We start from the raw sequence: 72,089 nt of genomic DNA, 5'->3' as shown, positions 1-72,089 counted from the left end.
TATTAAATAAAACCACTGCAAACAGGATTAAATCTATGCAGAAAGTTGGGAAACAATTTTTACAGCAAGTGTTTCTGATAAAGGACTCATCTGGGTAAAATTTATAAGAATACAAGTCATTTCCCTGGTTGATAAGTTGTCAAAGGATATGAAAAGGCAGTTTTCGGATGAATAAATTAAAGCGATCTACAATCATGTGAAAAGAATGCTTTCAGTCACTCACTATTAATTAGAGAAATGCAAATTAAAACAACTTCGAGGTACTGCCTCACACCTATCAGATTGGCTTATATGACAGGAAGTGAAAATGGTCAATGTTGGAGGGGATATGGGAAAACTGGAACACTAATGCATTTTTGGTGAAGTTGTGAACTGACTCTTTCTGGAGAGCAATTTGGAACTATGTCCAAATGACAATAAAACTGTCCATACACTTTTATCCAGCAATATCACTACTAAGCTGTGACCCAAAGAGATCATGTAAAAGGGAAAAAAATCCACTTGTACAAAATGTATATATAGCAGCTCTTTTTGTGGTGCATGTAGTTGGAAAAATATTAAAAAAATTATTTAAATTAAAAAAGAAACAGAATGATCAACCAAAATATGAGTTATTAAGGGTTTTCCTCAAATAGGAACTATTTAGTGTCCCATGTATACACATTATGTATTGTTTATAATTAATATCATGTGTTTTATTGCTTCCATGACATTAAGTAGAAGTGTTCATTGATTACCAAATAAAAGCTTTTGAAGATTTAAAAAATAACTATAGGGGTGGCTAGGTGGTGCAGTGGATAAAGCACCGGCCTTGGAATCAGGAAGTACCTGGGTTCAAATCCAGTCTCAGACACTTAATAATTACCTAGCTGTGTGGCCTTGGGCAAGCCACTTAGCCCCATTGCCTTGCAAAAACCTAAAAATAAAAAAATAAAAAATAACTATAGGCAATATAAAATAGTTGGGCTTCTACTTAAGACAAACTCAGGAATTCTATGAACACTTTTCAAAGTCAGATATAAAAAATTGGAGAAATGTCAGTTATTCATGGGCAGACTGAGTCAATAAAATAAAAATGACAATCTCTCTAAATTAATCTAATTATTGTCATATTGATTGGACTCTGAAAAAAATCTTTTATAGAGCTAAAAAATTGTAACAAAATTCATGTGGAGGAACAAAAAGTCAAGAATATTAAGGAAATTAGTGGACTTGTTTTGAACATTTGAATATATACTTCACGTCTGTCCCTGGAGTAGACAGGGGAGCCATCATGTGATCACAGTTTTTCTTTAGTTTAGCATTGCAGACTCTCCATTATTTGCTTTCTTCCTCCTTTTCCAGCCTGAAAGTGCTCTTCACAATCTTTATATTCTCCCCAAACTGGATTGCTTCTTTTTCCTTTCTTCCTTTTGCCCAGAATGTGCCACATTGTTGGAAGAGCCTTCCTACATTTCTGATTATTGAAATTCTTCTTTCAATGTCCTACTTCTTTGTGAAGTATTCCCTAATTCTTATAACTGGAATCTATAAATCTCTCTTTGAATCTGATCTTTCCCTCTGGCAATTTCTATACACTGAAGCTGCTTTCAATTTGTATTATGGTTATCTGTATACATCTTATTCCTTTTTTTAAAGGTATTTTAATGTTTTGTTACAAGGCAAATGGGGTTAAGTGACTTGCCCAAGGCCACACAGCTAGGTCATTATGAAGTGTCTGAGGTCAGATTTGAACCCAAGAGGGCCAGTGCTCTGTCCATTGCGCCACCTAGCTGCCCCCATTTCATTCCTTTTTGGTCTTTCTTTTCCCCCACCCCAAAAGATTTTAAGTTCCTTGATATGAATCTTGAAGGACTGAACTTTGAAGAAATAAACATTGAAGGAGGGGCAGCTAAGTGGTGGAGTGGATAAAGCACCGGCCCTGGAATCAGGAGTACCTGGGTTCAAATCTGGTCTCAGACACTTCATAATGACCTAGCTGTGTGGCCTTGGGCAAGCCACTTTAACCCCGTTTGCCTTGCAAAAACCTAAAAACAAAAGTAAACATTGAAGGGCTTTAGGGCTGGAAAATCAAAGATTGTTCCAGATGGAAAGAAAAACCTAAGGCAGCACTCAAGACAGTGACAAAAAGTGGTAAATGTGCACAGAATAGCGAGTTATTTAGTTGGGGTGGAGGGATGTGGCGGGAAAGTGTATTAGGGAGTAGTGATAGATAAATTTGGAGAGAAATGTAAAAGTCATTGTGAAGAGTCTGGATCATCAGGCTGATGAGTTGTGCTGTAATCTGGTGGCCAATGAGGAGCTATGGAAGGTGCTTGAGCCAGAGAATGAATTGATGGGGGAAATAGTGCAAGATTAATCAGGAATTGATGGGACTGAGGAAAGACTGTGTGAGACTGGTTGGGGAATGTTGTGCTTATTGGGGAATGCTTATTTTCCTCTCTCTTCATTTCTCCTCCAGATACTCAAACCTATTACCCTTTACTCCTGGACTGATCCATTTTTATTTTTGTGTGTTTAAGTGTGTGCTGAGGGGAAAGATAAAGCAGAGGGGCCGGGATAGAAGAGGGCCAGACAGGGAGTAAGAAGGGAGTCATTTAAAAAAAAGAGCCACTGAGGACCTAAGGGTTTGGATCATCAAGATCAGAGCCCTCCCAGAGATCCAAGAGGGGCACAGAGTTGTTGATAAAAGAGCAAGTGGAGGTGCAACTTTCTTCCTCTCACTCTCTCTTGTTCCATGAGATGATAGCGGCACTTGCTGCCTTCGACTGCACGAAGACATTTCCATTTGGTTCCTTGGTACTGGGCCTCTGGCAAGTGTGAGGAGTTTCTGAGGAATGTCAGAGGAAAATGGATCCTGAGGTAGAAGATTCTCCTTGGGCAGGGCCTTTTATCTTCTGCTCCTCCCACCCTCCCCTTACAACCCTGAATTCTAAGGCCTTGGCGATGTCCCTCATCGTTGTCCATCTTGCCATCTTCTCACTTGGGCTTGATGTGACATATGCTTGTCGCTTCCTTCAGGATGGGGGCCATCAAAATACTTGCTTTTTTGAGATGTTGTTACCTTTAATCATTTTGTTTGTTTTGATCAGAAACTTTCTTTTTAGTTTTGATTCTTTAGATTCGCTGAGATCCATCTTCCCAGTACTAGTGTGATCAGACTCCTCCCCCTGCAACCATCACTCAGCTTGATGTGACCAGACTGACTCCTCCTCCAACCTCGCAAGGCCCATCTCTGTGAATCCAGAGGGACCAGACTCTTTCTAAGTCCCAACATGCCGGCTTCATCACCATGTTCTTCACTTTGTTTGACCTGGTCTCGCCTCCCTTCAAATCCTATCTGGACAGGTGGTTTTGCACAGCTACTCTGGCGAAATTCACAAGCCCAGCTAGACTCCATGTCAGGTCAGAATTGGCCTGACTTCTCCCCTGGACAGGTCCAGCATAATTCTTCTTTGGCCCTAACCTGTCCAGACTCCAAGATAGACCAGGCCCAGCCAGACTCCAAGCCAGGCCAGTCTTGGCCAGACTCTTCTCCAGGCCAGATGTGGCCAGACTCCAAGCCAAGCCAAGCCTGCTGTAACTCTTATGAGGGTCAGGATTTCTATGACTCCTTTCTGACCCCAATCTGGCCAGACTCTAAGCCAGGCCAGATCTGGCCAGACTTCTCTTCACACCAGGCTTGTCCAGACTCCGTCGCTTGGCCGGACTCCATCCAGGGCCAGCCTTGGCCAGAGTCCTCTTCACACCAGGCTTGTTCAGACTCTGTCACTTGGCCAGACTCCATCCAGGGCCAGCCTTGTCCAGACTCTTGTCCAGACTCTTGTCCAGACTCTTCTCCACACCAGGCTTGTCCAGACTCCATTGCTTTGCCAGACTTCATCAAGGGCCAGGCTTGGCCAGACTCCATTCAGGGCCAGCCTTGGCCGGACTCTTCTCTAAGGCAGATCTGGTCAGACTCCAAGCCAGGCCAATCTTGGCCAGAATCTTCTCCAAGCCAAATGTGGCCAGACTCCAAGCCAAGCCAAGTCTGCTGTAACTCTTGTCAGGGCAAGGATTGCCGTGACTCCTTTCTGACCCCAGTCTGGCCAGACTCTAAGCCAGGCCAGATCTGGCCATGCTCCTCTCCACACCAGGCTTGTCCAGATTCCATCTCTTGGCCGGATTCCATCCAGGGCCAGCCTTGGCCAGAGTCCTCTACATACCAATACCAGGCTTGTCCAGACTCCTTCGCTTGTCCAGACTCCGTCGCTTGTCCAGAGTCCGTCGTTTGTCCAGGGTCCATTGCTTGTCCAGACTCCGTCGTTTGTCCAGACTCCGTCGTTTGTCCAGACTCCGTCGTTTGTCCAGACTCCGTTGCTTGTCCAGAGTCAGTCGCTTGTCCAGAGTCTGTCACTTGTCCAGAGTCCGTCGCTTGTCCAGACTTCATCCAGGGCCAGCCTTGGCCAGACTCTTCTCCACACCAGGCTTGTCCAGACTCCATTGCTTTGCCAGACTCCATCAAGAGCCAGGCATGGCCAGACTCCATCCAGGGCCAGGTTTGGCCAGACTTCATCCAGGGCCAGGTTTGGCTTAACTCCATCCAGGTCCAGGCTTGGCCAGACTCTGTCCAGGGCCAGGTTTGGCCAGACTCCATCCAGGGCCAGGTTTGGCCAGACTCCATCCAGGGCCAGGTTTGTCCAGACTCCATCCAGGGCCAGGTTTGCCCAGATTCTATCCAGGGCCAGGTTTGCCCAGATTCTATCCAGGGCCAGGTTTGCCCAGATTCTATCCAGGGTCAGCCTTGGCCAAATCCTCCACACCAGGCTTGTCCAGACTCCATTGCTTGGCCAGACTTCATCCAGGGCCAGGCTTGGCCAGTCTCCATCCAGGGCCAGGCTTGGCCGGTCTCCATCCAGGGCCAGGCTTGGCCGGTCTCCATCCAGGGCCAGGCTTGTCCGGACTCCATCCAGGGCCAGGCTTGTCCGGACTCCATCCAGGGCCAGGTTTGTCCGGACTCCATCCAGGGCCAGGTTTGTCCGGACTCCATCCAGGGCCAGGTTTGTCCGGACTCCATCCAGGGCCAGGTTTGTCCGGACTCCATCCAGGGCCAGGTTTGTCCGGACTCCATCCAGGGCCAGGTTTGTCCGGACTCCATCCAGGGCCAGGTTTGTCCGGACTCCATCCAGGGCCAGGTTTGTCCGGACTCCATCCAGGGCCAGGTTTGTCCGGACTCCATCCAGGGCCAGGTTTGTCCGGACTCCATCCAGGGCCAGGTTTGCCCGGACTCCATCCAGGGCCAGGTTTGCCCGGACTCCATCCAGGGCCAGGTTTGCCCGGATTCCATCCAGGGCCAGGTTTGCCCGGATTCTATCCAGGGTCAGCCTTGGCCAAATCCTCCACACCAGGCTTGTCCAGACTCCATTGATTTGCCAGACTTCATCCAGGGCCAGGCTTGGCCAGTCTCCATCCAGGGCCAGGCTTGGCCAGTCTCCATCCAGGGCCAGGCTTGGCCAGTCTCCATCCAGGGCCAGGCTTGGCCAGTCTCCATCCAGGGCCAGGCTTGGCCAGTCTCCATCCAGGGCCAGGCTTGGCCAGTCTCCATCCAGGGCCAGGCTTGGCCAGTCTCCATCCAGGGCCAGGCTTGGCCAGTCTCCATCCAGGGCCAGGCTTGGCCAGTCTCCATCCAGGGCCAGGCTTGGCCAGATTCCTTATCATATCCTACATGCTCAGACAGACAACCAGATCAGGCCAGGTCAAACTGTTCATTGAACCTGGCCTGGCCCCACCCATCTTGGCCAGACTTCTCAACAGATTCAACATGGGCAAATGGTCTACCAGTTTTAACATACCTAGATTGTCCCCAGGACCCAGACTACCACAAGAGGTCTTCCCAGCCTCCTTGCCCAGTTCAATCTGGTGAGACTCCTCACTAAACCCAGCTTGGACAGACTGCCCCAGAGGTCCAATTTGGTCAAATTTTCCTAAGGTCCCAGTTTGGATAGACTACCTGTCAGATTTGGCATATCCAGACTCCCTCCCTGTACCAAGGATGAGCAGTCCCCCCCCGGGCTCTTTGACCCTGGAGTGGTAATATTCCCTGGGCTGGGGTTGGCTGAATACTCAGGGAGAAACTAGGAATAGCTGGGTTCATTGGTTTAGATAATGTCCCTCTTCCTTTTCCCTTTGACTCAATGTCTGTGGTGAAACTGATCTAGCTTATTCTGTTTCTTAAGTTCTTACACATTTAATACTCTGTTATTCATTTGAAGCCTAAAAGAGGCTATCTTGAAATATATTGGTGTTTATCCTTTTTTTAGAGGGGGGTGTAATTATAATATAAAATTTAACAACAGCCAACTCAGTTTAGAAAGCACATTATTTAGTGCTTCCTAATGAGACAGCAGGGACAGAAATGAAACATTCCCTTTCCTCCAGGAACTTATGTTCTATTGGCAAAGAAACAACATAAACTGAAAGTGAAATATTCAATGTATATCAAATAATTTCTCTGAATAGAGTGTGTTCTAATTTAAGCAATAGGTTGAGGGAGGGAGGTGGGTCTAGAGGGCACATAGGTCAGTGATGTGGGCAGAATAAAGTTAGCATAGTCAGGTGTGATGAGCATAAAGTAGGGACCAGGGAAGAAAACAGGCAGCCAATAACTTAGTTACAAAGATTTTACATGAAGCCCATAAGACTAGATAACTTCTCAAACGTTTTCATCAATAATGATAGTTTAATTTTCAATTTCTGAGCAAGAAAACAAGGACAATGTTGTTTTCCTATTGAGTGTCACTGACTTTAGAAAAAAGAATGGAAGCTCCTTAAGGGTAGAAATCACTGTTATTTTTGTTTTTGAATACTGGCACTCTCCTTCCCAAATTTCTGTTTAACTGCTTTGTATGGATTCTGTAATATATATGCATATGACATTTTTGTTTCCCTGTTGGAATACAAGCTCTTTGAGACCAGAGATGATTTCATTATATCTCTCTCCAGCATGTAACACAGTGTTTGGCACATAGTTATGCTTAATAAATATTTGTTGATTGATTTAAAGATTGTCTGAGTCAAAGCGTAGTTTGTCCCATGGTCTGCCATAGTTGCATTACTCCTACCTTATAGGATCTGTCAAACCATTTGGTTCCAATGTCACCAAGAGGCCTTTTCCAGTCTTTCCAGCTGTTAACCACCTTCCCTTCTAAGGTCATAAACCTAAGAGGAAAGTAGTTCTGACCCTTCTGGAGGCCATTAAGCCAACTCCCAAAGTTGGGAAGGAGGAAGGGGCCCTACCACACTTGCACCAGTTCATGTACATCATTCCATGTTTCTAGGAATTTTTAATATTTGTATCATCTATCATATTTGTAAAATCATATTTTATTATTTATAATACCAAATTCCTTCAGTCACTCAACCAGTGATCAATCACTTTGTTTCTAGTCTTTTGAAATCACAAGAAAGGTGGTACTATTAATATTTTCATCTTTGACCACCTTGGGATGTATGCCCATTAGTGGGATCATTAAGTCAAAGAATATGAACTAGACATGTCTAGTATGCCAATTGTCTAGTATCATTCTAAATTGTTTTTGTTCAGAATAGTTAGACTGACTCCTAGCCCCTAGCTAGAAGAATTCATACAGCCTTAGCAATATTGGCTGGTACTATCTCTTATCACCTTTGCCACTTTGAGGGGAATAAAGTAAAACTTGAATTGTTTTAATTTTGATTTCTCTTCTTACTAGTGTTTTTGAGCATTCTTTGATGTGGTTGTTAACAATTCATATATTTTTAGATGTTATTACTTGGATATTCATGTTTTAAATTAAGTTTAAATTTTTGAATTTTAAAAGAATTTTATTTTGAACATAAACACCAAAAGAATATTTTCATATACATAGTAGAATAGAAAAAGGATTCTATATGAAATCCTGAATCTCCACTTCATGCTGCTTGCTTTAAAAATAAAAGGTATAAAATTCTACATGCCCATTTTAAGGGTCTTCTGTTTTTTTATTTTTATTTTTTTAATAAAAGAAAGATTTTATCTATTTTGAATTTTACAATTTTCCCCCAATCTTGCTTCTCTCCCCTCACTCCCCACAGAAAGCAGTCTGTTACTTGTTTTTTTTTTTTTGTTTGTTTTTGCAAGGCAAATGGGGTTAAGTGGCTTGCCCAAGGTCACACAGCTAGGTAATTACTAAGTGTCTGAGACCGGATTTGAACCCAGGTACTCCTGACTCCAAGGCCGGTGCTTTATCCACTACGCCACCTAGCCGCTCCTCCACTATACCACCTAGACGCCCCTCTGTTAGTCTTTACATTGTTTCCATGGCATACATTGATCTAAGTTGAACGTGATGAGAGAGAAATCATATCCTTAAGGAAGAAAAATAAAGTATGAGATAGTAAAATTACATAAGAAGATAATGGGTTTATTTTAAATTAAAGGTAATAGTCTTTGTTCAAACTCCACAATTCTTTCTCTGGATACAGATGGTATTCTTCATCACAGATACCCCCAAATTGTGCCTGATTGTTGCACTGATGGAATGAACAAGTCCATCAAGGTTGATCATCACCCCCATGTTGCTGTTAGGATGTACAGTGTTTTTCTGGTTCTACTCATCTTGCTTAGCATCAGTTCATGCAAATCCCTCCAGGTTTCCCTGAATTCCCATCCCTCCTGGTTTCTAATAGAACAATAGTGTTCCATGACATACATATACCACAGTTTGCTAAGCCATTCCTCAATTGAAGGACATTTACTTGATTTCCAATTCTTTGCCACCACAAACAGGGCTGCTATGAACATATTTGTACAAGTGATGTTTTCACCCTTTTTCATCATCTCTTCAGGGTATAGATCCAATAGTGGTATTGCTGGATCAAAGGGGATGCACATTTTTGTTGTCCTTTGGGCATCATTCCAAATTGCTCTCCAGAAAGGTTAGATGAGTTCAGAGCTCCACCAACAACGTATTAGTGGTCCAGATTTCCCATATCCACTTCTGTCTTTCTACGCATTTTGAAAAATACTATAAATAGCCTTTTGTTTTCAGTATCACTATTGCTAACTGTCCATTCCCTCTATCATTCCTTTACCAATTATAAACCAAGAGAGAGAGGGAAAATACCCCACACACTTGAAAGAAATAAGCATCATTAAGCAACACAAAATAGACAGGGCCAGTTAGGTGGTGCAGTGGATAGAGCACCAGCCCTGGAAGCAGGAGGACTTGAGTTCAAATCTGGTCTCAGAAATTTGATAATTACCTAGATGTGTGACCTTGTGCAAACTCCACTGTCTTGCAAAAACAAATAAAATTAAATTTTAAAAAATAAATTGCCATGATCCAAGAAATGTATGTCTGCATATTCTGTCCATCTCCTTTCTGTTAGGTAACATGCTTCTTTGTTATTGATCCTCTGACTAAAGAAAAAAAAATTAAACAATTTTTTTCATGGAGTTCAATGATTCTTTCAGAACTTATACTTTTACTGACATACATACCAATATTACACATAAAATATAAATTATAACATACTTAGATATTTATAACAAAATAATATTGTGTTGGATGGTAGTTTCTTTGATGACAATCATAATTCTTTTTCAACTTTGTTGTTGTTGACTTGTGTCTGTCTGTATGCTTCTTTATGACTTTTTTTAGGGGGGTATTTTCTTGGCGGAGATATTGGAGTGGTTTTGTTTCCTTCTCCAGCTTATTTTACAGATGAAGATGAGCAAACAGGATAAAGCATTCACACAACTAGTATGTGTTTGAAACCAGGTATGAACTCAGGGAGATGGGTCTTTTGGACCCCAGACCTCATGCTATATCCACTGTGCCATCTAGCCACTCTTTTTCAACTCCTTATCTTTTTTCTTTTTTTTTTGTTTATTTTTTTGTTTTTTCAACTGACAAATATTTTTTTAAAAATTGTTCTGTCTCTGCCACTATTCAACCCGCATTGAACAAATAAAATAAAAAATCCTGAAAAATAAAGCCCTCAGCACATGGTTGCAAGGTCAGGCAAAGCAAATTTCCGTATTAACCATGTCCAAAAATGTCTATCTCCTGCTTTATAAATTCATCACCTCAGGAGGTGAGTGATGTGCTTCATCTTCATGCTTTAGAGGATTAGAGGACTCATTTTGTGATTGCATTTATCAGATTTCTAAAGGCTGTTTTTTCTCATTAATGTTGTTATACAAATTGTTCTGGTTCTGTTCATTTTGCTCTACATCAATTCATAAAGGTTTCCTATGAATCTATTTCATCATTTCTTATGGCACAATAATATTCCGATATGCATAAACTGCAATTTATTTAGCTGTTCCCTAGTAGTAATATACCTCCTGATTTTCCAACTTTTTTCCCACCATGAAAAGAGCTGCTATAAATATTTTGCTACATATACCTGGGTCCTTTTCTCCTTTCTTTTATCTCGTTGGATTATAGATCAACTACTGGCATAGTATAGAATCAAAAATATACATACTTTGGTAACTTTTTGGTCGTAGTTCCAAATTGGATTTCCAGAATGCCTGGATCAACCAATTCACATCTCCACCAACAATGCATTAATATACATGATTTCCCCTAACCCCTCTAACATTTATCATTTTCCTATTTTGTCATTTTAGTCAGATGGATGAGTATCACATGGAACTCCAAAGTTATTTTAATTTACATTTCTTTAATTATTAATGATTTAGACATTTTAAAAATATGGTTATTAATAGATTGGATGTCTTTCTTTCAAAACTGACCACATTCTTTGATCATTTATCTATAGAGCAATGTCTTGAAGTCTTATACATTTGAATGAGTTCCTTATATATTTTGGAAATGAAGCCTTTATTGGCAAAAAAATTTTGTTTCAATGATTTTTTTCTCTATTTGTTTTCTTTCTAAGAAATACTGAAGTGGTTTGGCATTTCCTTATTTTACAGATGAGGAAACTGAGGCAAACAGAGTTAAGTGATTTAAGAATTTGAGGTCAGATTTGATCACAGGAAGATGAGTCTGGCACTCAATCCACAGAATCACTGAGCTGCCCCATTGTGGGTAGTCTGGAAATTATTTTTATTTGCTTTATGCTCATTGAAAATTGACCTCGTTTAGTATTATTTTGATAATTTGATCTTTTTTTTTTTAGGTTTTTGCAAGGCAAGTGGGGTTAAGTGGCTTGCCCAAGGCCACACAGCTAAGTATTAAGTGTTTGAGGTCATATTTGAACTCAGGTCATTCTGACTTCAGGATTGTTTCTCAATCACACTGTGCCTCCCAACTGCTCCTACAACATTTGCCTGAAAGGACTAAAGAACAACATTTTTTTTAATTTTGTTTTTTGTTTTTTTTTTTAGGGAATGGGGTTAAGTGACTTGTCCAAGGTCATACAGCTAGGTAATTTTCAAGTTTCTGAGGTCAAATTTGAACTCGGGTCCTCCTGATTTGGGGATCCGAGCTGCCCCCTACAACATTTGCCTGAAAGGACTAAAGAATAACATTTTTCTTTTAGTTTCTGCTAGGGAATGGGGTTAAGTGACTTACCCAAGGCCACACAGCTTGGTCATTATTGTCTGAGGCTGAATTTGAACTTAGGTCCTCCTGACTCAGGGGCGGTGCTCTGTCCACTGCGCCACCTAGCCGCCCCATCTTTATTTTTGTCTAAGCTAACGATTTATCATTTTTGTTAGTCTGCTTAAAAAGCTTCGCTTTGTTTGATTTCCAGTTTCTTTCTTTTCAGTTTTCTTTATAGTCATTCATTCATTTATTTTATTTATTTTTTACAAATTTATTTTTGTTATTTATATAAACCATATCTTATGTTTCATAGCATTATAACTGTAGAGCTGGAGATCAAGTCTCTTATTTTACAGCAGAGGAAACTGAGGCTCACAGAAGTTAAGAGATAAGGTGTGGAGATGGCAGATGCCAGCCAGTCATTTAGCCTTTATGAAATTGGCTACCGTGCTAAAAAGCTAAGGGCGCAAAGAGAGGCTGGAAACATGGCCTGCTGCCAGTGACTTCGTACTGAGAAGATAAAGCCCTCGTTTCCGGCCCCGCTCCTAGACTCCTCCTGGGCTCCTCCTTTCCCCGGCGTCCAACTCTTTCCCATAATTCTTCGGGAGTGGAAGAACGAGATGCATGGACTTCCGAGCTCTCCTAGAGTGAACCCGGAAGCGCCGCACGACAGGAAGTGGGTGTGGCGTCGCGTCCAATTTCCGCTTCCGGCGTGTCCATGTGGCTTTCCCCTGGGTCAGATTGTGGCTGGGTGAGTTGGCTGTGGGTTAAGTAGGGTTCCCGGGGGCGGGGGGCAGAGTCGGCCCCCTCTCCCCCCCTCGCGTAGGTCTGCCCAATTAATTACGCCTAGTCCCGGGAGAGACCCCCCCTCTGTCCCCTCAGTATTTCGGGGTTCGTCCCCGCTCCGAAAACAGGCACGAGCCTGACATCGGAGCCTCTCTCCTCAGACTGCATTCGAACTCAGGGCCTCCCGACTCCAGGACCAGTGCTTTGTCCACTGCCTTACCTAGCTGCCTCAGATCACTTTGCTCCTGACCAAATTGGGCCAGGGGGGATGGGGTTAGGTGATTTGCCCAAGGACACACAGCTAAGCAATTAAGTGTCTGAGGCTGAATTTGAACTCAGGTCCTCCTGACTCCAGGGCCACTGTGCCACCTAGCTGCTCCATGATTGGTGTATAGTTTTTTTTTAGTTTTTTTTGCAAGACAAACGGGGTTAAGTGGCTTGCCCAAGGCCACACAGCTAGGTAATTATTAAGTGTCTGAGACCGGATTTGAACCCAGGTACTCCTGACTCCAAGGCAGGTGCTTTATCCACTACGCCACCTAGCTGCCCCCCTGATTGGTATAGTTTTGATCATTTTCTTATTCTCTCTATTTTTATATTTATGTGTGTGTATAGTATTCCTGATTTTATTTACTTCATATTGCTTCATTTCATAAACATTTTCTCATTCTTCTCTGTATTCATCATATCCATCCTTTCTTATAGCAAGACATTCCTTTTCAGTCATATACCATAACTCATTTAGCCATTCTGCAATCATTACAACCCACTGTGATGTGACTTTTCACCTTTCAAAAATAGCCAGATTCACTGACCTTTCCTGTTTAGTCTCTTGCTGATTCACAGTGATGGACTGTGATTGCCAAAAAGGGTGGGCATAGGCATACTTGTGGTTTCATTGGTCATTGGTTTCATTCATACCTGGATGAGGAAATTCCTCCCACCAATGCCTCTGCTCTGCAGCTTAAAGGTGAATTTAGGACTTTCTTAGAATCAGCATAGCCAGCATATGACTGATGTGGGTCTTGAACCCAGGTCTTCTTGGTTCTAAGGAGCCTTTCCAGCTAGCATGCCACACTACCTCTCAATTGATGGAGACTGGGGAAACAAAAACAACTTAAAAGACCATTTTGTGATAATCCAATCTGTTTATTTTACAGATGGAGAAAACAGGCTCCTAAGAGGTCCTGTGGCTGTTAAGCATTTGTACAAAGGACCACTATACAGTGTTTGAGCCATTTTCAACATTGAAAAGAAATCCTAAAACTTCTGGCATGCAAAGATAATCACTAAATGGAATGACATTTAGGCTTTTCAAATTCAGTATATCTTATATATCAATATATCTCAGTATATCCTTATTTATCTTTCCTCTAAAACCTGTCCTTCATCCATATTAACTATTTCTTTTTTTGGGGGGGGGGGATTTTGCAAGGCAGTAGGGTTAAGTGATTTGCTCAAGATTTACACACAGCTAGATAATTATTAAGTATCTGAGGTCGTACTTGAACTCAGGTCTCCCTGACCCCAGGGCTGGTGTTCTATTCATTGCGCCACTTAGCTGCCTCTCATCTTACCTATTTCTTCTGAGAATATCACCATCCTTTCAGTAATCCAGAGTTTTGAACTTCAGAGTCATCCTCAACTGTTCCTTCTCTTTCACCCTCCACATTCAGTGAGTTGCCAAATCTTGTCTTTGCTGCCTGCATGATTCTGTAACTACCTTCTTCTCTACTCACATAGCCAATATGTGAGTAATAACTCACATCAGGGCCCTATATTATTACTTCTCCCTTGGGCTATTGCAGCAAACTCCCTGTATTTATCCTTTCTAATGTGTGCTTCTAAGACCTGCCAGAATCATCTTCCTAGAGCATACTTCTGATTATGTCACTATGCCCAAGAATTTTCATTACTTCCCCATTATCTCTAGGATCATAGGTTTAAATCTGGAAGGAATATTCAAGGCTATCTAATTCAACTTTCTTAATTTATAGGATAAGGAACTGAGATTCTGACAGTTTAAATGACTTACATTAAGTCCCAGAGTTAACAGATAGCAGAACCTGACTTTGAACTACTTTCTCTATTGCCATACTGCCTTTCAATATGGTACTTCAAGCCCTTCTGACTTTACAGAGCCAGACTGGTTCCAGCCTTGATTTTCAGACCCAATTCCAATCACTTTCCTTCACATACTCTTTTATTTTTCAACCAAACTGGTCCACTTGCTTGATTTCCCTCCCAGCTTCTGCCTCTTAGAATCTTTAGTTTTGTTAAGGCCCAACTGTGAAGTTAAGGTATCACCTCCTATGATTAATTGTTAGTATTCTTTCCTTCCTAAAAATGATCTTTTTACTTCTCTGTGTATATGTTGTAGCCACCAAAAGTATGTAAGCAACTTTAGGGCAAATAATGGCATTTTTCCCTTTGTTCTTTTTTAAAAAATTTCTTTATTTCTTTTGAATTTTACAATTTCCCCCCCTAATCTTCCTTCCCCCCCCCCAACAGAAGGCAGTCTGTTAGTCTTTACAGTGTTTCCATGGTATACATTGATCTAAGTTGAATGTGATCAGAGAGAAGTCATATCCTTAAGGAAAAAAAATAAAATATAAGAGATACCAAGATTACATAATAAGATAATGTTTTTTTTAAATTAAAAGTAATAGTCTTTGCTCTTTGTTCAAACTCTTTCTCTGGATACAGATGGCACTCTCATTTGCAGACAGCCCCAAATTGACCCTGATTGTTGCACTGATAGGAATGAGCGAGTTCATCAAGGTTGATCATCACCTGTATGTTGCTGTTAGGGTGTACAGTGTTTTTCTGGTTTTGCTCATCTTAATGGCATTTTGTTTTTAATCTTACCCTTACATCTAGCTCCACAGCCCAGAATGGTGCTTGTTGAATTGAATTTCTCTTCTCTTCTTTGCTGTTTCATCTTTTTCATTCCTTATCCTCCTTAACTCCTTTTTCCCTCTAATTCTACATTGCCCTTGGTGATTTTATCCCCTCATGCCTTAAAATTTTTTTCTAATTGTAAATGAGTCCCCAATCTATATATGTGTAATATATATATATGTATTTTATATATTCAAATCTTGAATTCTCCCCCGAGCTGATTATGCATTTCCCAAAGTCTGCAAGGCTCAGTCAAAGATGATTGAGTTCAGCCTTCCCATTGGACTGATCAGGAGACAAAGTATTTGATGTCATTGAGTGGCAAAGCAAAGGTTGAATCCAAGTCTTTTCCCCCCCGAAGTCATGCTGCGAAAAAAGAGATTTATCTAAGAAGAAGGCAGGAGACAATGGAATGGGTAAAGTATGTTTTTTAATTGATAGATCTTATTTTGACAGCATTTAAGTCCCCACAAATGCAAAGCTAACTCTCCCCTGAAAGTTAATCAGAACAGCAGAAAAGAAAGATTTTAGGACTTGGAACTTTATATTTTAGTAGCAGTAATAGTAGTAGACCACTAGGTGGTGGAATGAGGTGAACTCTGGATCTGGACTTAGGAACACTTGTGGTCAAATTCAACTTCAGAAAGTTACTGGTTGTGTGACTGGGCAAGTCACTTCATCTTTTCTGGCCTCAATTTCCTCATCTGTAAAATGGGAATATACTAGTATCTACCTCTCAGGGCTGCTCTGAACATCAAATGAGATAATAATCGTAAAGTGCTTTGCAAGCCTTGAAGTCCTATATAAATGTTATTATTACATCAGCTTCCCTGCCTATGACTTAAATAAATTTTGGTGACTTTCCCAAAACATGGAAAAGTTAAATGACTTGCTTAAGATCACGCAACTAGTAAGGGTCAGAGATGGAGTTTGAACTCTGCTATTCCTATTTCATTACATTTCTTTCAGTGGCTTGAGATTTGTTAAAAGAAAGGAAAGATTGGGCGGCTAGGTGGTGCAGGGGATAGAGCATCAGCCCTGGAGTCAGGAGTACCTGAGTTCAAATCCAGCCTCAGATACTTAATAGTTACCTAGTTGTGTGGCCTTGGGCAAGCCACTTAACCCCATTGCCTTGCAAAATCCTTTTAAAAAAAAAGTAAAGATTTGTACTATGTTGTCAATAAATTTGTACCCAGATATGCCTAAGCCGCCATAATTTCTCCAATGCTGCTTCTGCCCTCTGGAACCAAGCAGGACAAATATCCATTTTCTATCTCTGAGCCCTGCAGACATTTAAAAAATGACTTTAAGAGCAATAGCTGGCATTTATGCTATCTTGTTGACTGTTGTACCCCACCCCCTATTTTTTCTTCTTCAATATACATATCCTTAGTTCCTTCAGCCCTTCACTACCCTTCACCAGTCCTGATCAGCCTTTTCTGCATGATGTCCTTCATATCATTGTCCTTCCTAAAACATGCACTGAAGAATAGAATACTCTTATATTTTCTCTACTCTGATTAGACCACATCTAAGTATATTAACTTTCCAGTCCTGAGTCTATGAAGAAGCTGAGTATTGGGGACATAAATACAATAGTGAGACATTCCCTGCCTTCAAGGGGGTTACTGTGTAATAAGGGGAGACTGGAAGGGAGTGGTAGTCAGGGAAGGAAGCCTCTAGGGGTGTTATGTGGAACAACAGGACATGCCTTTTCTTGAGGCTATGTTAGTTATGATTTGATTATAGTTCTTACAACCAGATGGGGGAGGGTGGGGCCAAGGGCAGGGTGAAAATGACCAGGGGTGTGAAGATGAGGATACCTGGGTCCAGTTTGCTTTTCCAGGCCTGTTTACTGCAGGTCAGAATGGAACAGCAATAGTAGATAGGGGATGTGGGGTGGGAGTGGGAAGGAATAGCTGAGATGAAGGGGAGAACACCCATCCCTGACATCATATTCCTAGAAGCCTATATTGACAACTTTGCAATTTCTAGTTCTGCCTTCTGGGGCAATGTAGAACAAGTTCAAACCCTCTTCTGTTGAGAACCCTTCATATACTTGAAAAGAGTTATTCTGGCACCTGGGCCAAACATCCCCAATTTCTTTAAGCAGTTTTCAAGTTAAATGATCTATTCCAGCTCATACCTAAGCAGGAATTCCTGTAATATCTTTTTTTTTTAGGGTTTTTTTGCAAGGCAATGGGGTTAAGTGGCTTGCCCAAGGCCACACAGCTAGGTAATTATTAAGTGTCTGAGACTGGATTGAACCCAGGTACTCCTGACTCTAAGGCCGGTGCTCTATTCACCCTGTAATATCTTTTAACAAGTTCCACCTCACCCTCTGCTTAAAGACTACTACTGATGAGGACCTCACTACCTTATTTTGTTGTTTATGAGTTGTTTCAGTCATATCTGACTTTGTGATCCCATTTGTGTTTTTTTATTTTGTTTTGTTTTTGCGAAGCAATGGGGTTAAATGTCTGAGATTGGATTTGATCTTAGATCCTCCTATCTCCAGGGCCAGTGTTCTCTCTACTGTGCCACCTACCTGCCCCCACTCGGGGTTTTCTTGGCAAAGATACTAGAGTGGTTTACCATTTCCTTCTCCAGTTCACTGTACAGATGAGAAAACTGAGACAAACAGGGTAAAGTGACTTGTCCAGGAACATATACTTAATAAGCATCTGAGGCTGGACTTGAACTCAGGGAAATGAGTCTCTTGATTCCAAGCATAGCACTCTATCCACTGTGCCACCCAACTGCCTTAAAAAGGATTACAAGCACGAACAATTTTTTTCCTTGAAGCAGTGTGGTAAAGTGAAAAGATCACTTGTGTCGGAGTCAGGAAAGATCTGATTTGAATTGTGCCTCCAACATTGACTAAAGGTATAATAATCATGGGCAAATCACTTGCCTGAATTTTATTGTCCTCATCTATAAGGTGAGGTCATTACCTATAGTAGGGTTAGGGTTAGTTTACAGTGAGACCAAAAAGAATATTGGAAACCTTAAAGTGCTATGTAAATGTCAGCTACTAATGTGATTATTTTTTCTCCAGCACTCCACTGAAAGTCTTTTCTCCAGTCTTTTTATCAATATTTTTGACTTTGCTACCACATTTCACATTGTGATGTTTATTGAATGAATTTCCATTTTTATATATTCTTTTCCCTTGACTTCCATGATCATCTTGTACTTTCCTCTTCTACTGATCCTTCTGCTTTCTTTACTTGTCCTTTTTATAATCCTTGAAATGTTGACATATTCCTCCACTTTTTTTTTTTTGGTGTGCTCATCCATTTCTTTGGTTTTTAGTTAATCTCTCTCTCTCTCTCTCTCTCTCTCTCTCTCTCTCTCTTAAGAGTTATCCTCTTAACACATCACCTATACCTAATCTCTATGCCTGCCATTTCCCTGGAGCCACATCATGTTCCACTGATAACTGAATCCAAAGTGGAACTCATCATCCTTCCAAATTAATTCATCTTTCCTCTTGACTTCTCTCTTCCTAGTAATAGCATCACCATCTTCCCCATAACCCAGTCTGGCATGAGACCTTGGAGTTAGAATCAAAGAATCTCATAGTAGGAGGGAATTGAGAATAGAGAAGTTAAGAACAGTTTCTTGAGTGAGAATTCCCCCCCAGCAATATCCTTGGTGTAGGCAGTAATCCAGCCAATGCTTGAAGACCTCCAGTGAGAAGCAATTTACTATCTCATAAATCATCCCATTCCCCAGCTCTGATTGTTCAGGAGTTCCCCCCCCCCCCATGAGGTAACTAGACCCTCCATGTAATTTCTATCCATTGTTTCTGCTTTCTAGAGGTTCTTTGAAATCAAATGACAGCCTTTCATATGGAAGTTCTACAGATAGTTGAAGGTCTTGTCTAACCCACCCTATCCCCCCTCCTGTCTTTAAAAATCTCTACACTAAACATCTCCAATTCTTTCAAGTAGTTCTTGTGAATTGTAATTTCCAGGTCCCAAACCATTTAGTTTCTTCTCTGGACAAGTCTAGCTCGTTGATGTTCCTGCTAAAATTTGATGCCCCTGCTAAAATTTGATGCCCAGCACTAAATCTAATAGTGGAGATATGTTCTTCCCAGAATACAGGGATTCATAATCCTATTACTCCAGTTTCAAGATTGCATCACGATTTTTGGTTGCCATGTTACCCTCTTGACTAATTGAACTTTTATACTGTTAAAATACACAGGAATTTTCCTGAAATGAACTTCTGTCTATGTAGGTCTCCCCTCATCCATATTTGTCTAGTTCTGCTTTTTGTAACTATACTTATGGGGAACTTGCTATTTATGTATCTATTACTTTAATATTTCAGGGATCCACAGTTTCATCAGTTTGACTCTATACTACTGAAGCAAATTGCAGCTTCTCGAATGACTTGGCATATTACTTCGACCCCAAATGGATCGCCCTTCAGCCCAAGTGATGATAAAGTTCTCTAAACGGAGGATGACAGATACTTTCAGATCTATCACCAGGCCTAGACAGGGCCCCTTTCCAGATTGATGATACTTGCACTAAAATGGCCTAGCCCTTGAGAGCCTAAGCTCGCCACTAGGTGGTGACACTGGAATAGGCCCTTAATAAGGTAACAGTGAGATGATGACTGGAAAGCTTTGAGAACCTTAAAGGGCTTTGAAAGTGCTAGCTCTAGGGGCGGTTAGGTGGCACAGTAGATAGAGCACCGACCCTGGAATCAGGAGTCCCTGAGTTCAAATCCAGCCTCAGACACTTAATAATTACCTAGCTGTGTGGCCTTGAGCCAACCACTTAACTCCATTTCCTTGCAAAAACTAAAAAAAGAAAGTGCTGTTAGATATGTTATCTTTTACTCTGCCTTAGCTTTGGATCAACAAGCATTTATCAAACATCAATGAATAATCAACTACAAACAGAACTCAGACTCAGGTGGCAGCAGGCCAGACCTTGGAATCCGGTAGATCTGTAGGGTTGGGCAAAATCCTGTGATTCTGTTTCCAAATGGTCAAATTGAGCAGTCTGATAGTGTAGAAAGATGGTATCACTGGTATTCAGGAGGCCTGAATTTTAGTCATAACTGCGGCATGGGGCAAGTCATATCCATGCAAGACTCAGTTTACCCTCTATAAAATGGGAGGGCAGGGCTAAATGATTTCTATGGTTCTTTCTAACTCTAGTCCCTATGCTGTCATTACTACAAAAGTATTCCCGCTTTGCACATTGGATATAATCTTTCCCATTCTATAGTGATATCTTGCAGCTTTAGTATATTTTAAGATATATTTAAACTGATAGGTTTTTAAAGTAAACAATATTTAAATCCATAAATGTCTGAGAATCATTCTTTTTATACTTAAAAGTAATTACCTATTACAGATGCTGGGGGGGGTGAATGAATGCTATTTTATTTTATCAATTATATTACAAAGACAGCTTTCAACATTCATCTTTTTGCAAGTGTTTGAGTTCCACATTTTTTTACCTCCCTCCCTTCCCTCCTCCCTCCCATGATAGCAAGTAAATGTTGATTTCTCTATAGGTTTCATGTGGCTTCAGGAGCAGCAGAGGAATCTACCTTCCTAACTCACCCTGCATTGACTGACTGTTCATCACATGGAGATATCTTTGTGAACCCAACCTCACACTGTTCTTCTTTCCTTTGGCATCTCTTCTTTTACCATGTCCTGGCCCAAAAGGTAAGGAAATCCTTGCACTTGTCTCCTTCATTCTCTTCTGGTTACATGGGAGCACTACTGAGGCATGGTCATTTCATCTCACATACTATATCTACTTGAAGGTCATGTCTGTCAGTGGCATTGCTTAGTAGCATGGGGTCTGAACACCAAGTTTAGGATGATCTGGAAGCAGTTGAAATTGGAGAATAGCTGTAACTTGGGTTCCTTTGAGTCCCTTATCATTCATGTCTGTTTATTTTCTGTTAGTTACTTATCAGCAATTAGGGCACATTTTCATTAGTTGAGCAAGGAGTACTTGTAACCAGACCGGGTGTTCTGAACATCAATCATTGAAGCTAAAGTATTCTCTTGTTAAAATGCTATCAACAAAGGAACAGTTTTTTTTTGTTTTGTTTTGTTTTGTTTTCAGATTTTTCAAGGCAATGGGGTTAAGTGGCTTGCCCAAGGCCACACAGCTAGGTAATTATTAAGTGTCTGAGGCCAGATTTGAACTCAGGTACTCCTGAGTCCAAGGCGGGTGCTCTAGCCACTGTGCCACCTAGCCCCCCCAGGAACGGCTCTTAATAAACATCATGAGGAACATCCACTTGGGTCTACCAATCTTAACTGTTGTTAAATTATTCAAGTAGCTATTCATATTTATAGACCCTAAGTAGACTTTTTCTTTAATCCTTGCATAACCTAGAATGATAATAATGAAACAGTATGCCAAAACTTATGGGATACAATAAAACCAGTAATCAGAAGATTTATATCTCTTAAGTGCTTATATCAATAAAATGGAGAAAGAACAGGTCAGTGATTTGGATATACAATTTAGAAAACTAGAAAAAGAACAAATTAAAAATCTTCAGTTAAGCACTAAATTGGAAATCCTGAAAATTAAAGATGAGATTAAAAAAATTGAATGCAAGAAAATCATGAATTAAATAAATAAAACTAGGAGTTGGTTTTATCAAAAGAAAACAATAAAATAGTTAACCATTGATTAATTTGATTTAAAAAAAGAAGCAAACTAAATCACTAGTATCAAAAATGAAAAGGATAAATACACCGCTGTTGTTCAGTTGCTCAGTTGTGTCCAACTCTTTGTGACCCTGTAGACTATAGTATGCCAGGCCCAAGTTCATGTTCATTATTTCAGTGATACTCTCTTTTCTTCTCATTTTTTGCTGTCCCCTTTTCCCTTTGCCTTCAATGTTGCCCAACATCAGGGTCTTTTCTATTTTTTTTAAGCAGTATTTGGAAGGGATTTATTCTCTATAGCATTAATAAGAAGCTTGACACTTCTTTTTTTCTTTTTCCTTTTTTAATTTACTTTCCAGTTACATGCAAAGATAGTTTTTCAACATTTACCTTTTGCAAGTTTTTGAGTCCAACATTTCTCTATCAACTTTGATATTGATTGTACATGTACAATCGTGTTTAACATCCATCTTTTCTTTATGTGGCCAAATTATTCAAGCTCTTGATTCAGTTTTTGACCTTCCAGTGAATAGACTGAAGTAATTTATTTAAGGATTGATTGATTTATTCTTGCTGTGAAAGGGATTCTCAAAAGCATTCTTTAGCATCACAATTCAAAGGCATTGATTTGGTGACTCTGCTTTCTTTATTGTCCAGCTCTCACAACCATACATATAGAAAAACCATAGCTTTGACTATATGGCTTTTGTTGGCAAGATGGTGTCTTTGCTTTTTACTGTGCTGTCTAACCTTCTAAGGAGCAAGCATCTTTTAATTTCATGGCTGCAGTGACTGGTCTACAGAGATCTTTGAACCCAGGAAGTGATGGGATTAGTTGTCAATTTTGTAGGATTTTTTAATATTAAGCTTCAAGTAGCTTTTACACTCCTCTTTCACCCTCAAGATGCTTATTAATTCCTCTGTACTTTCTGCCATCATAGTAGTATCAGCTCTTGATCTTTCTCCCAGTAACCTTAATTCCACCTTTCGACTCATCTAGTTTGGCATTTTCCATAATATGTTCTGCATATAAGTTAAATAAATAAGGTGACAAAATACAACTTTGCCATACTCCTTTTCCAATCTTAAATCAGTCATTTCTGCCATGTTTGATTCTAACTGTTGTTTCTTGACCTGAATACAGGCTCCTCAAAAGATAGTAAGATAATTTGGTACTTCTGTCTCTTTGGGGACTTGCTACATTGTGTGGTGATCCACACAGTCAAAGGCTTTAGTGTAGTCAATGAAGCAGAAGTGGATGTTTTTCTGGAACTTTCTTGCTTTCTCCATAATCCAATGAATGTTGGCAATTTAGTCTCTAGTTCCCCTGCCTCTTCAAAAACTAGCTGCTCTTTTATTAATCCTTAGTTCACATATTGCTGAAGGCTAGCTTGCAGAATTTTAAGCAGGCATATGAAATGAATCCATTTGTTAGGTAATTCGAATATTTTTTGGCATTATCCTTTTTAAGGATTGGTATGTAAACTGATCTTTCCAATCCAGTAACTGCTGGGGTATTTGCCAAATTTGCTGGCATAGCAGCATCGTTTTTTCAGGTTTTAAATATTACAACTGGAATTCCATCACCTCCACTAGCCTATTTTTAGTGTTTCCTAAGGTGACTTGAGTTCATTCTCTAGGATGTCTGACTCTAGACATTGTGCTTATTGGTGATGTTAATATCTTGTTCTTTTGGGTATTCTTACCACCTCTCCAAAAAAAGTCACATTCATCATGGGGATTAGAATGCTACAGTAGGAAATCAGAAGATAATAGAAATAACAGGTAAGTTTGGCTTTGAAAGACAAAATGAAGTAAGGCAGAGACTAATAGAGCTTTGTTAAAATAATTCACCAGTCATAACAATCACTCTTTTTAAACAACCAAAGGCGACTCTACACATGGATATCGCCCAATGGTAAATACAGAAATCAAATTGATTGTGTACTTTACAGCCAAAGGAGGAGAAGTTCTATAATGCCAGTTAAAGCAAGACTTGGAACTGACTTTGGATCAGATCATAAGCTTCTTATTGCAAAACTCAATTTAAATGGAAAAAGGGAAAACTATCAGACCAGATAGGCATGACCTAAACAACAACCTTTCTTTGCTCAGCTATTAGCTTTCAGGTAGGCATTTTGCTTTCTTTCTCTTTTTTAAAAAAGTAACATTTTATCTTTTTGCCCAAATTACATGTCAATATCATTTTTAGCATTCATTTTTAGAAGATTTTGAGTTCCAAATTTTTTTCCCTCCTTTCTTTTCCTCCCTTCTTCCTAAAATGGTAGGCAATTTGATATAGGTTATATCATGTAAAACATTTCTATCTTGGTCACAGTTGTGAAAGATTTCTCTCTTTTTTTTTTTTTTAAGGTTTTTGCAAGGCCAATGGGGTTAAGTGGCTTGCCCAAGGCCACACAGCTAGGTAATTATTAAGTGTCTGAGACCGGATTTGAACCCAGGTACTCCTGATTCCAGGGCCGGTGCTTTATCCACTATGCCACCTAGCTGCCCCTCCTTTTTCTTTGGAATATTTTTTGTTGCTGCCTCCTATACAGACAGACACACTCAGATGGACACACAGACACACACAGAGGGACGCATAGACAGACACACACACTCAGAGGGACACACAGAGGGACACCCAGACACACTCAGAGGGACACATAGATAGACACACACACAGAGTGACACACAGATAGACACACTGAGAGGGGCACACAGACAGACAGACACACACAAACACACACACACTCAGAGGGGCACACAGACAGACGCACACACAGAGGGACATTCAGATAGACAGTTGTGAAAGATTTCTCTCCTTTTTGCTTTGGAATATTTTTTGTTGTTGTCTCCTGTACAGTTTTTTTTGGGGGGGGGGTGAGTAAGATTTTATTTATTTTGTTTTGCAATTTTTTCCCCATTCTTATTTCCCTCCCCCAACCCCCACAGAAGGCAGTCTATTAGTCTTTACATTGGTTCCATGCTGTACATTGATCTAAGTTGAATGTGATGACAGAGAAATCATATCCTTAAGGAAGAAAAATAAAGTATGAGATAGTAAAATTGTATAATAATGTTTCTTTTTCCTAATTTGAAGGTAATAATCTTTGGTCTTTGTTCAAAGTCCATAATTCTTTCTCTGGATACAGATGGTATTCTCCATTGCAGAGAGCCCCAAATTGTCCCTGATTATTGTACTGTTGGAATGAACAAGTCCATCAAGGTTGATCATCACCCCCATGTTGCTGTTACATCCTGTACAGTTTTGCAAAACTTTGACTATAGTTCTTCAGGCACTCTGTCTACCAGATCTAATCCCTTAAATCTATTTACCTCCTCTACTTCATATTCAGAAAGGTTATTGTTTAGGTCATGCCTATCTTGTCTAATAGTTTTCCCTTCTTCCATTTAAATTGAGTTTTGCAATAAGAAGCTCCAAGTCTTGCTTTAACTGACTTTATAGAACTTCTCCTCCTTTGGCTGTAAAGTACACAATCAATTTGATTTCTGTATTTACCATTGGGTGATATCCATGTGTAGAGAGTCTCCTTTAGTTGTTTAAAAAGAGTGATTGTTATGACTAGTGAGTTATTTTAACAAAGCTCTATTAGTCTCTGCCTTACTTCATTTTGCCTTTCAAAGCCAAACTTACATGTTATTTCTATTATCTTTTGATTTCCTAGTGTAGCATTCCAATCCCCATGATGAATGTGATGGTTTTTAGGTGTTATTTCTAGAAGATGTAGGTTTTCATAGAATTGATCAATGTTGACCTCTTTAGCTTCAGTGGTTGGAGCATAGATTTATATTACTGTGATGTTAAATGATTTGTCTTTGATTCAGACAGATAGCATTCATTTTTTAATTAATTTTTTTTTTACTTTTTTTGCAAGGCAATGGGGTTAAGTAGCTTGCCCAAGGCCACAAGCTAGGTAATTATTAAGTGTCTCAGACCAGATTTGAACTCAGAGACTCCTGACTCTAAGGCAGGTGCTCTAGCCACTGCACCACCTAGCCACCCCGCATTCAATCATTTTTGAAATTATACCCCAGTACTATTTTTCTTACACTTTTATTGATTATGAGGACTACTCTAGTTTTTTTTTTTTTTTAGATTTTTTTTTAAGGCAATGGTATTAAGTGACTTGCCCAAGGCCACACAGCTAGGTAATTATTAAGTGTCTGAGGCTGGATTTGAACCCAGGTCCTCCTGACTCCAAGGCTGGTTCTCTATCCACTGCGCCACCTAGCTGCCCCTACTCTAGTTCTTCTAAGGGATTTTTGCCCACAGTGGTGTATGTACCGATCATATGAATTAAGTGAATTTAAGTTCACTGACATCCAAGATGTTGATTTTTTTTTCTTCTAAGTCAGTGGGGTTAAGTGACTTGCCCAGAGTCACATAGCTAGGTAAAAATATTAAGTGTCTGAGGCTGGATTTAAACTCAGGTCCTCCTGACTCCAGGGCCTGTGCTCTATCCACAGGACCACCTAGCTGCCCAAGATGTTGGTGTTTAATCTTTCCATCTCCTGTTTGGCTACATCCAGCTTACCTTGGCTCGTGGTTTTTACTTTCCAAGTTGAGACTTTCTTTCTGTCACCGGACACATTTGCAGCTGAACTTCGTTTTGACTTTGTCCTAGCTGTTTCGTTAGTATTGGAGCTACTTGTATTTCTCCAGTAGCATATTGGACATCTTTCAGTGCCATTTCTCTTACCATTTTGGTACTGATCATGGAGTTTTCTTGGCAAAGATACAAGAGTTATTTGCCATTTCCAGCTCTAATAGCATTTTCCCCAATTATATACCAATAAGTATAACACTTGAAATGAAATGTAAAAATGCTCACAAAAATGTAAACTGCCCAAATTAAAAGAAGAGGAAATAGAATATCTAAATAAACCAATTTTATTTAGTTTTTATTTTTTAAGTTTTAGAAAAGTTTTTATTGTGAGTTTTATTATTTTTCTCCCACTCTCACTTCCCTTGTCTCAGCACCCACAGAAGGCAGTTTGCTAATTTTTACATCATTCCCATAGTATGCATTGATCTGAGTGATGAGAGAGAAATCATATCCTTAAAGAAGAAACATATATTTCATAATAAGACTTTTAATTAAAGGTAATAGTCCTTGGTCTTTGTTCAAACTCCACATTCTTTCTCAGGATACAGATGGCATTCTCCGTCACAGACACCCCAAAATTGTGCCTGATTGTTGCCCTGTTGGTATGAGCAAGTCCATTAAGGTTGATCATCACTCCCATGTTGCTGTTAGGGTGTACAGTGTTTTTCTGGTTCTGCTCATCTCACTCAGCATCAGTTCATGCAAATCCCTCCAGGCTTCCCTGAATTCCCATCCCTCCTGGGTTCTAATAGAACAATAGTGTTCCATGACATACATATACCACAGTTTGCCAAGCCATTCCTCAATTGAAGGACATTTACTTGATTTCCAATTTTTTGCCGCCACAAACAGGGCTGCTATGAACATATTTGTACAAGTGATGTTTTTACCCTTTTTCATCATATTTTCAGGGTATAGACCCAGTAGTGGTATTGCTAGATCAAAGGGTATGCTCATTTTTGTTACCCTTTTTGGTCGTAGTTCCAAACTTCTCTCCAGAAAGGTTGGATGAGTTAACAGCTCCACCAACAATGTATTAGTGTCCCATATTTCCCATGTCCCTTCCAACATTGATCATTGTCCTTTATGGTCCTATTGGCCAGTCTGAGAGGTTTGAGGTGGTACCTCAGGGAAGCTTTAATTTGCATTTCTCTAATAAGCAATGATTTAGAGCAATTTTTCATATGACTGGATTGCTTTGATTTCCTCTGCTGTAAATTGCCTTTGCATATCCTATGACCATTTTTCTATTGGGGAATGGCTTGTCTTTTTTTTTAAAGATTTGACTCAGTTCTCTGTACATTTTAGAGGTGATTCCTTTGTCAGAAACACTAGCTGGAAAAATTGTTTCCCATAATTAAACCTATTTTATTAAAAAAAAAATTTGAACAGGTTATAAGTTAACTTCCTAGGGAAAAAAAGTATCAGGACCAGATGGATTTGCAAGTGAATTCTATTATTAAACACTTTTAGATAAATGAATTCCAATGTTAGATAAATTATTTGAAATAATAGGCAAAGAAAGGGTACTGCCAAACATCCTTTTATGAAACAAATATTGTACTTGTACCTAAACCAGGAAGAGCAAAGGCAGTAAAAGAAAATTATAGACCAGTTTCACTAATTAATATTGATGTAAAAATACTAAATGAAATACTGAGTAAGGAAACTCCAGCGCTGTATCACAAAGATTATACATTGTGACCATGTGGGATTTATACCTGAAATGTAGGACTAGTTCGACATAAGGAAAAACTATTAACAAAAAATCATTATATCAATAGATGCAGAAAAAATTTTTTGACAAAATACACCAATCATTCCTATTAAAAATATTTGAAAACATCTATTTAAAATCATCAGTAAGCATTTTGTGTAATGGGGATAAGCTTTTGAAGCCTTCCCAATGATATCAGTAGTGTTAAAAAGGATGTCCTTAATTACCATTATTATTCAGTATTGTACTGGAAATATTAACAGTAGCTGCTGTAAGGGAAGAGCGATGAACAGTGAGAAAATGAAACTATCTCTTTTTGCAGATGATTTGATAGTATTCTTGGAAAATCCTAAAGATTTGACTAAAAATTAGTTGAAACAGTTAATAATTTTAGAAAGTATCAGAATGTAAAGTAAACCTACATAAATTTTCTGCATTTCTATGTCACCAGCGAAGCCCTGCAAGATGAGGTAGTAAAGAGTTAATTCATTTTATCTAACTAAAATCATTTAAATAATTGGAGAAATATTGATTGTTCGAGGGTGGACTGAACATCAGTATAAGAAAAATGACAATTCTACCTAAATTATTCTACTTATTCAGTGCCACCCAGATTAAACTACCAAAAATTATTTTATTAATTTAGAAAAAATAATAATTCATCTGAAAGAAGAAAACAACAAGAATGTCAAAAGAATTAATGAAAATATGTAAAGGAAAGTCTAACAAATAGTACTAAATCTTAAACTATTACAAAGAGATAATCATCAAAACAGTCTGGTACTGGCTAAGAAATAGAGTGGTGGGTCAGGGGAATCAAGTAGGGGAACACAACAGTAATAAATAATGATAGTAACTTTGCATTTCTTAAACACGAAGATCTAAACTTTGGGGGATTAATATTTGGTCCAAATTGCTGGGAACATTGGAAAACAGTCTGGCAGAAACTTGATATAGACCAACTGTTTATCAAGAAAGGGTCCAAATGGATACATGACTTCAACATAAAAGGAGATAAATTAAGTAAATTAGAAGAACATGGAACATTTTACCTTTCAGATGAATGGATAAGAGAAGAATTTATGAATAAACAAGTGATAAGAGAGCATTGTTGGTTATATAAGAGATAATTTTGATTACATTCAATTAAGAAAACCAATGGAGCCAAGGTTAGCAGGAAAGCAAAAAATTGAGGAGGGAAATTTTATAGATAATTTCTTGGATAAAGGCCTCATCTCAAATATATAGAGAACTGAATCAAGTTTATAAGAAGAGTAGTTATTCCCCAATTGGTAATTGGTCAAAGCATATGAACAGGCAGTTTTTGAAAGAAGAAATCAAAGCTATATATAGTCATTGAAAAAAATGCTTGAAATCACTATTTAGAGAAATGAAAATTAAAACAACTCTGAGGTATTATCCCATACCTATCATTTTGGTTAAAATGATAGAAGGAGAAGATATGGAAAAATCAGGATACTAATACACTGTTGGAACTGTGAACTGTTCCAACCATTTTGGAGAGCAATCCGGAATTTTGCCCAAGGAGTTTTAAAGCTGTATTCCCTTTAGCTCAGCAATCCCACTTTTGGGTCTTTTTTTTTATTTGTTTCCATGTTGTACATTGATCCAAATTGAGTGTGATGAGAGAGAAATTATATCCTTAAGGAAGAAACAAAAAGTATAAGAGATAGCAAGATCAGACAATAAGATATCTTTTTTTCCTAAATTAAAGGGAATATCCTTGAAATTTGTTCAAACTCCATGACTCTTTATCTGGACACAGATGGTATTCTCCATTACAGACAGCTCAGAATTGTCCCTGGTTGTTGCACTGGAATGAGCAAGTCCATCAAGGTTAAACATCACTCCCATGTTGCTGATAGGGTGTATAGTGTTTTTCTGGTTCTGCTCATCTCACTCAGTATCAGTTCATGCAAATCCCTCCAGGCTTCCCTGAATTCCCGTCCTTCTTTGTTTCTAATAGAACAATAGTGTTCCATGTTGGGTCTGTTTTCCAAGATGATCAGGAAAAATGGGAAAGAACCTCTATGTGTTCTAAAATATTGTGATTACAAAAAAACTGGAAATTGAAGGGACAACTGAGGAATGATTGAACAAGTTGTGTTATGATTTTGATGGCATCCCATTGTGTTATAAGAAATGATGAGCAGATTGATTTTAGGGCCATGTGGAAATACTTACATGAAATAAGGCAGAGTGAAATGAGCAGAACCAAGAGAACATTATATATGGTAACAGCACTATTGATTGAAGAGTATTTAAAAGACTGACTTAATAGCCATCTTTACCTTAATTTAAAAATCCTTCCTTGGGGCAGTGATGTGGAACTGTGGCTCTTGAACTTTTATGGCATTTGACATCACAAACCCTTACAAATAGTTTTTCTCATTGTTGAATTGAATATATGCTCTTGGGAGTACCCCTCACTAAGTTCTGTCATTTGGTAATTTCTATCTTTCCTGCTTCCCTACTCTCTTATATCTAACCACACACACACACACACACACACACACACAAAATCTACCGCTGAAAGTGTGACTCATTTCTCAGCTTTATAAAGTCACTTTGACATCTCTGAGAGTGTAGATTCTGGGAACTCTTATTTCTCTACTCAGAAAGGAATACTTTTTGAATCTAGTTTTACATCAACATAATTCCTTCTCTTTCCAGGCATATTTGTTTGTGTGTATGCATGTGCATATGTGCATGTGTGTACATGTATACAGTCTCTATACATACATGTTATCCTCTCCCTCCATTACATGGTAAGACAATTTTGTTCAACATCTTTAAAAATAGTTTCAAGTTCCAAATTCTATCCCTCTCTCCTTCTCTTCCCCCTGAGATGGTAGGCAATTAATAGTTTATACATGTGCAATCATGTGAAATATTTCCATGTTATTTTGTATATTGTATATATTGTATATATAGTTATTTTGTATATGAGGACTCAAATGATCTCAGACAGATTTCTAAGTATTCTTAGTTGAAATTGAAAGATGGGGCGGCTAGGTGGTGCAGTGAGTAGAGCACTGGTCTTGGAGTCAGGAGGACCTGGGTTCAAATCCTACCTCAGACAGTTAATAATTACCTAGCCGTGTGGCCTTGGGCAAGCCACTTAACCCCATTGCCTTGAAAAATCTAAAAAAAAAAAAAGAAAAAGAAATTGAAAGATAGTGAATAATTTAGCAACTTCTAAAGTTTAAAACTTGTCTTAGATAGACTTCCTTCTAAAAAAACCAACCTGTATCTTATACTAGACTACTTTTCAATAAGGTTTCTTTTTTTTCTGGCAAGGCAATGGGGTTAAGTGACTTGCCCAAGGTCACATGGCTAGGTAATTATTAAGTGTCTGAGATCGGATTTGAACTCAGGTCCTCCTGACTCCAGGGCTGGTGCTCTATCTACTTTGTCATCTGTTTGTATGTATGCATGTTTATATTTGCATGTGTGTACATGTATACAGTCTATATACATGTAAGTTTTTTCTCTTTTTTTACCTTTTTTGGTTTATTTATTTATATTATTACAATATTGTTGTGAGAGTAATCATAAGCCACCCCTCCCTCCCACCCCCCCAAAAGATGAGAAACCTCAAAAATAGAGAGAGAGAGAGAGAGAAGAGGAGAGAGGTGTACTTCAGTCTGCATTCAGATTCTAATAGTTCTGTCTCTGGGATGAGTTGCCTTCCCCATCATAGCCACCAGAGAAGTTGCTTCAATATTTTTCCCACAGTTGCTATCACTAGCTATATGTCCCTCTAATCTATTCCTCCCCACTCTCATCTATTCTTTTCTTCTTTCCTTTCATCATGTCCATGTTCAGAAGTGTGTTTATCTGAGTACCCTCTCTGATGATCTTCCCTTTCTTCTATCACCTATTCCCCTCCTTCCCTCCCCCCATTCCCCCTTATCCTATCCCTTTCCTCTCATTTTTCTCTAGGGTAAGATAGATTTCTATACCCTATTAAGTGTGTATGTTATTTCCTCTCTGAGCCATTTCTGATGAGAATTAAGGCTCACTCATTCCCCCTTGCTTTCCCCCATTCCACTCCATTATAAAAGCTTTTTTTTTTTTTTAGGTCTTTGCAAGGCAAACAGGGTTAAGTGGCTTGCCCAAGGCCACACAGCTAGGTAATTATTAAGTGTCTGAGACCAGATTTGAACCCAGGTACTCCTGACTCCAGGGCTGGTGCTTTATCTACTACGCCACCTAGCCGCCTCATAAAAGCTTTTTCTTGACTCTTATGTGAACTCTCCTTTCTCTTCTTCCCAGTACTTCCCTTTATCACCCATTGATTGACTCCATCTTTTACTATATTATACCATTATGTTCAACTCCTTCCTGTGCCTTGTCTATATATGCTTCTTTTGGGGGGGGAGGCAATGGGGTTAAAGTGACTTGCCCAAGGTCTCACAGCTAGGCAATTATTAAGTGTCTGAGGCTGAATTTGAACTCAGGTCCTCCTGACTCCAGGGCTGGTGCTCTATCCACTGCACCACCTAGCTGCCCCTATATATACTCCTTCTAATTGCTCTTATGAATGAGGAAGTTCATATGAGTTATCAGTATCTTCTTCCCATGCAGAAGAAATATAAACAGTTCAGTATCATTAAGTTCCTCATTATTAGTCTTTCTTGTCTGTCCTCTCTATGGTTCACCTGAGTCCTGTATTTGGAGACCAGACTTTCTGTTTAGCTCTGGTTATTTTCAGTAGGAAAGTTTGAAAGTCCCTTGTTTCATTGAGAGTCCATCTTTTCCCCTGAAAGAGGATGTCCAATTTTGCTGAGTAGTCGATTCTCAGTTGTAAACCAAAGATCTTTTGCCTTTTGGAATATCATATTCCAAGCCCTACAAGCCCTTGATGTAGGTGCTGCCAGATCCCATGTAATCCTGACTATAGAGCTGAAGTAGTTGAATTGCTTGTTTCTGGCAGCTTTTAGTATTTTCTCTTTCACTTGGGAGCTCTGGAGTTTGGCTATAATATTCCTGGAAGTTTTTCTTTGGGCATCTTTCAGGAGGTGATTGGTAGATTCCCTCAATTTCTATTTTGTCCTCTGTTTCTAGGATTTCAGGGCATTTTTGCTGTGTTTATTTCTTGAAAAATGAAGTCTAGGCTCTTTTCCTGATCATGACTTTCAGGTAGCCCAATAATTTTTAAATTATCTTTTCCTGGTTTTGTTTTCAAGATCAGTTATTTTTTCCAATAAGATGTTTCACATTTTCTTCTAATTCGGGGGTGTGGGGGTGTGGTACAGTTTTATTTCTTCCTGAGTTCTCACAAAGTCATCAGCTTCCTTTAGTTCCATTCTGCATTTGAAGGAGTTATTTTCTTCAGGAGAGCTTTTTTATCTCCTTTTCCAGCTGGCCAATTCTGCTTTTTAAGGCATTCTTCTCTTCATTTTTCTTTTGTAGTGCTTTTTTCCATTTGGTCTAAACTGGTTTTTAACATATTATTTTCTTTAGTATCTTTGTATTTTTTTCATCGAGTTGCTGACTTGGTTTTCATGATTTATCTGCATCGCCCTCATATCTCCTCCCAATTTTTCCTCTACCTCCCTTAATTGTTCTTCTTTTTCTGTTGTTTGCTCATTTCCTCAGCCTATGACTGATTTACCACACTTCCAAGGCTTTGGGGGTTTTTGGGACAACACCCAAGGATCTTAATTTCTCCAAGGTCTTATGAGAGGCTCTGACTGCTCTCTTGCCTGTGTTCAGGCCCTCCCCTCTTCCTTGGAGTTGTGAGGAGGATCCCTGCTCGGCTATGGTTTTGTGGGGACCCAGAATGCACCCTGGATCTGAGTGTGTGCTAACAGCTGAATCCTGCCCCAGAGATCAGAGAGACCTCTGCAGTTTCCCTCAACCCCCTTACTGTCTATGGGCTGAAAGCTCTGGACATTCTGGGTGGCTCTGCCGATTCCCACTGCAGGTTCTCACCACAGGGCTGCTCTGAGGCTGGCGCTCCACTCTGCGCCCACTCTGGTGCAACAGAGTTCTCTCACCACCCCTTCTGGCTGTTCTCGATGATCCCTGGACCAAGAGGTCTGGAATCCACCCCCTCTGCCATGGACCCAAGTACCCGGCCTGGCTGTGCTGCACTGCAGCTGTGACTGGCTTTTTCCAACCCCTGGTCTGGTGGAATAGACCTTTGCTGTGGAACTTGTAAGTTGTCATGGACTTGGAAATTGTATCATTCAGTCTTCCTGTGGGTGCTGCCCCTCTAAATTTTGGCTAGATTCATAATTTGATGGCTTTTGGAGTTTTTTAGGGAATGAGTTTCTGTAAATTCCTGCCTTCATGCCACCATCTTGGCTCTGCCCCCTTGATATCCAATAATAAGTTTTTAAAGAAAAAAGCCAGGGCGGCTAGGTGGCGCAGTGGATAAAGCACCGGCTCTGGAGTCAGGAGTACCTGGGTTCAAATCTGGTCTAAAACACTTAATAATTACCTAGCTGTGTGGCCTTGGGCAAGCCACTTAACCCTATTTGCCTTACAAAAGAAAAAAAAAAGAAAAAAGTCCTACAATGTTTTTATCAGAGAGATTTTCTCCCAGTTGCTTGTATGTGTGTCTGTAGTGGAAAGGGGCATTCCCAAGGATCATCCTAGGGAATCCACAGGCCAGGCTAACTGGTGACTCTTTTTGCCTTTTTTAGTGTACCCTGTTTCCTGGATTCCTATCTTTCTTCCCAGAGAGAGTACAAGAGACAAGGCCAAAGCAGTTGATTTTCTGGCACTTTGACCTCAGGTAAGCCCTATGTCCCTTGCCAAATTCCCTTTGCTACTCTTGAAGTGTAGCTGTGGCTCTTTGCTCAACATTCTTTCCTAGCATTCCTGTTTAGGGACCTTATCTCCTTCCATCAGGAGCCTGCAAGATTGTTTGGGTCATTTGCCTTTATTTTTAGGAAAACTTTATTTTGAATTTTACAATTTTCCCCCTAATCTTGCTTCCCTTCCCCCACCCCCACAGAAGTCAGTCTGTTAGTCTTTACATAGTTTCCATGGTATGCACTGATCTCATTTGAATGTGATGAGAGAGAAATCATATCCTGAAAGAAGAAAAATAAATTATGAGATAACAAAATTACATAATAAGATAACAGATTTTTTTTTTCTAATTTGAAGGTAATAGTCTTTGGTCTTTGTTCAACTCCACTGTTCTTTCTCTGGATACAGATAGTATTCTCCATCGCAGATACCCCCAAAATTGTCCCTGATTGTTGCACTGATGGAATGAGCAAGTCCATCAGGGTTGATCATCACACCCATGTTGCTGTTAGGGTGTACAATGTTCTTCTAGTTCTGCTCATCTCGCTCAGCCTCAGTTCAGGCTTCCCTGAATTCCCATCCCTCCTGGTTTCTCCAATTGATGGGCATTCATTCAGTTTCCAATTTGTCACCACAAACAGGGCTGCTATGAATATTTTTGTACAAGTGATGTTTTTACCTTTTTTATTCTCCTTATTTTATAGATAAAATTTAATTGAAAATTTTTTTTGGAGTAGATGAAGCAGTAGTAGAATCCAGATTTTATGAATCTTTTACAGAAACACCCCTTTTCCACCCTGATTTCCATGTGCTCCATACACTTTACTGTTGTTCTTCTGGTGTTACAAGATCTTCCTTTGAGAGTTCTGGGAAATCTGGGACACTATTACATTGTTGGTGGAGCTGTGAAGTCATCTGACCTTTCTGGAGAGAAATTTGGAATTATGCCCAAAGGGCAACAAAAATGTGCATACCCTTTGATCCAGCAATCACTATTGGGTCTGTACCCTGAAGAGATGATGAAAAAGGGTAAAAACATCACTTGTGCAAAAATATTTATAGCAGCCCTGTTTGTGGTGGCAAAGAATTGGAAATCAAGTAAATGTCCTTCACTTGGGGAATGGCTTAGCAAACTGTGGTCATGGAACACTATTGTTCTATTAGAAACCAGGAGGGATGGGAATTCAGGGAAGCCTGGAGGGATTTGCACAAACTGATGCTGAGTGAGATGAACAGAACCAGAAAAACACTGTATACCCTAACAGAAACATGGGGGTGATGATCAAACTTGATGGACTCTCTCATTCCATCAGTGTAACAATCAGGGACAATTTAGGGCTCTCTGCAAATGAGAATACCTTCTGTATACAGAGAAACAACTGTGGAGTTTGAACAAAGACCAAGGACTATTACCTTTAATTTAGGGGGAAAAAAACTGATATGTGATTGTCTGACCTTGCTATCTCTTATACTTTATGTGTCTTCCTTAAGGATGTGATTTCTCTCTCATCACACTCAATCTGGATCAATGTGTGCCATGGAAACAATGTAAAGACTGACAAACTGCCTTCTGTGGGGGTGGGGGTGGGGGGAGGGAAGTAAGATTGGAGGGGAAATTGTAAAACTCAAAATAAATAAAATCTTTGATTTAAAAAAAAAGATCTTCCTTTGATCCTAGATCAGATTGTTGAGATTTTACTCAGATAAACAGAAAGAACCCTCTACTTTTAGGAATCAATAACATTTGGGGATGTAGTTGTGTACCTCTCAAAGGAGGAGGGGTAGGCAACTGGGACTTTAGAGGAGGCTCTACAGGGCTGTGATGCTGGAGAAGGAATGTAGCCTCATTGGGTAATTCCTTCCTTCAGACTGACTCAGGAGTCAGAATTTTATTTCTTGAGGCCTTGTTTTAGTAAATTGTTTTGTAAATAAATGAAAATTTAAAAAAAATTTTAAAAAATTAAATGAAAATTATTGCATTTAATTAGACTTAGTAATAGGGGTGGCTAGGTGTCGGAGTGGATAAAGCACTGGCCTTGGAGTCAGGAGTACCTGGGTTCAAATCCGGTCTCAGACACTTAATAATTACTTAGCTGTGTGACCTTGGGCAAACCACTTAACCCCATTTGCCTTGCAAAAACCCAAAAAAACAAAAAAACTCCCAAATAATTAGACTAGTAATCTACCTGCAACAGTATTGTGGGTCTGCACAGTGTTATCAAGTGACTCTTTTTAGACAGATGTGCAATTATTCCCTCTGGCATGGACTTTTGAAGGTTAGGACCATTCCCCGATACCCATATCTTTAAATATCTCTAAGTAAATTTATTTCTAGAAAAAAATTTACATAGAAATACATAGTACAGATGCAGTTTAAAGTACAATTTTATATTTCTCTTTGTACAAATGTTTTCCTTATTATGTCTTTTCCTTTTACCCATTGCAGATACACATAGAATGCTACAGAATAGTACTCTTCAGGAAGCAAGCAGAAAAAGGTTCGAGGAAGGGCCATTATCATGTTTCCAGGAATGAAGGGACTTCCATACAGGGACACTGTTCAACTAAGACCTTTTTAGTTTTGAAAGACAAAGACCAAGAAGGGATGTGATCTAAGATGATGTAATCTGCAGATTGGACCTGGCCTTGGTCATCAGCTCTTTTCATGCTACTACCAGAATGGAGCCAGCCCAGGATGTTTCTGGACAGACAAAAAGTAAATACATTTTCATACAGGAAAGGAACATTGTTTTAAAGAATTGTTCTGTGTAAGTAATAACAAAATTGGATTGAAGTGTTTTCTTCCTTTTCAGGCATAATAAAGTTTTTTTAATTGATATTTTATTTTGTTCTTCCCAATTTGCAAATTTATAAGTTAAACAGTTTTCAATCTTCCCTTGAAGGGAGCAGTCTGGTAAAATTTGTACATATACATCTTTGTTTAACATATTTACAAAATAGTCATTTTGTGTAAGAGGAATTACGACTAGGGGAAAGAAGGAAAGGGAAAAGAAAGAAAACCATGAAATAGGAAGGAAAAACATAGGAGAAATTTTTAAAAAGTGAACATGATACACATTCAGATTCTGTGTTGTTTTTAAGTTCAACATGATAAATTGAAGAGATCATTGGTTTGGGAATTGGAGAATCTGGCTTCACGTCCTGGCCACAGTCACCTTTGGGATTTTCCCTCCTTGGACTAGGCCTGGCTTTCTCATTTGTAGATGAACTAGTTGGATTAGGAGACCCCTATGGACCCTTCTGCCTTTAATTCCTGTGATCCTATCTCCTGTTTTGTTTCTGTCCAGTCCATTTTGACATTTTGTTCTTTTTGAACTTCCTTCTAGATGGAAGTGACCTTGTCTTTTTAGTCTCTCTTCATAAAATAAGTTTCCTCTTCCTCCTGACTGTTTTCATTAGCTTGTCTCCGGACTTCTCCTACCTCTTCTGTGTGGTCTTTGAAGTCATCATTTAAATTTAAATTCCAGCAATAGGGTTTCTAATTCCATTTGAGTGTAAAACCATACCAGTTCTACTCCCTGTTCCCAGTCTCATCTGTATTGAACTTTGTAGTAAGCAGAGCATTACTACAGCTCACTATGCTTTTTTTTTTTCCTTTTATTTGCACCTACTATAGGAAGTCCTTCCAGTTAAGATGCCCCAATTTCTGGGAATTTTCTATCCTCTTGGTATGGTATAGACGAAAAAAAAAACCCAAAGAAACAAGGCATTATCCCTTTGGTCCCCGACATCTCTAGATTTACCAGGCCTGCTTCTGTCTTCTTGCTGTAGGTAATAGATTCCTGAATCACCTTCAGAAAATTCTCAGCCCTCACTCTAGGCCTTGATGATGTTAAATCATTGTATGATTCTTTTCTTTCCTCAGCACAGTTGAACTGGGCCTGATCTTTGGAAGAGTTTTTCCTAAATTCAAATGATAATAACTAGCTTCTTCTCTCATGGTCAGAATTTCTAATTTCCAAACCTGACCTGATCTCTCACCTGGAACAGGGGGAAGTGGTAAAGGGGCAAGATCTGCCCAGATTAGAAATTAGAAAATTAGAAACATCCCAGGTGATGAGGGTGAGAAAATAGAACCATGGATAGCAGAGGTAAGCAATGTAGTGACAAGTTGAGTTATTTTTTCCAGATAGGATAAACACACTCTCCTAGTTTTAGCTGCTCCGATGGTAGATGGCATGGGAAACAATATGGAGGAACTTGCTTTCCCTTTCTTTAATCCTTGAGGTTGCTCCCACAACTTCTGATACTGTGAAAGAATGATTGCTTCTCTTCTCTCCCCCCCCCCCCCCATGTTGGAGTGATTATGGAAGACATTACAGACTCAAGATTGACTGGAACAATGTCAGTTCAAATGTGAGTGTGGAGGTTTGAATATACAAAATAAACACCCATGCAAAAGAAATCAAGAGTAAATGATTATTGTCTCATTTAAAAGTTTATTTTTGCAAAGGGATATGTTATGTGAACATCTAAAGTGGAATGGACAAAGTTGTGATTGTTACCCTAGGACCAAGAAAAAGGACATTTCATGTCTCAAAAAGAAGACAGCATCTTCTGGAATGAAGAACTGTTCCAAAGAAGAGGGAATTGAGGACTGCCTTGTATAATGTAAGATAGAGAGGATGAGCTATGTTTTGTAGCCATTAATTGTACTGTGTACTAATTTAAGCTAAATGTGTAGTAAGAGTTATTTGTATATCTACCTGGCTTTTATATGCTAGACTCTAGATGAAGGTGGGTGACTTAGGGGCGAATACACGGAGTGGTGTGGAAATGGGGAACATGATATCCTGTGCCCCTTTGCCTGGGATGCTGAGCAGAAATCTGGTGGCAGTGCCCACCTTGATGTTCTTTTCATCACAGGTATTGGCTCTATTTCTGCCTATTCTACCTACACTCCCTGAAAGGTTATTTTCTAACTTTTCCTTCTTGTTCTCTCAATCATCCTCTTCCTCTTTCTCTCCATCCTTTGTCCCTTCCTCCTGTCCATTATTCTCTTCTTTCCTTCCTTCTCTCCCCTTCTTATACTTTTTCTTTTACTATTCCTTGTTCCGTTTTTAAACTTGTTCCTTCTTTCCCTGATCAACTCTTGCCCTTTCTTCTTCCTTTTTTTACCCCTTTTTCCCTTTCTTTTCTTCTTTCCTCTCTTCCCCTGCTCCTCATTCTTCTCCCATCCCTCTCTCTATCTAATGTTCTTTTCTTACTGTCTACAAATACACGTTGACTTCTCCACAAGCTTCTTTGAAAAAACAAGCATTTCTCTAACGCTGGCATCCCTTCAGATTATCACACCAAAGTCTTCCTTTCATTTATTGGTAAATTCTGTTGAGAAATTAAAGTCTAAGGGTGTTTGAGGCTGGATTTGAACTCGGGTACTTCTGACTCTAGGGTCAGTGCTCTATCCACTGCACCACCTAGCCACCCCAAGACTTGATGAGTAACATTCACCTTATTCAGCATCCTAGTGGAGAAAAAGTAATGGACATAAAAAAGCCATCAGTGCGATGCACATCATTTTCGACATAGAGAAATACAACCAATGTCCAAAATGTGGGAAGGCCTTAAAGAGCTCAGGACTTATTAAACATCAGAAAATCTATGTAGAAGAGAAGCTCTATGAATATATTTGGGGTGGAAAAGGCTGCCAGAGAAACTGAAACAGTAGTAAACAACAGAGGATCCTAGAGGAGGGAAACTGCTTTAAGTGAACCAAATGTGAGAAAGCCTTCAAAGTTCAGATCGAAGTAAACATGCCATAAACATGAAATAATTCATATTGGAGAAAACATGATAGATATACTGAGTGTTAGAAATCATCTAGAAAGGATTCAAACCTGATGGAACATTAAAGAAATCACAGGGAGAAAGGCTTTGAATGTAATGAACATGGAGGAGCCTTCAGAAGGAATTCACTTGTGGTTACAAACCCTAGGAATGTGGAAGAGCCTTTTTTTAGAGTTCAAGCCTTATTCAATATTTGACAGCTCACACTGTAACATAAGCCTGGGTATGAGAGATGTGGGAAAGATACCATTCATTCTTGGAGGCTTATACCCCAGGGAATCCCATTTGGAACCTGGTTCCAGGATAGATTAATCTTAGATTGTAAGCCTCTCAAACCCAGACCTTAGGTCTTTTTTTTTTCCAAGGCAAATGGGGTTGTGGCTTGCCCAAGGCCACACAGCTAGGTAATTAAGTGTCTGAGGTTGGATTTGAACTCAGGTACTCCTGACTCCAGGGCCAATGCTCTATCCACTGTCCCACCTAGCGGCCCCTAGTTCTTGGATTTTTAAGGAGTGTTCCAGTGTCAGCTGGAAATTTTTACAATAAATGTTAGTGGGGCTTATATCTTTTTTTTCCCCTGGAAGAAAGTACCCACAATTTGACCTCTTTCTATATGTTTCTGGCACTGACTCAGAAAACATTGAAAACTCATTGATGATAGCAATAGCAAGAATGTGCTATAAAATGAGGGAATTACTTATAAAGTCACTTAAAATTAGAGGAAATAGCAAAGGTGGTGTGGTACAATGGTAACAGCAGTAGACTTGGAGTCAAGAGAGATGTGAGTTTGAGTCCCAACACTGCCATGTGATTACTGTTGCCTTAGTTAAGTCACCTCTCAGGGCTTTATGTTGACAGTCCTTAGATAGTCCTTAGATATTAATCATTAATTACCATTAGGTAATATTTGAAGATTTGCAAAGAGCTTTGCATGCATTACCAGTTGACCCTCACCTCTTCAAATAATAGCTAATGGTAATTCATTTTGATGGATACTGTTATCATCAACCCCATTTTACAGATGAAGGAATTTAGGCACAGAAAAGTTAAGAGACTTTTCCAGAATCATACAACTTATAAATGTTTGAAGTAGGATTTCCAGCTCAGGGCTTCCTGACTCCAAGGTCACTGTTCTGTGGCTCCAAGCTTGCCCAAGTTGAACTTTTTTGTGTTCACTTTTTTCAAATGATGTAATGTTAGAGAACCTAGTAAGACAATTAAAAACTAAATGAAACAATTAGCAACCTCAATAAAGATGTAGGATATAAAATCAACCCAGACAAATCATTTGCATTGAGTTGAACTATTTTATGGATGTTTTGTAGAATTCAAGAAACGTTTGGAAGTATCTCTGAGGAAAATGAAGAGCCTGAAAAATGAAAGGTTGCTTATTTGAATTGATAGTTGCTGAATTAAACCACAGAAAGCCTCAGTAATAAATCTGAATTCAAGGAATTGGGAACAGCTATGGTTTGGTTTGGTTTTTAGATTTTTGCAAGGCAAATTGGGTTAAGTGGCTTGCCCAAGGCCATACAGTTAGGTAATCATTAAGTGTCTGGGGTCATATTTGAACTCAGGTACTCCTGACTCCAGGGCCGGTGCTTTATCCACTGCACCACCTAGCCGCCCCCAACTATGTTTTATAGCTATGTGCTGGCTACTGGAAACTTATTTCTGTCTTCCAGGTAACAGTTTGCCTTACTCTTTATGCTGAAAGCCCAAATCTAGGACCTTATACTCATCACATTTTGAATTAAATTATCGCCAGGTCTAGTCTAGAATTGAAAATAAGAGAGAGAGGGAGGAATGGACAGAAATAGAAACAGGAATACTTAGTACCCCATATTTCTGGATCATACTCCAAGGTTTTTGAACAGAAAGTAATCAGGGGATTTAGAATGACTTGAGAGAGACTAGTTTCCCCTTTTTTGAAGTCTGCTCAGGTGACTCTATGAGTAGCTTGATTCTTTCTGAAAGATGGAAAGCTTGGCACTAGAAGACTCAGTTCTGGTTTTTGTAATGACTCTCGTTGAACTGGTAAAAATAGTTCTATGATACATAACCCACTGTGGGGAAGTTCAATTCATATACCTGGTGTATATATTAACTCAATCCTTTGTAACCAGAGGTGAGACTCGGTTCTACCACACCTGCGGCCTCCTCACTGAATGTCCCTGATATAGGTGGAATATTGGACCAGCTAGGCAGGAAGGTAGAGTGTGGGAGGGGGAATTACAGGAGCTAGGTTTGTAAAGGTACATTGGAACCCCATTGGGAAGGTCGTAAACACCAAACAAAGGGGCTTGTAGCTTATCCTAGGGAGTAGATTCGAAAAGGGAGAGACTTGAGGCAGGGAAATATATCAGGAGACTCTTGCAAAGTCCAGGGGAGAAGTGATGAGGGCCTGAAATAGCGGGTGTGAGTAGAGAGAAAGGGACAGATATGAGAGACTTTGCAGAGGCAGAATATAGAGGATGAGGCAGTTCATTGGATGGGGGAGGGTAGTGGTGGGAGGAACTGAAGATACCTTGGAGCTTGTATACTTGCATGACTGGAAGGATGGAGGAGCCCTCAACAGAAATTAGGGAAGACAAAAAAGGTGAGAAGGCTCAGGACAGATCTCTAGGGTAGCCAAGGCAGTGTGGTATAATGGGGAGAGCCCTGGCTCTGGCATGTCAGAGGACACGAATTGAGATCCAGTCTCTGATGCTTACCATCTATCTGTGTACCTTGGCTATGTATATTTTAGTTCTGTGGCCTTATTTTTTCCATGTAAAAAGCACTGAAACTTGATGACTTTTAAGGCTTTTCTAGCCCCAGATGTCTGATACTATAGGACAGCTAAATGGCCTAGTGGATAGAGCACTGACCTTGGATTCAGGAGGATGGAAGTTAAATCTGATCTCAGACACTTGCCACTTACTAGCTGTGTGACCTTAGGCAAGTCACTTCACCCTGATTGCCTGGTATCTAGGACCATCTCCAGTTGTTCTGATTCCTCTCTGGCCACTGGACCAAGATGGTTCTGAAGGAGAAAGTGAGGCCAATGACTTAGCAGAGGCCTCCCTCACTCAGATCCAATTTGTGTGCTTCTCATGGCATCACCTCCCTAAAGTCATGGTCTTTTTTTTTTATTAAAGATTTTATTTATTTTGAGTTTTACAATTTTTCCCCTAATCTTACTTCCCTACCCCCACCCCACCCCCACCCCCACCCCCACAGAAGGCAGTTTGTCAGTCTTTACATTGTTTCCATGGTAAACACTGATCCAAATTGAGTGTGATGAGAGAGAAATGATATCCTTAAGGAAGAAACATAAAGTATAAGAGATAACAAGATCAAACAATAAGATATCAGGGTTTTTTTTTTTTCTAAATTTAAGGTAATAGTACTTGGTCTTCGTTCAAACTCCACAGCTCCTTATCTGGATACAGATGGTATTCTCCACTGCAGGCAGCCCCAAATTGTCCCTGATTGTTGCACTGATGGAATGAGCAAGTCCATCAAGGTTGATCATCACTCCCATGTTGCTGTTAGGGTGTACAGTGTTTTTCTGGTTCTGCTCATCTCACTCAGCATCAGTTCATGCAAATCCTTCCAGGCTTCCCTGAATTCCCGTCCCTCCTGGTTTCTAATCGAACAATAGTGTTCCATGACGTACATACCACAGTTTGCTAAGCCATTCCCCAATTGAAGGACATTTACTTGATTTCCAATTCTTTGCCACCACAAACAGGGCTGCTATGAACATTTTTGTACAAGTGATGTTTTTACCCTTTTTCATCACCTCTTCAGGGTATAGACCAAGGAATGGTATGCTGGATCAAAGGGTATGCACATTTTTTTTTACAAATAATTTTTTTTATACATTAATAAAATATTCTTGTTTAAGGGTAAACAAAATACCCCCTCCCCCAAAAAATATAGACTCGCTTGAGCGATAAAGGGGAGAGAAAAATATTAAAATTAAAAAAGTAATAGTAATAATTGTAGGTATGGCCAGATGGCACAATGGATGGAGCACCAGCCCTGGAGCCAGGAGCATCTGAGCCCATATCCGGCCCCATACACTCAACAATCACCCAGCCATGTGACATACAAGCCACCCCAACCCCACTGCCCTGCAAAAACCAAAAAGAAAAGGAAAAAAAAAAGACCCAAAATAAAATAAAATAGTAATAATAGTAGGGGTGGCTGGGTGGCAGACAGAGCATTGGCCCTTGAGCCAGGAGCACCTGGGTCCAAATCCGGCCTCAGACACCCAATGATCACCCAGCTATGCGGCCCCAGGCAGGCCACCCATCCCCATTTGCCCTACACCCCACCCCCAAATAATAATAAAAAATGTGCTTGAGTCTTTGTTCCAACACCAACAATTCTGTCACGGGTAGGTCACATTCTTTATAAGTCCATCGCAAAAGTTGCTTCCATATTTTTCTACCATTTCCATTGCTAATCGCAACTCCCTCCTTTCATATTTCTCCACTACCATGTACTATATTTTCTCTCTCCTTTCACTCTGACTCTGCTGTAGGGGTAGCTGAGTGGCGCATCCACCTGGCCCTATAATCCCGGACAGGCCATCCAATCCCAGCCCCTTGCAAGAAGTAAAAAAGAAAATGTGTTATATCTGACCACTTTCCCCCCATGGTCCATCCTCTCCTCCATCACTCACATCCCCCCTTCCCCCTGCCCCCCCCTTCTTACTTCAGATGCCTATACCCCATTGAGTATTCCTCTCCTAGCCACCTCTGGTGAGAGCGAAGATTCCCTCATTCCCCCTTGTCTTCCCCCCTTCCATATCATTGCAATAGCTCATTGTAATAAAGAAAAATCTTATTATATGACGTATCTTGGCCTATTCCCCCTCTCCTTTTTCTTTATCCCATTACATTTCCCTTTTTTCTATTGACTCCATTTTTACACCATATTTTATCTTCAAATTCAGCTTTCTCCTGTGCTTCAACTATAAAAGCTCCCTCTACCTGCTCTATTAACCAAGAAGGTTCATATGAGTATTATCAGTGTCATTTTTCTATACAGGAATACACACAGTTTATCATCATTAAGTCCCTCATATTTTCCCCTTCTCCTCCACTCTCTATGTTTCACCTGAGTCCTGTATCTGAAGATCGAACCTTCTGTTCAGCTCTGGCCATTCCAACAGGAACATTTGAAATTCCCCGGGTTCATTGAAAGTCCATCTTTTTCCCTGGAAGAGGACATTCATTTTTGCTGAGTAGTTGATTCTCGGTTGCATTCCAAGTTCTTTTTGCCTTGCAGTATATTATATTCCAAGCCCTATGAGCTTTAAATGTAGTTGCTGCTAAGTCCTGTGTGATCCTGACTGCAGCTCCACAATATTTGAATTGTGTCCTTTTGGCTGCTTGTAATATTTTCTCTTTGACTTGGGAGTTCTGGAACTTGGCTATAATATTCTTAGGGGTTGGTTTTTTGGGATCTCTTTCTCAGGGGGATCAGTGGATTCTCTCCATTTCTATTTTGCCTTCTTTGCCCCTAGAATATCAGGGCAATTTTCCTGTAGTAATTTTTTGAAAATGATGTCAAGGTTCTTTTCCTGATCATGACTTTCAGGTATTCCAATAATTTTTAAATTATCTTTCCTAAATCTGTTTTCCATATCAGTTGTTTTTTTCAATGAGATGTTTTACATTTTCTTCTAATTTTTCATTTTTTTGGTTTTGAAGTAATGAGTCCTGATTTCTCATAAATTCATCAATCTCCCTGAGTTCTATTCTTTGTCTGAAGGATTTGTTTTCCTCAGAGTTTTCTTATCTCTTTTTCCATCTGGCCAATTTTGCTTTTTAAAGCATTCTTCTCCTCAATAACTTTTTGAACTGTTTTATACATTTGACCTAAGCTGGTTTTTAGCATGCTGTTTTCTTCAGCATTTTTTTTTTGGATTTCCTTGACTAGGCTGCTGACTTCATTTTCATGTTTTTCCTACATCTCTCTCATTTATTTTCTCAGTTTTTCTTCTAACTCCCTCATTTGATTTTCAAAGTCCTTTTTGAGCTCTGTCATAGCCTGATCCCAATTTCTGTTTTTTCTTGGAGTCTTTAAATGTAGGAGCTTGTGCTTCCTCATCTTCAGATTGAGTGTTTTGATCCTTCTTGGGCTCATATGCAAAATATTTCTCAATGATGTTCCTCTTGTTTCTCTGCTTGCTCATTTTCCCAGCCTAAGCCTGTTTTTGTGGGTGTTTCCTGAGGCTTTGGGACACTCCCACAAGGGTCTCAGTGTGTGAGGCTCTGTCCTCCCTCCTGGTCTGTGAATGACCATATGTGCCCCCCTCTGCTACGGGGCTTAGGTGGGGGGGCCTGCTGTTCTATGGGGGGCCTAGACTGCGATCAGGATCTGAATGTGTTCAGAGCCCCAGAGTCCTGTTCCAGGGGCAGAGGACAGAGCTCTGCAGTCTCTCTCTCTTCACTCCCCTCCCTAGGTTCAATGGGCTCATGCCCTGGGGGCTCCTGCTTACCTGCTCTGCCTGCTTCTGTTTCCAGATCTGGGCTGCAGTGGCCACACTGCTTGCTGTGTGCCCTGAAGGCTGGACTTCATGTGCTCCCTCTGGCAGAGGTCCCTCCTGCTGTTTCCCCAATTTGTGCCCTATGCTCCCCCAGGTGTAGCTCAGGAAACTCCCCTGCTGCTGTGAGCCACCCTAGGGCTGCCTCCGGGAGGCTGAAGTTCTTTCACTCTGGGGGGCCACCCGTCTGGCAGGCCACCCCTCTGGCAGGCTGCCCCTACAACCCCAGGGGAGCAGAGCCTTTCTGCTCTTTTCCAGGTTACCTTGAGTAGGAGAACTGCCTCACTGGGTCCCTCTGCAGGTTCTATCTCTCGAAAATTTAAAGTCCTTAGTTTTGAAGATTTATGAGAGAGCGCCTAAGACTCTTGTCCCCATCTTGGCTCCACCCCTCAGTTTTTTTCTGTCGTCTTCTTTGAAAATGGACAAAAAAACCCCACTATTATCTGATACTTTATCCTCATAGGGGTAGGACAAATAGAGAAGGAGGACCAGACAGATAGGAGAACCCCAAGAAAGAGCAGTTCCCCCCAAAAAAATCTCAGAAGAGACTCTAGATGAAGCAATAATCAATATCCAAAGCTGTCAAGAATCCATAGTATCATAGATATACAAATGGAAGGAACTTTAGACCACTGAGTCTAAATCCCTCATTTTGCAGATGAGGAAACTGAGGCCTAGATGTGTTAAGTGATTCAATAGCCTCTCCACTAGGGAGCAGTGAGGAAACCCTGAAGAAAGAGGTGAGGTCAGAAGCCAGATTGCAAGGGACTAACAAGTGAGTGGGAAATTCGAAAACAGAGGCAGGGGTTTGGGTAGCTTTTTCAGGAGATCCACTGTGAAAGCAAATAGAGGATGATAATGCGAAAGACCAGCCAGGTCAAGTAAAAAGTTTTAGTTTTTGTTTTCCTTAAGTTTCTTTTGTTTTTCTTAAGGAGAGCTTTGGTCCTATTGGGTGGGAAGGAACTAGTGAATATTGATTGAGGAACACTAAAAGAGACATAATGGGAGGAATGGGATCAAGGGCAAGGCTAGACCTTGCCAAGAAGAAAAGATTGCAGCATAGGAAAAGAGAATAGGGAATGTGGTATGGGCTCATTGTGTTCCTTTGCTGGTAATTTGCTGGCTGAAATGCTGCCAGATGGGTGTGCGGGAATGTATCTTCCACAGGCAATGTGGTCTCTATATGGGCACCAAGGGCCCAGTATGCAGGTTGCTAGAAATACACAAACCAAATAGTCTTAACCCTCAGCAACAGGATATAGGACAGTTGTGCCCCCATACTACAAAATTCAGGAAGTCTCTAAGTACCTTCAGGGTCTAAATGCTTGATATTCTCTCTCTCTCTCTCTCTCTCTCTCTCTCTCTCTCTCTCTCTCTCTGTCTGTCCGTCTCTGTCCTTTTATTTTTGGAAGGCAAAGATGTGGCCAAGGTCACACATCGAGTAAGTATCAAATCCTGAGGCTGGATTTAAACTCAGGTCCTCCTGATTCCAGGTGCTCTATCTACTGTGACACCTAGCTTCCCCTAAGGGCTTGATTCTTTTTTTCTTTTCATTTTTATAAGGCAGTGGGGTTAAGTGATTTTCCCAAGGTCACACAGCTAGGTAATTATTATATAATTTGAACTCAGGTCCTCCTGACTCCAGGCCTAACACTCTGTACTACAATGCCACTTAGTTGCCTATCCAGTAGGTATACAGAATCCAAAACTGCTCAAGGATAAGTTTTGCTTTTTTTTTTTTAAAGAAAAGATCTGGGGCGGCTAGGTGGCCCAGTGGATAAAGCACCGGCCCTGGAGTCAGGAGGACCTGGGTTCAAATCCGATCTGACACTTAATAATTACCTAGCTGTGTGGCCTTGGGCAAGCCACTTAACCCCATTTGCCTTGCAAAAACTAAAAAAAAAAAAAAGATCTGATGGGGGGTGGGTAGGTGGCGCAGTGGATAGAGCACCAGGCCTGGAGTCAGGAGGACCTGAGTTCAAATCCAACATCAGACAGTTAGTAATTACCTAGCTGTGTGGCCTTGGGAAAGCCACTTAACCCACTTGCCTTGCAAAAACCTAATAAAAAGACCTGATGATTTGGTGATTAGGAGGTCATTTGTGATTGGACAGAAGAGCAATTTCAATAGTGTGGGAATAGGTAGTAGTAAGTAGTAAGGGGTGATAGATATAACAGATAAGGAAACTGAGATCCAATGAGGCTAATGGATTTGACCAGAAGGTGAGCCTGGGTTCTCTGATCCCAATGCTAGTCATTTTTGGTGGAAGGGGTTCCAGGGGAATGACTAGGTGCATTCATCTGCCTCCAGGCTGCTCAGTAATCCACTAAGTTCTAAACTGGCTACAGTAGCAGGTTTCCTTGCTCTTTCCTCCTAGGAAAAGGGCCTGCCTTGGTGGGGGGTGGGCATCTTGAGCTGGCATTTCTCTGTATTCCTACACCAAGGCATTGCCATTGGCCCTGTCTGTCTGGGATGCCCTCATCCATCTAACCTGGGTTAGAGGCCAGGCTGGGCTAGAAGACAAGTAAAATCTAAAATAACCAAGGAAACCAAAGCATATCAGTTCATAATGCAAAGCATAGCAAATTGGGAACAGGCTTCATATTGGCACTGGACCCTGAATACAGGAGAAGATAGATTTTTATGTAGTAAAAGAAAACAATAGGATCTAAGCCAGGGTACAAGATTAGGGAATCTGATTTCTAATTGGGAGAAAAAACTAGGGACTTTCTAAATTGGGGAGGGGGAAGAGGGAGCCAGTGCAGTTCTCTGAAATCTGAAAAAGAGATATGGATGCAGTGGAGATAAGAACACTGACCCCGGAGTAAAGAGGACCTGAGTTTAAATTTGGTTTCAGCCATTTGTTACTTATGAGCTATGTGAGCTTGGACAAGTCACTTAAACCCTTTTTCCCACCAAAAAAAAAAAAGAAAGAAAGAAAAAGAGGTGTCTGTTTCCAAGTGTCTGTAAACAATCCAAGGACTGTGTAGGGGGTGGGTAGGTGGTACAGTGGATAGAGCACCAGCCCTGGAGTCAGGAGGACCTGAGTTCATATATGACCTGAGGCACTTCATAATCACCCAGCTGTGTGGCCTTGGGCAAGCCACTTAACCCCATTGCCTTGCCAGCATCTTAACAAAAAAAAAAAGACTGTAAACTATAAATGTTGGATCAGTATGGGACCAGTTTTCAGGTGAGACAAATGAAGCTGTTGCTTAAGATGTGTAACCTTGGTCTTTGAATCTTCTTGGGGTTCTAGTTTGCGTACCCCAGGTTATTAGTTAAGGGTTTTTAAGTGGAAGGTAGAGGTGGTCCAAACAATGCATGGAGTTTTTCTTACAGTTCCCACCATTGAATCAAGTTTCCTTACAGGGCAGAAATTGGACTGGGTCCTTACTAGAAGAGAAAAGGGTTTGAGTCACAGCACAGTTCAGTCAAACCCCAGTATTCTTGCAGCTAAGACAGGATGAGGGTGAGGGTGCGGAGGAGGCCGTGTCTGGGCAGAATCAGTAGGGGCCTAGCAACAGCTTCAGGATCTAAGGTGAGATCCCAGGCACGGTGTGTCCTGACCCACTTGTGAATCAGTTGTGAGGGGCCTTCAAAGTTACACAGTCTAGTCCCCTTGTCTGACAAATGATCCGTCGGATCACTCAGCCAGCATTTGAGGGAGCTTTACTTCAAACTCGGGGCCCCTTTTCATTGCGTTTGCTTCTCTAGGGATGGGTAGGTTGGGTGCTGGGGTATTGTGGGCTCCCTCTAGGTTTTTGTGTCCTCTCTGTTACCTCTTTCTACAAAGAAGGGGAATGGAGACAGAGCTGATGATGGATTTGACCAAAAGAAATAGGAGCTGTTCCACCCAGGATGCTCTGAGAGTCCACCTTTTTCTTTCCATGGAGGCTGGGGCTTGTCTGAATCCTTGTGAGTGCAAGGCTAGTGCCAATTCCGGGGACTAGGCCTTGATTCCCTAGAGCTAATTAACTTGTGTCACCACCTCGTTCTCTGAGGCCAGAGCTTAGACAAGATTGGGTCCTTTGGGAGCTGCTTTTGTCTCCATTTCAATTATAGCTATAGTGGGGATGATAAAGAGGAGGGAGAGGGGGAGGCAGCTCGATGACCCAGTGGGCAGAGGAGTGCCAATCTGGCCTTGGACATCCTGGGGTCATCTCTAGTCATCCTGTGGCTCCAGATGTGTCTGGAAGAGAAAGTGAGAAAGTCAAGGCATCCCCTCCCTGGGCTGTCATTGTCTTTTGTGAGAGAGGAAGGTGGAATACCATCCTCCTCCTCCTCCTCCTCCTCCTCCTCCTCCTCCTCCTCCTCCTCCTCCCACCCCTCCTCGTCCTCCTCCTCCCCCGTCCTCCTGTTCCTCCTCTCCTACTCCCTCTCCTCCTCCTCCTCCTCCTCCTCCCCCCCCTCCCCCCCCCTCCTGCTCCTACTCTCCTCCCCCTCCTCCTCCTCCTCCTCCCACCCCTTCTCCTCCTCCCCCCCTCCTCCTGCCAGGGCATTTCTAACGGGATCTAAGAAGCGCTAGGTCATGCCTCATCTCATCTGATGTCGCAGGCCCCCGGGGCGGTGGGTCATCCCCATTCTGCAGATGAGCAGACTGAGGCAGAGCCAGGCCAAGTGCCTAGAGCCACGGCCCTCGTTAGCGGGTGCAGCAGTGCTGCCCTGCTCAACAGGTCCTCGGCGGCTCCGGGGACCCGGAGGCAGAACTGGCTTTTCTCCCCAAGCTGGTCCGGGCCGGCCTCCGCCCCCTCCCCGGCCCCGCCCCCGCCCCTCGGCGGCCCGCCCCCCGCCGGCCCCCGCCCCCCGAGCGCACACGGCCGGGGTGGGCTGTCGGGCAGTTTCCTCGGCGCCTGCGGCTCCCTGGGTCCCCCAGGCCGCTCGCTCCGGGGCCTGCAGCCCGGCCGCCAGCCGCTGCCCCGCTTCTGGTAAGTGGGGCCGCTGGCCCCCACCCCCCGCGTGCCGCCGCCCGGGGCCCCCCGGGGAAGCCTCTGCCTCTTTGTTTCGGGCGGGGGTCCCCGAGGCCGGGGGGCGGGGGGAGTCCCGGGGCCCCGGGGCTGCCCATCCCGCTCCCACCAAGTCCGGCCAGGGAAAGTTGGCCGAGTGCGGGGGAGGGACCCCGGGGTGGGGGCTCCGCGGCGCGGGGTATCGGGATGGCAGTTGGCGCCAAACAGGAAAAAAAAATAGCCGGGGTGGGGGGGGGAGTGGGGGGCGAGGTAGCCCGGGAGCACTGCATCGGGCATGGGGGGCGGCACCCAGCGGGAAGGAGCCAGGAGGATGGCGTTGGAGGGGGCGCCGGCGAGGGAGGACCGGCCTGGCCCGGCCACCCATCGGGGATGCGGCATGTGGGGCAAATTGAGAAGTCCGCCCAAGGGGCCCGAAAGCTGCGCGTGGCTCCCCCGGCCCCAGCAAGGCCACGGCTAGGGTAGGGCAGCTCCCCAAAGAAACGAACCCCCCCTCCCCAGCACCTCCCTGCAGAATAGCATTGGGGGCGCACGTCGTGGGCTGGGAAGGACGCGAATTCGCGGGGAACGCTGGGCGAGCTGGGGTACACGGCCAAATCGGGCTCCGCTTCTGCTGCGAAGCGGCCGGCAGCTAGCTGGGTTTCCAAAAAGCCTAGAAAGACTGATTTGAACTGATGCTGACGGAAGGCAGAGCCCTGGGAGCAGCAACCACGTCGGCATGCGCTGCCAATGACTGGGCTTTTCCCAGCAATGCAATGACCTAAGGCAGTTCCGAGCGTGGAAAATGCCACCCCCAAAGAGAACACGGGGGGGGAGGGGGCTAAGGCATAGCCGAACAGAACGCTCGAAAAAGAAATTCTTAGCAATGTTTTTTGCAAAGAGCCTCTTCGCCGTGCACATGCAAAGAATCGATACTTTTCTCGGGCAAAAAAGAGGGAGGGGCAGGATGAAAGGAGAAAATGCAATACGCAAAATTGAAAAAAAAAAGAGTTCTGCTCCTCCCCCACTGGGTGCTAAATCCTCCAGGGTGCTCCTCACCACCCCCACCCCCCTTGCCCCTGCCAGCCCCCCGGGCTTGCCAGGGTAACTGTAACAGCTAATAGAATAAGTAATTGGGGGGCCGCCCATGGATTGGGGAATGACTGAAGAAGGTATGGGGTGCGGGTATAATGGAGTCGGATTCTGCTGCTAAATAGCAAGCACATGGATTTCGGAAAAGTCTGCAAAGTCTCATTTAACTGACATTGAGTGAATCAAGCGTTACCATTTGTGTATCTTTTCTGTACTTTCACAGGTACCAATAGATACACTTCTTGAGCAAGAAAGAGGGAAGGGCAGGGGGCAAGGAGAAAACGTGGGATCCAAAACTGAAAAGAAGAACAATCCATTTTTGTAAATTTTAGAAAGGTTTTATTGATTTTGAATTTTGCAACTTTCCCCCCATTCTTGCTTCCCTCTCCCATCCCCCACAGAAGGCAGTCTGTTAGTCTTTGCATCATCAATCTGGTAGATGCACTGAGCTAAGCTGAATGTGATGAGAGACAAATCATATCCTTAAGAAAGAAACATATAGAACGCAATGTACCAAAATTCCATAAGACATTTAAAAAAATTAAAGGTAATAGTCTTTAGACTTAGAACAAACTCCACAGTTTTCTCTGTATACAGATGGCATTCTCCATCACAGATATCCCCAAATTGTCCATGATTTTTGCACTAATAAGAAAGCACAAGACCATAAGGATTATCACCCCCCCCCATGATGCTGTTAGGGTGTACAGTGTTCTTCTGATTCTGCTCATCTCACTCACCCTCCATGCAAATCCCTCCAGGCTTTCCTGAAATCCTGTCCCCCCTGGTTTCTGATAGAACAATACTGTTCCATGCCATACATAGACCACAGTTTCCTAAGCCATTCCCCAATGGAAGGACATTTACTTGATTTCCAATTCTTTGCCACCACAAACAGGGCTGCTATGAATATTTTTGTATAAGTGATGTTTTTACCCTTTTGCATCATCTCTTCAGGAAATAGACCCAGTAGTGGTATCAAAGGGGATGCACATCATTATTGCCCTTTGGGCATAAGAATAATGAATTTTTTTAAAAAATTTAAATAAAAAAAAAAGTTTTACTGACTGGTTTCCTTTGTAATTCTCTCTAGGATTCACCAGACTGTCCAGCAGATTCCTGACACAGAAAAGGTAAAGATAATGCCTTAGACCAAGCCAGGAGTCAATACTGTTACCTATCTTTTCTGAGGCACTTCACAATTACACCCCCTTGATGTGAAGCACAGTATTACCATCTGGAGATAGATACATTCAGTGACTTGCACTGGCAGGTGAGGCAGACCTCTGATTGCAAAGAGTTCAGCCCATACATCTGGCATGCCCTTAATGAAACTGTCAACCCTTAGCAATCACAGCTGAGACTTCACTCTGTCCCACCTGGTGCCTCCTTACCACACATCCCTGGTACATAGACAACATAGTTCCCTTCTATTAACTATCTAGTTAGGGAGATAAATGATGAGTATCTATTGTCAGTCTTAATTATTTTGGGCTAAAAATGAAATAACAAAAAGTTGAGTTATACATGAAGTTTATTTTCTAAGATTTATCTAGGAACCTCTAATGAGGTGGAAGACCTCATTAGAGATGTCTACCCAGAACCTAATGAGAAAAGAATATTTATAGAAAACCATCAGGTTGCACATTAATCCACAAAGGTGTCATTGATTACATTATGCTCCTCTTACCCAGCCATAAGGTCTGTCCTATGTCAGAACTGACAAGGTTCCAATTAGCAGCAGGACTACGGTCTCCTTTTCTGACTTGATATTTTATGTTGTTATATGTTGTAAACATAAGATGGTCTTTCTCTAAATTGTTAACACAACTGGGAAAGCCAAACTTGAAGATGCCATTAGAGGGCATCAGGCTAATTCACATAGACAGAGACTGCCTTCAGATTTAGAACTTGGAGACAGATCTTGAGAAGGGCAGAGGCTAACATTCAGAGATAGTATTTTTTATTTTTTAGGTTTTTGCAAGGCAATGGGGTTAAGTGGCTTGCCCGAGGCCACACAGCTAGGTCATTATGAAGTATCTGAGGTCGAATTTGAACGCAGGTTCTCCTGATTCTCCTGCTTTATCCACTGCACCACCTAGCCATCCTGACACAAATTTTTTAAACAGGTCAAAACTTGTGTTTGAAATGAGATTCTAGAACCTCTGAGATCATGAAGATTAAGAAATTGATTTGCCAGTTACCACAGAGAATGTGGTTACAAATAGGAAATTTGAAAACCAAACCATTCTTAAAAACCCAGTTTAATACATTATTTATTCCCCCAATTTGGACAATTTACATTCCACTAACACATCACCAATATATGAATATGAATTCTATTGCAAATTTTATTACAAAAGTGAATTCATTAAAAATTGCCAAATATACCTTTGGTAATCATTTTAGAACAGTGTGTGTATTTACTGATTTATACATAAAACTTAACTTTTTATGTTTAAAAATGAATCAAAAACCTTTAGCTGAAATGGCTTTCCCTTTAAAATATTTTAAGATAGACTACAGATCATCCTTCTTCTGATATAATTAGTTGTGCCAATATAATATCCCTTTTCTTAAAACAGAACTTGAGATAGTTATTATAGAGAATAATATCCTGTCACAAATTCTTTCTCATATTTGCTTAAATATCCCCTAGTGTTGTTAAAAGGCTTTTAATTACCATACAAACATGTTGCTGAAAACAGATGCCAAAGCTACATACTAGCCTAGCTGGCTATTGGAATTTAGACAATTGTAGACCAAATGGCTTCAATTTCTATACTTCATTTTCAATTGATCATCTGACATGATTACAGAAATTTGCCTTAAAGATCAGGGACATAAGAAAAGGGGAAAATTCCCTTATTTGTTTAGATCAGGGCTGCCCAACCTTAGGTTATCTTAGGGTCACATTAAAATAAAATAATTATTCAAGAGCCTCACTCAGAATAAAAAAATACGGGGCAGCTAGGTGGCACAGTAGATAGAGCACCAGCCCTGGAGTCAGGAGGACCTGGATTCAAAGCTGGCCTCAGACACTTCATAATTACCTAGCTGTGTGACCTCGGGCAAGTCACTTAACCCCATTGCCTTGCAAAAAAAACTTCAAAACAAAACAAAATACAGTCTGCATTCAACAGATGTAGAACTCTGTGAGGTTCATAGACAAAAAAGGTTGCCTCATGATTTCTTAGAAAGTGGGGGAATGCATGTCATCAGTACAGAAGGCTTGAAGTGTGAAAGCAAACACAAGACAACAAAGCGACAACACAACAGTATCAAGGTAGGTGCGTACTGACTAGTCTATCATACAGACAGAACGCATCCCACAGATTAATTGAAAATTCCATGGGATATGTTCTATCCGTTATACTGCTTAAAAACACCATAGAAAATTAACATCTATGAGATTATTTAATAGTGATGAAATTAAAAAATCTAATATGAATTCCATGCAAATTATTACTTTAGATTTTGCTTGTGAAAATTAAAACCCACAGGTGGGCTGTAGTTTGGACAGCCCTGATTTAGATGTCTGTTTCTGTTAAACCCAAAGAGCGGGACAGAGACCAAAATTTGATACGTTTTGGAGATTTATTAACTGACTAGGCAGAGTTATTTTTCCTCAAATGGCATAGCCCAGAGTATCCAGAGAACAAGGTTTTTACAGTAGTTTTTTTTTGGGGGGGGGTCGTTATTGTGAACAAGCAGTCGACAGAAGCAGAGATAGCTAACTTGTCAGACTATTACAAGCATATGTGAACATGGTTTAGTATAGATAGGGGGCTGGACAAGGACAGAAGAGGGTCAGGGTCTTTGTGTTATGTCTTAACATGCTTCCCGAGATGGAGGGAGTCCCATATTCGCGGGCTTCCCACAGGTTTGAGGGAGGGAAATTTACTATCTTATGGTTCCAGTCACATCTGGTTCCAGCTGCATGTGGGGAAAGGGAGACAGTCTTGGGAGGAAGCAGGAATTTTACAGATACAGCAAGATAATGAGGTTAACAAGGAGGCTTTGTGAATTTTAGACAAATTTATGGTACATCTGTGACCCCCAGAGTCAAGCATTTGAGTCCTGCCCGATTATTCTCAGACCCAAAGGCGCCAAGCCAAAGTTATATTTCTGAGCAGTTTCTTGGGGCCCAGAAAGGTGTTCAAGGACCCCTTCTATACAGGGATTACACAAATATTGATATTGTACTTTATTTCTAGGCAAGGCTATGTGGGTGACCAAATGCTTTGAGCCAGACTTTAAGTCTGCCAGGTGAGACATTTCAAATGTCATGTTGGGGAAATCAAGTCAGAAGACTCCAGCCCCAGAGTGTGGTAAACAGTTGTTATCCCAACCATTTTCCTATGAGATGGTCACCTGAAGTATGCATGTCCAAACCTATAGGGTTACTGGCATCAATTGAACATTGGCCTAACAGTATTTTTTTTTGTTGATCATACTGGGAGTCAGACACAGAATACTATCAATTAAACAATCCCTTAACATCTTAAACAGAAAATTCCAACAAATCAGAATTTCAGGTAAGTTTGATCAACATGTGCTGTGTGGTGACTATAATCTTAAAGTGACAACAATATTATATTATCACAGGAAAAATCATCACTTATTTTATCAACGATACACAAAATATTATTTTTTGCAAGGCAGTGGGCTTTAGTGACTTGCCCAAGGTCACACAACTCAGTAATATTCAAAATATTTTAAAAAATGTAGTCAATGGGGGCAGCTGGGTGGCACAGTGGACAGAGCACCAGCCCTGGAGTCAGTAGGACCTGAGCTTAAATCAGACCTCAGACACTTAATAATTACCTAGCTGTGTGGCCTTGGGCAAGTCACTTAACTCCATTGCTTTGCAAAAACCTAAAAAACATTAATATAAGCAGAAAGTTTTGAGTCAACTGAGTGATAATCTACTATGGCCATTTAAAATGTTGAATTATGTGGGAACATAACTACACACATGCCACAGTTTTGGACACCAAATGCATTGATTCAGTATTCACTTCCCTTCGTAAAGGCATCAAAAATGAACATTGCCAGTTTTGAAAATATTTGTTGTGTTTATAATTTTGTTTTAGAAGTATATATTCTATTCTCTGATATTGCAAAAAGGAAAGTAGACCTGATGTTATGGAAATTTATTTTCTATATTTCCCACTGTGATTGTAGAACAAAGAAATGTGCTCCAAATTATTTTTGAACATTTTGTCCACATGAAAACTTATTTTTTTTTTTGGAGAGGGAATGGGCTTAACTAACTTGCCCAAGGCCACACAGCTACAAAGTATCAAGTGTCTGAGGTCAGATTTGAACTCAGGTTTTCCCGACTCTAGAACTGACCCCTACATGAAAATTCAATGAATGAGCAGAATAAGACAATCAGTTAAAATCATAAATGAAAGGTGTGACAATAATAAAATGGCCTTGTTTGCTATAGCTCTAAAATGGAAGGGCAATGACTTGATTCAATAAAATCATCTTTCAAAAAAAATGTTCAGTTATTATCCATGTTCAAATAAACACAACTAACCATTGCTTCCAGACTTCTTTCAAAACATTTTTTTTAGGTTTTTGCAAGGCAAATGGGGTTCAGTGTCAAAACGACATTTTTAAGTGACTCAAATAATTTGTGCATATTTCTACAGGTGTTCTAATTCCAGATGATACAAAGATAAGATAAATCAGATTTCTGAGCAAGGTGACACATATATTATTACCTTCACTTATGTAATATTTCCCTGCTGAAATCTTATTTCTTAGGGAAAAAAAGCAGAAAACAAAGAAGTTTCTTGACTAAGGTTTAAGTTCACCTTATAACTTAATGTATTTTTCATCTTTGTTTTACAAGTTTATTTAGTTCTACTCAAATATACTTATACCATTCTCAAAAAAGAAAAAGAGATTCTTCAGAAGGTGAATTGTATATGTGAGAGAAATTCAAAATGCCAGTGTAACCCATGTGGAATGGCAACAAATTTTGATCATAAACAATAATTTTGATGTGTTTAGCATTACTCTAAAAGGCTAATTGTTTCAGTATTGCAAAGGCAAACTTTCACTTGAAAAATTTTGAAATTTTGGCAGGAGAGCTATAAACAATCACATTATTATTTTATTTTATTTTGTTTTAGTTTTTTTTTTTTTTTTTGCAAGGCAAATGGGGTTAAGTGGCTTGCCCAAGGCCACACAGCTAGGTAATTATTAAGTGTCTGAGACTGGATTTGAACCCAGGTACTCCTGACTCCAAGGCCAGTGCTTTATCCATTACACCACCTAGCCGCCCCTATTTTTTTTTTATTTTTGCAAGGCAGTGGGGTTAAGTGCCTTGTCCAAGATCACACAACTCATTAAGTATTAAGTGTCCGAGGCTAGATTTGAACTCAGGGCCAGTGCTCTATCTACTGTGCCACCTACTTGCCCCTAGCTTTTAAATGCCAAATACCAAAATTACCAGGTACCCCCTTCATGTTTCCTTCAGGACCAAAATTTGGATTAAATCAAACCAAATCTAATATATTATTTCTTCTTTCTAAGCTACAAGGTCAACTGCAGATAGAGTTTTCCAAGAAGTTTTGGAAATCATTCAACAAATTGCTTATAAACTTTCATTGATTTTTTATGTTCTAGCATTGGCCTAGATCCTGAAATCTTAAGATCAGATGATAATCAGCTACTGGTTATTCATTTTAAATTAGCCTTTTCAAAACCTAAAATAATCAAATGAGAGTTTACATTTTTTAAAACATTCATTTCATTTAGCCAGTTTCCCACTAGAGCTTGCAAAAGTAGCAATTCTGATGTTAGACATGAGAAACATAACAATAGCAACTATTCCAATATTTTCACAGAACACATTCCATTCAAAAGTACATTTTTCATTCTTACCCTTTAAAAACGCCCAATCAGAATCCTAGCCCGTTTGGGCATCGTGACAAAGCTCCTGCAAACAGAATGGGGAAGGGGGAGTTGTTTTAGGCCACATTGCTCCTTAACACTTTAGACTCACAGAGACAGAGAGATTCAGGAGAATTCGGAGCCCGGTGCTGGAGCTTTAGAGTTCCCAGAGGGACGAGGGAGGAAAAAGGAGAAAGGGAAGGGATGAGATTCCTCACCATCAGGGACTGTGCAAGCAGGCCTTAAAGAAAACTTAGGAATAAGCCAACAGAGCCCTTTCTCTTTCAAAAAACAAATGACTTTGAGGAAAAGATCCAATCTTGTGGTTTTTTGTTGTGAATTTTGGAAAAGAAAAAGAATCTAATTTCCCTTCTGTGAAACAGGGCAAGGGCAGAGAGAAGCTTACCTAGAAGGGGGAGGGAAATGAAAAGAGGGAACAGAATTTGTCCAATCAGGACAGAGAGACAGGACAAGTCAGACTGGAAGAGAAAGAGCTTTAACAACTCCAGAGTGACCCTTCTCAAGACACACACACACACACACACACACACACACACACACACACACAAACAGAGTATATATATATATATATATATATATATATATATATATATATATGTAGCTGCAGCTTGCCATTCTCCTGAGACAAAATGGGGGCGGGGAGCAGGAGGGGGTAGGAAGCTACAGAGGTGACCGGAGATTCATACAGTTCAGTCCCAGTACAGCACCTAGTTCAATGCTGTCTAAATCCTGATTCACAGAATGAGGGAAGGGAAGGGCAACCTCCAAAATCAGTCTGTGGGAAGGAAACCTGGGACTACCCAAACCACAGAGAGCTAGAGACTTGGAAGGATTTTTGCTGAGAGAGAGAGAGAGAGAGAGAGAGAGAGAGAGAGAGAGAGAGAGAGAAGGAGCAAGAGAAAGATCATCTCTGCTAGAAGGGAAGAGGCCAGTAGAGCTAGATGGAAAAACTGCTGTTGTGCTTTCTGGATCTTAAATCTTGGACTGTGATTTACCCATTATTAATTAAACAAAAAAATTATTAATTAAACAAAATTAATGTTATTATTAATTAGTAATTAAACATTATTATTACTTAACCAAAAGATACACCAGACAAAAACAGTCAACAATGGCAAGCCCACAGTGTTCTCACCCTAAAGGATCCCAGAGACACAACTAAACAAATTGGTAAAAAGGCACAAAGAGACAAAATAAAATAGCAGGGAAAGGCCACTTTGCTCTCACCCTAAAGGGTGCTAGAGACACAAACACACAACTTGAGTGGGGCGTGGCACTCAAATCAAGTCTCACTTTATTGGGTGCTAGCAACCCCAAAACAGCAAACATAACAACCAGAGGAAGTTCTCACCAGAGGCAAGAATTTCAGTAACCAGAGGTAAAATCCTAGAGAAATTTCAACTTCAACTAAAGCAAAGATTCAAGTATAGAGCAGTTGAGTTGAAAAGTTAGAGGCTCACCTCCTTCCAGAATCACCATACTTTTGCCAGGCTCAGCTTCTTGGGATCCTGTAGTAATAATAATGTTTGTCCTTCAATCTCAAAGAAGTCCATGATGTCAGGGAGGTGAATGCCATGACAAGCACATCAACTGGATTTGAGTGAGGAGATGCTGTGCTAAGTTAGCAACCTCCCTTTCTCCTCCAGAACCATCTGAGTCCAGTAGCCAGATATGATGAATCAGGATGACTGGAGATGGCTCTGGATGCAAGGCAATCAGGGTGAAGTGACTTGTCCAGGGTCACACAGCTACTAAATATCTCATGTCTGAGGCTGGATTTGAACTCCTGTCCTCCTGACTTCAAGGCCAGTGCTCTACCCACTTCACCACCTAGCTGTAGTGGTGGAAAGAGTCTCTTTGAAAGTCATTTGTCGCCTCAGACACTTAATAATTACCTAGCCGTGTGGCATTGGGCAAGCCACTTAACCCTGTTGCCTTGCAAAAACTAAAAAAAAAAAAAAGTCATTTGTCCATCTGAGTCAACTAGGAATCAAGGATTCCATTTGAAATAGGGCAGGGAGTTGACAAGTTAGAGACCTCTTTCCTTCCAAGGTTATAATTTTCTTCCTTCCAAGGTTGCAATTTTCTTCTGGCAACAAATTGCTTTGATTGGGCTCTTTAGTTTAGCTTTATTGGGAGGGGGGGAGGAAGGCCTGACCCTTTTCAAATCTTTGCCCATGTCTAAGTCATGGCATGATCACTGTCAATCTTAATTATTTTGGACTTAAAATTAAATAACAGAAAAATTTATGCATGGAAGTTTATCTTCTAAGATTTATCTAGAAAACTATGGGTGGAAGATGTCATTAGAGATGCCTATCTACCCAATGCTTAATGAGAGAAGAAATAGAGAAAACACACACAGAGTCAACATTTTGTCAACCAACCCATTAGGTTACACATTAGTCCATAAAGGTGTCCATTGATTACATTGTGATCCTCTTACACAGCTGTGAGGTCTTTTCTATGCCAGAACTGACAAGGTTCCAATTAGCAGCAGGACTAGTCTCCTTTTCTGACTTGATATTTTATGTTGTTATAAGATATGTTATAGATATATAAAACATTGGAACTTCTCTTTCCAAAATGTCTTAAAGTATAAGAATTTATTTCAGTCTTTCATAGAGATAAGCAGATCAGGATGGTTTTTATCTAAATTGTTGACACAACTGGAAAAGCCTAACTTGCAGATGCCATTAGAAGGGGACCGGGCTAATTCACATAGACAAAGTCTGCCTTCAGATTTAGAGCTGGGAGACACAGAAAAAGGCAGACGATAACATTCAGATTTATAAATCTTAATGAAAAACCAGTTTTGACCAGAATAAACGATTTTAGAAACTTAGAACCTTTGACACAAAATAAGGCTGTGAATGATTATTAGTAAAGACAAATGCTGGAGGTGTTGAAAAGAGGGAGAAATTACTTTGGACAAGTTTTCACAGAGAAGGGGAAGTTTTTGATGATCCCAGTGAAGAAAAGGAAACATTAATTTAAACAGGAGAGAGGATGACATAAGCGAAGACAAAAATGGATCAGGAAAGAAACATACTTGAGTGAAGCAGAGAGTTTGTGTGGGAGATAAGATTGGAGAACTTGGTTGAGGCCAAATTGTGAAGAGTCAAGAGTGCCAGACTAGAATTTGGATAGTTAATAAGATGTTGATCATTTTTATCCTGGGATATGATGGGCCTTTCCCCCACTTTCAAGTCCTCCCTTTTGGGGGCTAGATGAAATAGGGCTAAGTATAGGGCTGAGGGCCATTAAAGTCTTCCAGCTAGGAGATTTAGGAGAATTATTCTCCAATAGAAAAAGTTAGATGGAACTGGAGTCAGAACATATAGTGCCTTGCCTTGCCTCCTTAGCATTCAGGATCATTAAAAAATGTTTTATCTGGGACTTGGAGTAGTAGTAGCAGCAGTGTGCCACAAGAAAGATAAATCAGATTTCTGACAAAATGAAAACCTGAGTTGGGAAGGAATAAGCTCAGGATACTGAACTACAAAATCAATCCTGTTTCTGAATAAAACCTGCTCTCAGCTGAACAACATTGGACTCTGACAAACCCCCCATTCGTGTTATTTGCCTGCCTGTTTAGAGTACCTGTCGTAATTCAAGTTTCCTTATCCTCTGGTAAAATGCAGTTCCTTGTACCACAAAGCTCTGAATGGGACTTTTGAATCAGATTCATCTAGTACAGTTGCTACAGATAAGAGGTAAAGAAATACTGTGATCTGAGCGGAAGATTAAAGGATCTTGGTAGTGAGAGTAGAAATAACTAAAGGTGGGGCAGCTAGGTAGCACAGTAGGTAGAGCACCAGCCCTGGAGTCAGGAGGACCTGAGTTCAAATCCGACCTCAGACACTTAGTAATGATCTAGCTGTGTGGCCTTGGGCAAGTCACTTAACCCCATTTGCCCTGCAAAAATCTAAAAAAGAAAAAAGGAAAAAAAAAAGAAATAACTAAAGGTAATAGCCAAGAGACAACCTTTTATTCTTTGAATGTTCTCACACAGGTCAAAGAAAGAAGTTCAATCTAATTTGAACATAATTGGACTAATTATAAATAGTAAGTGATCATCAGAATTAGAGTCTTAACCTAGTAGTGGTAGATGTTTTGAACATGCTTGGATCAAATAATAGTAATAATAGTGAATATTTATATAGGGATTTAAAGGTTTTTTTAAGGCAAGGCCACACAGCTGGGTAATTATTAAGTGTCTGAGGTCACACTTGAACCCAGGTCCTCCTGACTCCAGAGCTGGTGCTTTATCCACTGCGTCACCTAGCCACCTCGGGGATTTAAAGTTTTAAAAGAGTTTACAATTTACAATGGTTTGCCATTATTCTCTTATTGGATCCTGCCAGCCACCTTGGGAGGTTGTGCCACTTTCCACTCTCATTTTACAGATGACAAATGAGGCCAAGAGGTCAGTTAGCTTGTCCAGCATCACACAGTTCAGTATCTGAGGTCAGATTTGAAGTCAGGTCTTTCTGAGTCTTAAGTCTAGCACAGATCTCTGTTCTAAAGTGAAAGGAAATCAGAAGACAAATGACAACTCTCCTTTTTCTTGTTTTCAACATAGGTTTTAGTCACAGATTTCATTAAAACAGCTAAATAATATTAGCAGACATTCAATTAAAGTTGAAGAGAGGAAGAAATTTATAGAGTCACCCTAATTCCAATGAACCTTCATCACTATTCTGTCAGGAGTCTAATCTTTTATAGACTCAAATTTGGAAAGATTCTTTGTCATTTCCCCTCTCTTGGAGCACTTTATTGGTCAGAAGCAGCATAACATCTTCATCTAGAAGGAGATGGATTTTAATTCTGTCCTATATATTTTACAGATGAGAAAACTTTAGTTAAGCTCAGTGGCTCCACCAAGGTTACATGGTTAATATATGGTAGACACCTTCAAGGAGTCCCATGTTGCCAACTTTTTACTTGGTGTCATAAACTTTCAATTTGTTATATATATATAGACTCTGGAATTTGGTTGACTTTCTTTACATTCTTGTAGTGAAAGGATTCTTAACCTGGTGACTGTGGAGCCCTAAGGAGCCTAGGGGTAGATTTCAGGGAGTCTTTGAACTTGGGGAGAAAATGGGATCTATTTTTCTTTTTTAAAAAATTAATTTATTTTTCAAATGAGTTTTTTTAAATAAATCTTTCCTTTATACTAAACCTCCCTCGAGCATATCTTTTTTTTTTAGTTTTTTGCAAGGCAAATGGGGTTAAGTGGCTTGCCCAAGGCCACACAGCTAGGTAATTATTAAGTGTCTGAGACCGGATTTGAACCCAGGTACTCCTGACTCCAGGGCTGGTGCTCTATTCACTGCACTACCTAGCCACCCGGAGCATATTTTTTAAAAAGACAAAAACAAAGTTCTCAATACTTTGTATTTTGTGCTCTTAGAAACATCATTTAGACAAAGAAGGGGTCCATAGACCTTCTAGACTGCCAAAATGGGCTGTGCCATAAAAAATGTTAAGACTACCTGCTGGGATTAGCCTTCTCTGACTGATTCTAATGAATCATTCAATTAATAACTGTTGGAGCATCCATCTGTGTGGAAATTAGAGTGCCCAGAAGCTCTGGAAGATGGTGAGACATAATCTGTATGAATATTGTCATAATACATATGAGACTTGCTCACAATAATCTCCCTTGGGGTATAGCCCCAGTAGAGGATCAGGGGCAATAGGTGATTAATTTAATAAATGTTCTTGCATGATTCCAAATTGTTTTCCAGAAGATTTGAACCTGTTTATAGGTACATTAGATAGTACATTAGTTTGCTAGTCTTCTCATTCCAACTAGTTTTTTCAGCTTCTACTGACCAAGTACAAACATTCAGATAAATCAATAGGAACAAAAGGAGGTAAGTAAACAGACCAAAGGAAAAAAAAGCAATTATAAGTGATTTTCAGTACCTTTAAACTATACTTTAAAATTATAAGAGAAGAAAAACACTCTATTATATTAACTTTAGCACATTAGTAACCAAATTATTGTTTCTCTAACCCTGAAAAGGGCAGTGTTTCTAAGGAGACTTTTCCTTAGTATTTTATTTTATATTTATTTCATTTATATTTATTATATTTCCTTTATATTTATCTCCTTAGTATTTTATAACTTAGTTTGTCTCCATACATAAGCCTAAAACTATAATCTCATTGTATTACAGATTTCTTTTTTCAAAATTTTTTATTCTCAACTTAGTAACCATTCAAAATCATAATTACATGTCTTATATATAATTATATATTGTATATATATAAATATTTTATGTAAATATATATGCTTTTATATAATGGTTTTACATAAAACCACTGACCCCAAATTGTAATTAATTTAAAACATTTATGTAGTTTTCACAAAATAATAACCAAAACCGCCCATTTTGTAAAACTTCAAATTCGAGAGAATATTGAGAGGAAGTCATAGGGTATAGGACAAAAGCTGAAGGCCAGGAGACTTGGGTTTGTGTTCCAATTCTTCCAGGAATCATCCTGGTGATCCTGGCAGAGTCCCATAAAGCTATCTGGGTCGCCAATTCCCCATCTATGACATGAAGTACCATTGTGTGGTGTGGTTGCTGATTTCCATCTGTGTTCCATTGGCTCTCTTCTGCATAACTGTCTTTTGGAGGAGTTCCTTGCCCTTTTTTTTATTCAACAGCTGTAGTTGGTGTCTAATCTGAATAGTTCCTCTTTGAAAACATTCCTAATCCCAAATAGAACTGATTAGGATCAAGAGGATTCTGGAGTGATTGAAGAAAGTCGATAGGTTTGTTTTTGTTACCATTCCCAGGAATCCTGAAGTTGGGTATATATGGGTTGTTGGGATTTGCAATTTGTAATTTTTTTTTCCCAATTAGTTGTAAAGATAGTTTTCAACACTGATTTTTTGTAAGATTTTGAGTTCCACCCTTTTCTCCCTCCCTGTGATACCAAATAATCTGAAATAGGTTACACATGCCTAATCATGTTAAATACATTTCCATATTAGTTATATTATAAAAGAAGAATCAGAGCAAAAGAAAAAAACATAAAAGCAATTTTAAAAAGTGAATATAGTTTGCTTTTGTCTGCATTCAGACCCCATAGTTCTTTCTCTGGATGGGGATGGCCTTTTCTATCCCAATCTTTTAGAATTGTCTTTGCTCACTATGTTGGGGGGAGCTCCTCTCAGCAGTTCACTGATCCAGGACAATCCTAAAGACCTTTTATGGAAGATGCTATCCACAGGCATCTGAATGCAGAGTGAAGCAGCCTATGTTCACTTTTTAACACTTTTTTTGGTTTTTCTTTCTTTCTCATGGTTCTTCTCTCTCCCCCTTCACCCCTCCCCCCTTAGTTCTATAGCAGATTGCTTGCTGCTATGGGGAAGGAATGAAGGGTAGCTGGAAAAAAGTGGAACTCATAAACTTGCAAATGGATGAATGTTGAAAATTACCTTTGCATGTAACTGGAAAAAATAAAATTAAAAAAGAACTGTCTCTGTTCATTGTACTACTGGGAGGTGTAAGTCTATTGTCGTTGGTCATTACACTATATGGGTCTATGTGTAAAATGATGTCAGACGGTGGTTGATGAGGAAGGAACACACACCCATGAAAGGTCTCGGGAGAATCGCAGGCTAATAGCTCATGAATGCTCTGCCTCAACTACTTAAAAATGATCAACACCTGATCCCCAGTTCTATGATTCTGGAACAAAAGGAAGCCCTTTTTCTGCTTACAAATCCCTCAATGAATATTGCCCAAACTTTCCCCAAACCTGCAAAGGTAAAGAATGAGTCCTCTTCCCTGGCTGTCACTGCTGCCACCCTCCTTAGGGATGCTGGGCTGCATCCTGGGAGTATTTGAGAGGTATTGGCATGAATTTATAGAGATCTGAGGAAGTCAGTGGGAAAGTGATCCTAGGTGTTTGCTAAGTCTGTAATATAGCTTGGCTTGGGAAATGACCCCTTCCTCTGTACCAGTTCATGGGGCAGCACTGTTTGTCACTTTGTACTCTCTTTAGTCCAGGCTGTTCTTAGCATATGAGTGAGGTACCCTTGGTGACCCCCTTCTTCCTCTTACATGAACCCACTGGAGAGTGAGGAGCCCTGGTCAGCAAAGTTGGTGTAGACAGAATATTTGCTGAGGAGTTGGGAGCCTCATGTCCTGGGTCTGTCACTGATGCTGTGTCATCTGGAGAACTCATAGCACCTAAGAAGAACATTTCTAGAGAACCTTCTAGATTGCTTTCCATACAACATTATTTGTTGTTATTGCCATTTTCAGGATAAAAGGACACTGAGGATGAGATTTTATCCCTTGCCTATGATCTAGTATTCTTTTCCATACCACATCATGCAACAGTTTATCCCTCTTGGATCTCAATTTCTTTATCTGTAAACTGGGAATATTTGCCTACACTTCTGTGGTTCCCTTGTCATTTATAGCTATCATCCAAAGGAACTTGAATCTTTTTAAAACCAGTTTACAGCAAACTCTGTTTTAAAAGCCTTTAATGTGGTTTTGTCACTGGGAGAAGTAGGGATCTGAGGTCTTTGTAGCAAGGGAGCCCAAGGCCAAGGTTGATCTCCTTCCTGGCTCTTTTCACCTTCCTTAGTTCCAACTGCTCTGTAGATTCTTGTTCTTCCCATGAGGGGCACACAGGAGACCAGGTGATGGCAGCTTCTCTCCTGATAAGCAGACCTCAGGTGAGCTTGGGTTCCCTCTGTCCTTCCCAAGATTCTATGGCTGCTACCCAAATGTTGACTTGGCTCCTTGTGGCAGCATCTCTTCCCAACATTGTCATCCAGGGCCCAGAGGCCTGAGCGCTTCCTTCTGGATCTTGGCCATGGGCTGGGGAAACAGAATTGTGGAACGGTTGTGACTTGACTGCAGTATGGGATCAATTAGTGATAGGGCCAAGAATGGAACCTAGACTCTCCCAATTGCTAATTTGGCTGCTCTTTCTCCTGTGCCATGGTCTGTGTCCCTCCTTCTGTCCACTCTAACCTCCACTTCTGCACATCCTTCCCTTTTGCTGCCTGTGTACCTCATCCTGGAGCAGACTTCTGAGATTGTCCCTGGGGCAGCAGGAACCTGTTCTTTTAGGCGTTGGTGACATTTGAGGCTGTGGCTGTGTATCTGTCAAAGGAGGAATGGGGGCTACTGGACCCTGCTCAAAGGAGGCTCTACAGGGACCTGATGCTGGAGAATTATGGGAATGTGGCCTCATTGGGTAAGAACCCCCACCCACTGACCCACCCTTGCCTTCCATCCCAGCCCTGCAGTTGGATATAAAAGACTCTCTCTTTTTTGATTTCCTCATTTGTTAATTACTGTGAACATGAGAATGTTCCTTAAAATGTTATGTAAATGTGAATCTTTACAATGACCGTATCACTCCTAAGCAAAGGATTTTGTATCTGGATGGGGACATAATGACATTTTTTTAGACTATGTGGTTGGTAATTGCCCCTCTATGTGTGGACCTCCCTGAAGTTCCATGTATTCTCCAGTATCCTTCCCCTTCTTTTTAAAAGCTTTTGTACCAATAAACAGGAAAATGTAGCCTGAGCGAAAATTTATTAAGCAATTGTAAGTTAAATCTTGTTTCTACCTAATGTTTTAAACCCGAATTTAACAGGGTCCTGCTGTCGTACTTTGTATAGTTCTGATGATCACATCCAAAGTAAGACATCAAGGAACTGGTCCAAGGGAGGACAGCTCAAAGGATCAAGAGGCAGGGGAAGTTCTGGTGGCTTGCCAAAATCAGCAACTTCTTTCCATCTTCATCCCCCAATAGCTCTCTAGCATCTGATACTGTTGCCTGCCCATCCTCTTCTTCTGGAAACAAACTTCCCTGGCACAGGATTCTCCTACTTCTCTGGTCATTCTTTTTCTGTTTCTACTCAATACTTTTTCCATCCCTAAATTTAGTTAGTCCTAAAGATTCTGTCCTCAGCCCTCCCTTATTCTCTCTCCTTTTCCATGCCTTGGAGATCTCCTCAGGGCCTATTGCAGTCCATGTCTGGCTATGCTTTCATTTCTGTACCATTTCTAGCTGCCATTTGGACATTTTCGCCTGGGTATACAATTGTTGTTCATCCATAATTCTATGTATTTAAAATAAACCATCATTTTTCTCCATCAGACCATCGCTTTCTGACATCCTGTTGTGTGTCTCTCTTCTTTCCCTGGGTCCCTCTGCTCCCCCCACCATCTGCTCATTCACCAAGTCATACTGACTCTTCACCAGCTTTTTCCCACCTGCTTCTTCTTTTTTTTTTTTTTGTTTTGTTTTGTAAGGCAATGGGGTTAAATGACTTGGCCAAGGTCACACAACTAGGTAATTATTAAATGTCTGAGGATGGATTTGAACTCAGGTCCTCCTGACAACAGGGCTGGTGCTCTATCCAGTATACAACCTAGCTGCACCCCCCCCCACTTCTTCCAAAGGATTGAGGTTTCCTACCTGACCTTCCTGCCACTGTTAACTTCCCTTACGAGTTTTTCTTTTCTTTCTAGAAGCCACATGCATCCTTCCTTTCCCTTTGCTGGCTCCCCACTACTTCCAGGTTTAGACCTAAACTCAGCATACTAAACTCCTAAACTCCTTGGGGAGGGGGAGGATGAGAAGGGGGCAGGGAAGCTTCCCAGCCTGATCCTCTGCAAAGCCTGGGAGGAAATCAACCAGTACTCCTTGCTATCCTCCCCAATCAGAGAGCATACCCTCCCTGACTCTAGACTTTTGTTTGGACCACTCCCATCCTCAGACCCACCTCCAATTGTTAACATCCCATTTGGCCTTCAAAAGGTCCAGCTCAACTGCCAACTTTTCCATGCATCATTCCTGATGACCCTTGCCAAAAGTTCTTTCTCCCTCTTCTGAATTTCTGGAGCCCCTTTTGTCTCTGTCACCCCCTCTGACAATGCATGCTGCCTTGTATTGTGGCTATTTGTGCATACATTTAACTCTAATATGAGAAGTGTAAGTAGGGGAGATGCTGGGACACTATGCTAGCTACCACAGTGCTATTCAGACACTATTGGATGCAACTGTCATTTAAGTCTTCAAAGACTTGAGGGCAAGAGGAGACAGTCACAAACTTTTACAATCACAAGGATCACAGGTACGAGATGAGTATTTTCTCCTCTACTAGACTTTGTAAAAATTCGGGGTTGGACCTTTCAGTTTGGAAGAAGCAAAAAAAGAGGCAAAGAATGAAGAAGCAAAAACCTTGCAGAAAGTGACAATACCATTCTAACAAGCCCGATTACAATGGCAAAAGTAAAATGGGGACTTTTTTGCTTTGTCCTAAATCAAAGAATTTCAGACTTTAAGGAAGCCGGATTTTAAAACCTTGGCTCGTATTTATTGGCTTCTCTCTGAGATACTAAAACAGACAGAATGGCAACTTGTGAATTTAAAGAAATAGTTTCTTCATTTTGATGGATCCTTTTCAAGCCCTTTTGTGTCTTTCCTCTGAGGTCTGTGACACGAGCAGCCCAATAAGGGTAAAGTTCAGAGATCAGAGATTTTCAACCCAAACGGAGCATTTCTGTTCCCTACTGTGGATTTGCCTGTTCTGTGCACAGACAGGAATAGGCCTATCGATTCCTGAAGCTTGCCCTTAGCTATGCCTTTCCCATGCTTGCAAGGCCCATGCTTCCTGGGGTCCAGGTACAAAAATGAGCCAGTCCTCAGGCTTGCCTGTTTTCCATTCATGATCAGTGCCTTCTTCAGAGCCTTT

At 40.7% G+C, this 72,089-nt stretch overlaps 1 long non-coding RNA gene across 3 annotated transcripts; it reads left to right on the top strand.

The window, feature by feature from the left end:
• The first annotated feature begins 12,199 nt into the window (after nucleotides 1-12,199).
• On the top strand, nucleotides 12,200-39,509 carry LOC141502148 (uncharacterized). Of its 3 annotated transcripts, none has more exons than XR_012472427.1 (5): nucleotides 12,229-12,270; nucleotides 19,548-19,820; nucleotides 20,751-20,907; nucleotides 34,899-34,990; nucleotides 37,457-39,444. It is a non-coding gene; the product is annotated as an uncharacterized LOC141502148 (long non-coding RNA). The 3 variants fall into 3 exon arrangements; XR_012472428.1 differs by lacking the exon at nucleotides 19,548-19,820 and adding an exon at nucleotides 13,466-15,622 and having other exon boundaries at nucleotides 12,243-12,270; nucleotides 37,457-39,509; XR_012472426.1 differs by lacking the exon at nucleotides 19,548-19,820 and having other exon boundaries at nucleotides 12,200-12,270.
• Nucleotides 39,510-72,089: the final 32,580 nt, after the last annotated feature.

This window comes from Macrotis lagotis, chromosome X (assembly GCF_037893015.1).
Source record: "Macrotis lagotis isolate mMagLag1 chromosome X, bilby.v1.9.chrom.fasta, whole genome shotgun sequence".
Lineage (NCBI taxonomy): Eukaryota > Metazoa > Chordata > Mammalia > Peramelemorphia > Peramelidae > Macrotis > Macrotis lagotis.
Note: the sequence above shows the minus strand (reverse complement) of the source record. Positions and strands in the feature narration are given on the sequence as shown.